Here is a 72,089-nt window from a genome sequence, read left to right on the forward strand (position 1 = left end):
TCATTGAAAAATTTAAGAGTTTTTAGAAGAGCGTGAACGAGGTGGTGAAAAATCCAAATTCTCTCCTACTCAATTCACCACCTCGTTCACGCTGGCGATGCTCTTATAAACTTCGCTTGCAAATTCATCTAAGACATCAATTTCAACAACTTAATCACACGTCAACTTCAGCACACAAAAACTCAACAATATTCACCATTGAAAAATCCAGCAACAACCTTTTCGAGAGAGAAACGGAACCAGTCGATTTTCAAGGTTCGGATCGGGAAACAAAGAATGGGAGCGAAGAAGATTGAAGAGAGCGAAGTAGTAACAAAGAGAAACAGTAACACATATCTGGTTTTTTTCCCTGGCAAATTCAGGGAGTGACCGGAAATATTTGTAGGGTGAAATATTTTATGGATCTGGAAGAATAAAAAAGAATGAAGGAGAGTGATAGGCTTTGACAAAAATTATGGGAAAATTTGTAACAATCCTTAAACTCTTAAATTTTTCAATGATTTTTTTTTTATACAAGTTTAGAACATTACAAACGGCTCGTTTAATAAATTTAGAATTTTTTAATATGAAATAAATTAAATATGGATTTTTTTAATAGACAAAAGTTCAAAATAAAAGTAACAAAATTCTGGACGTAGAAATAAAATTTTGAGATCATTTTTTGCATATGAACTTTTCGTAATGTTCTTAACACTTGTGCAAAAAATTGTTCAAAATCTTAAAAGTTTAAGCATAATTAAACAAATTTAGATTTAGTAGGGACTAAAACTGAGTGCATAATTTTTTTTATATGGACTAAAAACACAATTATAAAATTACCCTCAAAATCCAACATCAACAGCACCGCAAAATAGAAGCAACAGTGATATCTACAAACAAAAAAAAAAATCCAAAATAGACAAAAACAACACAAAATATATGATAATGGAAAGAGAAGAATAACAAATATGCTGCGAAAAAGGGAAGACTAGTCTTTGTGTATATATAGCAAAACAAGGATATGATTGGAATTTTAGTTTGTTTTAAACATTTTTTTTTTGTTAAAATCTCGTAACAAATTTCTCTCTCCTCTAAAAATAATCTATAGAAAAAAAGATGCTCAGAACAACTTCACATTTGAAGTTGTTTTTAGATTATTTTCATATTCTGATTTTTTTTTAAAAATCTGTAACAAACAGATGCAATATTAAAAAGAGTGATTATTTTGTTAAAAAAAAATGATTTTTTTATAAAAAAAAAACTGTAACAAACGGGCCCTATAATCTCTATTTTATGTGAAAATCACTTTTATTTTAATCCGTAACGAACGATCCTAAATCTGATTTGAGATTATTTGGAATTGTTTGCTTGGTTAATTTGAATGGAGATTGATAGGGTCTAGAATGATTGTTTATAGACTTAATTGAAATTTTGGTTCTTCTTATGTTCAATTTTTGGATTTTGGTCCTCCTATTTTAAATCCGCAATTTTCGTCCCTCAATTTTTCAAATTTAATCCAAAAATTTAATTGACGTTAGATGCGACACAATTTTAAATGACATGACACTGAAATTAGTATCCACATGAAAGCCATGGCAACAACTTGAAAAGAAAAGTTCATACCTCATAACAATTGTGTCATCATGTTTTTTGTCCATAACGATAAGAATGTATCTCTTTAGTTTTGCATTCCGCTTCCTTTGTCAACCATTTACCCTTTTGCAGATAAGCTCATTGCTAAACCGCATATGTTGATTGAGATTAAAAGTTAGGGTTCATAGTTTTTAGTTTTTCTGAAAATCACAGTGCAAACTTCGTGATTTATACTTACTTAATCAAATTTTAATTGGAATTTTCAATTAATTATTGAATATAAAATTTATCGCTACTTGATGCGTTACTTAACTTTATGCTCAAACAAGATTACAATATGTGAATGATTTGAAACCTATGATAGGTCAAATAGAAACTCCAGGATGTGTTTGATCCACTTTAAACAAGAAATGATCGGTTCAATTTGGTTTTCGGGTCAGAACTAAAAAACCGAGCCAAGACAAACCAAAACGTACATAAAATTAGTAGCTTAAGGTTGCGAGGCTTCATTTCTTATTCCCTTAAAACTACTACTTTATATTTTGTTTTTAAACGTGAAAGCTGATCTTTATTTTCCAAAATATGAAAATAAACAATTTCCACCAAGACCGGAAATATATGTAGAGAAGTCTTTGAAATGGTAGACATGAAAGGAGTAAAGAATATCAGGCTAATAGTCATTCAAATAACTTTGTATTTGGATTAAAATTCAATGTTGGGATTAATCAGTTACTTTGTATTTTTTTGACGGACTTACCTTGTGCTTGAATGCTATTGAATATGTCATAGTGTCATTTAAGTGTTCAAGATGAGTATAATTACAGGGTTACAATATTCTTGAATTGATGTATTTTAATTTTGCATAAAATATACAAGTATGTAGTTTTTATTATATAAGTATTAAAATAATTTAAAAATTTAAAATTTCAATTTGGATAACCAAATTCATCCAATTTAAACTGTGTTAAATTGGAGCTGATTAGTATTTTAAGAGAGAGATCTAAACCAAAATGAATTGCAAGTATTTTAATCTTCGGATAAAATAGTTTTTTGTCTCAAAACTGAGACGAACCACAACACATATACATCTAACTGAATTCACCAAATGTTGATTTATTTTGACCCGTTACTAAGGAAGGATAGCACCCTTAGCCTCCTTCCCAAAAATAAAAAACCATCAGCCTATCTTTAAAAAATGATTATAATATAATTTTGAACCGATCCAAAACTCTTTTAAATCTACTGAATTTTATTTTATATTCATATTTAAGCTTTACGGTGCCACATACATAATTATAGTTAAGGTTATAATTGTACCAGTAACTCATTTAAAAAAAAGAAAAGAAGATAAGGTTGTGGTTACATCTAAATTAGGTAAATAATAGGCTATCTTGCGCATGACCCCTACGCAAGAATGACACGCAAAAATCGAGAAAAATAGTTATTATACGATTATTTATTAATTTTTTCCTAACTAATCTCTTAAAAAAATAGAATACTTTTTTTCATTTGACCGGAAAAAACATAATACTTTTTATTTACATTTATTTTATACGTTTGAGTCAAACAAAAATTTATTGCATGCTTTCTCGAGAACATTATATATAGAACAATTGAGGTCATTTTTATCACAACCACAATATTCAGGTGATTAACATATTGTTCAAAAACGAAGCTCTCACCATGCAATAAAGTTTCAATCAACCCTATTCTTCACATAAAGTATATCCTTTACTAAGAAGATTACAAGCTATAAAGCGTTTTGATTATAGCTCAAAACTGAGTCACCCATGGGTTTATCGGTGAACCCATACCCGACCGTATCATTAGAATGAAGTGTATACTCTCTTGCTCCAAACATATAGTCCAGCCCAATAACTCTAACATCTTTTCTCTTAAAATCAGATCAAACCCTAAACAACTCAATTCACAGCTGCCACTCACCAACTTCACTTCACTGTCTCTCTAACTCTCTTCTCTGTTCCTGCCTCATCTCAATTTTTTGTCAATTCGTTCACCTGTTCTTCTCTGTTTCAGAATGTTCAACAAACAAAGAAAAAAACCCAGTTTCAAGAAGATCTAGATCTAGATTCGCACTGTCATGGAAGATAAGGAAAATACTAAAATTGTTATGGATTGATCAGTATTTTCCTCACCATATCTACTGCTTCTCTGCTTTCTTGTCAATTCATTCACTTCTTCTTCTCTGTTTAACTGTGTTTTTTTTGTTGCTAAAACCCATAGCCGATACAACCAAACCGTGAAAATCGACAATCGACAAAGCCAAAAACCGACCAAACCGATCCCTTAAATGGTCGAATTCGGTTCTTGATTTGGTGACCTCGGTTTCATCTAGTATGACATTTTCGGACCCTAACCCGCCCGGTCCGAACCCGTCCGATGGTCTACCCTAGATCTTGATTTGTCACCAACAGGTACGAGAATCTCAACGTTGTTCAATTCCACATCACATGTTAGGTATCATCAATTATCCTAATTATGAATTCATAGTGATTGATTTTTGCAAACACATGTTTGAAGCTTTATATTTCATAGTTGAAAATGGACACCTAATCATAGGAGGGTAAAATTCCAACATGAAAATATTAGTTGATGACCTAATCATTACATTTTATTCAAATTAATATTGTTGTTTCATTTGGATGTACATTTATTTGACGATTTTGTTACAATACTTATATAAATGAGTTGATGAAATGGGGTTGGCAGGGATTATGAGAAGAGAAATTTTTGCATTTGGAGCAAACTGCATAAGTGGGATCGAAAGGGCAATTGGCGTTCATGAGCTTGATTGTTATTTTGAAATAGAAAAGGAAAAAGATGTTGACAAGGTTCAAAAGGAAAATAGAGTAAATGAATGTATTCGAAAACTAAAGATAACACTTGCAAATTGGTTGAAAACCAACACTTGAAGATCCACATGATTGATAAGCTTGGATATAAGATGTACAAAATTAATACTACAAAAACCTTCGAGGCTATTTCAATGCATGGCTTAACCACAATCTCTTGATGCTAATGTTGATAATCTCTTCCACTTAAAATAGCCTCAAATACTTTTTGTAGAATTAATTTTGTTCATCTTCCATCCTAGCTTATCAATCATCTTATGGTTATTCAAGAGTTGATTTTCATCAAATTTGCAAGTTTTTTTTTATTTTTTTATTTTTTTATTTTTTTTTTCTAATGCATTCCTTAAGTGTATTTTCCTTTTGAACCTCGTCAACACCTTTTTTCTTTTCTATCTCAAAATGATTATCAAGCTCAGGAACCTCAATTGTCCTTATAATCCACGGGTGTAATTTGGTCCAGGCACAAAAATTTCTCTAATCTCATACTCGAGCTCTGCCTCAACCATTTCATCAACTCTTTTGTCTAATGATTGAAACAAAATAGGCAAATAAACGTCGAGCCAAATGAAACAACAATAATTTTTTGAATAAAATGATATTATTGGTTCATAAACTAATATTTGTTGGTGAAAATTTTATCCTCCTACAATATTGGGTAGATGCTCGTTTTCAATTATGAAATCTAGAGCTACAAGCACGTGTTTTCAAAAATCAATCACAATAAAATCATAATAAGGATTATTGGTGATGCTTAACAAGTGATGTAGAATTGAACAATGTTCATATTCTGATACTTGTTGGTGACAAGTCAAAACCCTTATAAACTTGAATTTTGTTAAAGTTGATGAATTCATAGAAGAATTGAGTATCTAGGTAGATGAAAAGTTTATCTTTTTAGTGCCATATGCACCTATTATGAAGATAACCTTATTGTTTTCGGTAGTGTTGAGGAGAGAAATGCATGAAGTTAATTTTGATGAAAAATCTAAAGATAAGAACTACACAAAAAGAATATTTAAAACTACAACAAATAATTTAGATTTTACAATCTAAAGATAAGAACAATCTAAAGATAAGAACAACACAAAAAGAATATTTAAAATTACAACAAATAATTTTGATCTAGAATCCAAATGCATTATTTCTAGATATCTTCTTAGTAAGGATATGAGTTATATCAAGAAGATTGTTGATCAAAACTCTTTTGTAAAGTGAGAACTTTGTTTTTTTAATAGTATATGAATTAACTTAATATTTTTTTTGAGATGACTGAACTCAATTGTGCTATATATAATGCTCTGAAGAAATCATGCAAAATATTATAATGAAGGGTTAATAGTAACTTTTTCATAATTAATTTTTTTATGTAGACCGACCTAGATAAAACGAAAATTCAGTTTGATTGAAAAACGGGGAACATTTTCATTTTCATCTTGGGAGAGAATGAATACAATCTCAAGATTACGTAACCTACGTGGAATAATTTGCAAGTGCAATGCAAGAAGTGAAATAAAATGCTCCAGAATCAATAGACTAACACGAGAATATGACTTATTCTCTTAAAGAGGTCTGTTAGGGTTATAAGTTAAAACATAAGGAACTCAAATAAATAAAAGAGAATAAGAGAATAAGAATGTACACACTTATTTTTATACTGGTTCATAACAACCATGTTGCTAATCTAGTCCTTCCCTTCCAAAGATATTTTACCTTGTTGAGGAAAATCAAAATATCCTTCTCAAGGTGATGTTTTAATGATAACAAACTTAATTCAACATGGTGATTGGTTTGATTCTGATATAGGTTGTTCTTCTAACAACTTCTTTGGGTGTTCTTTAGAACATAATATTACAAAGGAAAAAACTTGTGTATTTCTTTAGGTTATGGTTCTTAATTAAAAATACATTTTTTTTATATAACAAACTCAGAGGAAATTATAGATTTGAGGAAATCACATGGTGAATTTAGTTTTTTTTTGAAATATGGTGAATTTAGTTATGAACCATACAAAAAATACATAAGAAAATGCACCTAAATTTTGAACCAAATATTTTTTTCACTTTCTACTATATTTCTTTCGTATATGTGTGTTCCATATCGATTGTTATTTTTGTAGGAAAGTGCGATCGTTCTCTACGAACTATTTATTATTATGCGATATTTCATGCCACCCTAATTTATTATTGTTATATACTATGCTAAACCCCTTTCAGCCTCCTTACATTAATTCTTTCTTTGTTACTTTGGTGACTGAATCATGTCGCAAGATTTTGAACCTTATTATGCTATATTTGTTTATTTTTTTTTGGAGTTAGATATATTAATGAAATATTTGTCATGATTTGAAATTAAGTTTGGGCAGCCCCCATCCCTAGCATTTTTATAGGCCTTAGGCAAACTTTGAGAAAAGGGCCCCTTTATATATATATATATATATATATATATATATATATATATATATATATATATATATATATTTCACATCTTAGCTATGATGCTGCTCCAAGTCACCATAATACGATGTTTTGAAACCCCGCTATGCTGACACCCCAAAACACTGTGACAAATACATTTTGTCCTATAAATTAATAATAAAAAAGAATAACAAAACAAAAACAATTTGAGGGGTCGAACCAAACCAAGCAAAGTTAAGTAAAATGATAGGTAGACATACCAAACTTTATATAAGTTTTATTATTTAATTTGATAATTCAGCTGATTTACTACCTCTAAAATTTCTCAAAAAGCTTTATAATCATCATCATAAATCTATAATAGTATAAAATAAACTTCCCTCAAACCCAATAACATGAAAACCTTTTACGATTTGTCAATAGAATATTACTTTAAAAAAATCACACAAGACCAAATTTTGTGTCGCAAACATGAAACTTTTATGATGAATGTCATATTATACTATGAAATCTAAATACATATTCAGGTTAACTTCAATTTGAAACACCAAAAAGTATTCCCAAAATAAAAACAAATTTAGTCACCGGAAAGGAGTAGATATTTTGCCTTTTACGTGTTGTTCTGCGTTTTACGTTTGAATTCTAAGTTTAGCACTCTAGCCAATGTTGGGGGGCTTGAAAATGAATGCGCTAGGTTGTAAAAATGAAATGCTCCTGAGTTGTAAAATAAAAATGGTGAAGGGCTACTAGGCTAAAGTTTGATAAATAGTTGGGCACTCTTTGCAATTTATGCTATATATAACCCTTATAAAATAAGTATTTATATATACACCCATCAGTTAAAATTATTTTTTGGGGCCTCCTAGGGCATGGTTCTTAGGCCTTCGCACCCCGACATATGCCTTGGGCGGCCCTGAGTTTGGGGTGGGGGTATTAGTAGAGCTTGGTTATGAAAATAAAAAAATAAAAAATAAAAAATGTAGATAAAACATAAAAAAGATGGTCTAAAAAAAGGGGGGCTAGAAAAAAAAGTTTGGTCTCTTAAAGAAAAAAAAAAGTAATTCTACTAGTACCTATTTATTGTTTGGCACAAATGCTAGCACCTCATCAATTATGGCTGTGACACAAAACTAAGGTTGCAGGTAGTACGCAAGTATTTCAATTAGGGAATCCTTAGAACCGAAATCCCAATTGCTTGTTAGCCTAATTTCTCAAATATATCTCACCTTATCCTAAGCCACATTATAACTTGAAAAGACCTCTATATGTGTGTGTGTGTGTGTGTGTGATAATATGTATCTTAAATGTCTGTTTGAAATTGCTTCAATCTCATAACAAGGTACAATCACATGACGTCTGGAGTGTGGAAAATGCCTAGACCTTTCACATTGACTTTAGGAGGTACATATGTGCGTCTTGTAATTGGAAGTGATTGAAAGTAAGAGTATATTCTCTAAATTGGCGCCGCATGCATGAAAGTGGTAAACTAATCAAGTTTAGAAGTGGAAATAGTAACAATCTGAGCACAATCTCTGAAAATGTATGTTTGTCTTCTTAAATTCATTTAAATTCTACCTTCTTGCTATTTTGTTGTTTGGGGACAAGCAACGATTTAAGTTTAGGGTTGTGATGATGTAGCATATATGATATGTTTTTAATATTTATTTTTTTATTTTTATTTTTTTGTAATTTAGAGGAGTTGTCAATGGTTTGAGGAACCAATTGTATTATTTTCATTCGATTCATTGTAATTTGCTTTTATCCTAAATTATACAACTCCATAAGTGTTTTGTGTCTTTTTTAGTGAGAAATCATGTAAATTGGAAAAGCAAGACATCAAGTAAAGGATCAAGGATATGAAAATTGAAGACCAATGGTTCTTAAAAGGTTGTTGAAGACAATACAAGATGAAGAAAAGTAATTTCAAGTTCCAAGACATTTCAAGACGGAAGAACGATAGAAAAGTGGCCGAAAAACAGCAAAATTCGCTATGGAGGCACCGTCTCTTGCGCCCCACGCATGGAACCATGTGTCCTTGTGCATGAGACAACATTCCTTTATGTCCAATGCACCTCTGCACCTTACTTCATGCGCCTTGCGCTTGTGTGACGGCCATGAGGTGTCTTTTGCTTGTTTTCCAAGATGTTTTTCAGTGGAAAACCATGTTTCCTTTCTCTTAACCCCTAATTAATCACCTATTATAAATAGAGACCGTTTCACACACTTTTATTTAGAATGACAAATTTGAGAGCCAACTGTAGCATAGACATCGGAGATACCAAAAACGAGTTGAAAAGTCATACATTCGTTGGAAACTAGGGAACCATCATTAGACAACTGATCAAAAAGAGACTTAATGTGTTGGCAATATAACAAGGCATCTGATAATTGCTCCTTGCTGACACAAGAGCATTCTTGATATAGATAAAGTGCACGAGATTTTTTTGTTGTCAAAGAAGATATTGAAGAGACAATCTCAAGCTGTTTATGTGGTAGAGCCATGCTAAATGATGGTATGGAGAAGGTCAATGGATTACATAAATCCATTGCAGAACTATGACATCAAGACGTTTCCATATGACTGGGTCAGTTTCTTTGAGAGAGGGAGAGTAAGAGCTAGGTTCAGTGGTGGGTGTAGGGATGATGCGGTCAAGAACCTCTTGAGTGTGAATTTTAAATAACTCATATCATGTATTGTATTGGCTCTTTTCAATATCTAGAGTAATTTTGGTGAAGTTTGTGATATTGTTGGCAGTTAGGGAAGAATGATTGGGGCGATTGAAGGTGGTTTCAGATGGTGTCTTTGATTGTTTAGACGGTGATGTTTCAGAATCGGACATGATGATGTTTGGAGAGAGAAACTGAGAGAGGAAAATGGTAGAATGAGATGGTAGTGAGTGAAGCCGAGAGAGGGGAAGAAAGAAAGAATCGGCCATGAGAGGAAAACAAAAAAGGGCTGCTATGGGGGGGGGGGGGGGGGGGGGCAGTGGCGGATCTTGAGTTTTTTTTTCGGGGGTGCCAAATATTTAAAAAATATATATTAAACAGATTCAAAAGATGTGCAACATTGTTAACTGGTGTGGTGGTAATTTTGCATGATTAAATCATGGGGATGCTAGTTCGATACCCACTAGAACCTTGTTTTTTGAATAAAAAAAGAAAAATTCGCTAAAAATTATAAAAAAGGAGGATGCTAGGGATCAAACACACAACTTTTTACACATTGAAGGACCGCATAACCACTGGAACAACACGCACTTGTTGATAGATCAAACATAATATGAAATTTATATAAAAACTGGGGGGTGCAGTGGCATCTGGGGGTCTCCAAAGAGATCCGCCCCTGGGGGGGGGGGGGGGGGGTGGGACCACCTTTGGGAGGGGTTTAGGATATGATGCCATGAAAGAATTATTTCCCCACGTGTTTCATTAAGCTGCAATGTGTATTAATACAATGATGTTGTCTTAGGCCTCAAGTATCTCTAACTTCAGCATCAAATATCTATACTTGGATCTCAATTATCTATGACTAATATACAATATACTAATAATTTATACTATAAATATTTTATATTCTAATAATACTCTTTAAAACAAATCATCCAAATTCAAATCGCGTGTGATTTATTTTTGGATTGAATTGAATTGATATTTTTTTTTTAGCAATAGTGCGACTATGAGCTTTAGTTTGAATAGTTGTCTATTTAGGTAAGCAACTTTGATGGAAAGCTGATATTTTAGTGTATACTTTGCAATATATGTGGTAGTAGCCTCTTAAATTAAAGTAAGTTTGAATTGAAGGCAGATGTTTCTTTTACTTGTTTTAGTTTTATCATTTTTAAGATATTACGTCTTTGTAAGTGGTTCTTTTGGTGATATCGCTCTATCGTTTTTAAGATTAGTTGGCAACTTCAGCCGACCTGAGTTCCATCTTTTCCATGCATTGCAAAACTGATTATTGGAACAAGGTTAATCTCTCTACAATTGGATTTTGGACCTTGTAAGTTTGATCTCCTATGCCATCCAAATATATCTAAAGGATAATCTCTTTCATGTTTCAAAAGGGTGAAAAGTTTTACATTTCTATTAATTACCTTTGCAATCAGATTCCCTCGAGATTTTTTTATTGTTAAACTAGATGGAAACCCGTGCATTGCACCAGTTTGATATTATAATACATGCTTGTCCTCGTGAGCTTAGCTCAGTTGTTTTGGATAATGCATGATATATGCAAGGTTTGGGGTTCAAACCCTAACCACTACAAAAATAAAATAAAATAATACATGCTTAGAATATTTTAGTAATAAATGATAATTTATATAAGTATGCAATATAAAGCACACAAAGAATAGACATGATTTGCTCAAACTACTACCAAAATATGAGAGAAGGAGCGAGCTTGAGTATTGTAATTTATAAAGATCATCGTCTAACAAATGCGGTTTTTCTTTTCGTTATTGAATACCTTAACAAAAAGAATTCCAACAACACATACAATTTTATTCTTCATCATTGAATACCGTAACAAAAGGATTTTCAACAAGTGAGACTTAATTCAAAATAAGTAGTGAGTGAGATTTAATTAAAAGAGCTTGAAGCACCATTTATGTTGTAAAGTGTCAATTTTTGAACTTGTATTCCTCATCACGGAAGTCAAATGCAACTTCTCATGGTAGATATATTCATGAAGATGAATTCTAGAAGATATATATTTTATATTTTTATGGTAGATATATCCAAATTATCTTCATACTCCGGCAAAAGGAACATAGAAAAGGGAGTTATTAAAACAGATAAAAAGTATGAAAATCTAGCAAATAAAAAGAAGTAATATAAGATATTAATAGTGAATAGCAGCATGCTCAGTTGCTCACTAGTAAACTCTTGAGACACTCACTATAGATGCTCACATGCAAATGGTTTTCTCAGCTCATTATGTGTTATGCAAGATAAATCATGATTGTGAACAATATAAAATGTAGTGCATGATGCAGAGAACAAAAAATTCTAACAAAAGAATAACATATAGAAATTAAAATAATAGCAATTTGTCCAGCTGCAAAATCAAATGAGTAAAAAATAATAACATAAACAAAAACTATATTATAGGCTGTTACTGAATTTCATGCTCAAGTGATATAGCACTAGATCTACAACCTAACATTAAGAACATGGTGATATTAAACTCTCATTGCAGATTTCTGGGGTGTTATTAAATCCAGTAGATGTAAAAGTACCATTCCTTGAATCAATCAACTTCAAATTTAAATACCTTGGAAACTTCAGCAGCACTTGATTATCCTCAAAAATATATATTGGCTCACCAAATACACTATATTTAGGATCTCCCCTGTAAGAAACATTGAACAATTTAGTCCACGACTCTCTATTTCCATACTCCTTCATAACCCAAACATCCTTTACAGAGTAGGTATCATCACGAGAAGCCAGGCACAAGCAATCCCTCAACACACCCAAGGCTAAGAAGTGACACACATCTACCCCTCCATAATCAGGAGGCAAAACCTTTTGATAAGATTCTTTTCCCAAATCAAAAGAAACAATAAAGCGAGGACTTTCTCGTTGGAGATCAATAGAGGTCAACCAATTAATCGTGCCACTCAGAAATTTTCCAGATTGTCCAATTGGGACAACACCAAAAGGAAACTCTTGAATGCTTTTCCAAGAATTGGTACCCAATGTATGAATCTTCACTTCAGTTTTGTAAACATAATCACGGTAATGACTACCGACACGCATCTTGTACCGCATAACAACAACCACCTTGTAATTCTCGGTAAAAGAATCGTAGCCAAAGCCAAGCGTCGTCTCAAAGTTACCAAACATTGCACTTGGCGGTGTTTCAAGAAGGGGCAACTCCTTGAATTTTCTAATGGAAGGGTTCAACAATATAACTAAGCCTTTGTCATTGTCATCTGCAATACAAAGGATGCCATTGCAAGAGCCAACGAAGCCATATGAATGCATTATACGACGTTTTCCACGAAAATTGTTAGGAAAATACTCAAACTTATCTTGTGGAGTGGCTCTTTTTGTGAAAACGGAGTTGAGAGGGTAAGATCTGAAACTGTACTCGGTATCAGATCTCTTGTAGCTTATGAAGTAAATATGGCGAGCAGCTGACATGCAAAAGTGTTTCTTGGCAAACTTGGGATCAGATACGAGAGAGTTCCAGGATTTGCAAACGCATCGAGACCGGAGTAGGAACTTCACAGGTAGAAAGCAAAGGATTTCTGGAATGACGTCAAATGGAAGGGTGGGCAGAGGCGGCTCGTGTAGTGAATTGCCGAAAGAGAGTGAAGGTGGCGGTGATGTTAGGGTAGGCAAAGGATTCCTTGATGAAGCCATCTCTGAATGTGAGTGGCACTCACAAATACAATATGTACTGCCTCCCTTTCTGCTTGCTGTTTTAACCCTAATAATGTTTGTTTTTGAAGTTAGCCCTAACCCTAATATTTTTTTTTTAAGAAAAACCCTGATGAAATTATGTTTTTCTATTTTTTATTTTGATGCAATCTTTTATTTCTTTCGTTTTTCTTTTGAACGACCTTTATTTTTTTTCGTTTGACTTTACTATGGAGAAAATAGGCTTTTCTTTTGACTTTTTTTTTAGGGATGGCTTTTCTTTTGATTTAAAATAGGTTATTTTTTTATATGGGCTGACTTTTTCATTAGCTATTTTATCCTTTAATAATATTATTTTAAATTTTAATTAAAAAATTAAATCCGATTAAAATATGAAATATTCCACTATAATAGGAACAATATTATCAATATTACATACAAAGGGGGGGATTGAAATTTTGGACTGAATTTTTTATAATTCAAATTATACCCTTAAAGAAATTTTCCTTTTTATTTTTTTTGACAGTGGCCGAGATTTGAACCCCGGACCTTGCATATTTTATGCATTGTTCCAACTAACTGAGTTAAGCTCACGAGGACAAAGAAATTTTCCTTTATTAATGTTATATTGTTGGTGATATTAAAAAAAAAAGGATTTATATTATTATATTTGTTAAATTAGTGTTGTTATTGAAAAAGATAAACACAATTTTGTGAGTTTGTTACAATTTGAAAGTCACAAATATTTGTACTTATAAATTTAATCAAAATCAAAATTTAATATAAATACCGTTCATAATTTACACATGTTAACACAATAAAAAGAGCGGAAAGATGGGTGTGCACGTCTTTTCGCTACCAAAAAATAAAGGCCATTCATCCGTGACAGACAGATGGGGGGCCCTCCTCTTTGTGATATTTTACAAATTCCCCTATCTTTTCAAAGCTCATCAATCTTAGAAGTTACACTCGGCAAAGACTATCTGGTGTAGTGATATAGAGAGAGAAATTAAGAAAAGAAATACAATTGAAGACTGAAATTTGTAAAATAGAGCAAGCTGAAAAGAAAACAAATTTCAATTGTGTTTTACGATACGATGCTGATATGATAATGTCGTCTCCTACTCTCCGTGCCGATTCCTCTCATGGATTCCAATGAAGTTGCTGGTGAAATTCACTCATCTTCCATCCAACATTTGCAGAACTTCACCTTCAAAGATCACCTAAAAACACACATGTTCTACTTACCTTTCTCAATATCGTAGGCTACACACTTTCTTGAGTCGTAACTCCATACTTAGTGTGTTGTGTTCTCAAACACCTACCTACTGTCCATCATCTACGAAGATGAATGTTGTCGTCTTAACAACGAAGTTATGCAATAGGCTCACTCAACGGCTTGGTCTGTTTGATCTTGCTAAATAACAAGAAGACAAAGTTAAATAAGTTTGCATTCAGTTATGGAACCCTAGTTTAAGATTAAGATCCAAAAAGTCACCACGGTTGACTGTCATGCCTCCTCATGTCAAGTTCTAGGCCTCGGTGCACCTTGGGTTCAGATATGATGATTCTAGTGATACATACAAGGCGAGTAAAATTTTATTTTCAATTTATAGTTTGGGATTTAGAGTTGGCTGAACTTCAGTTTCAATATTTAGATATTGATGATTATTATATTCAATTTGTTTAACCCTTTTAATTCATTGTAATGTAAATCTGATTTGAGATTATTTGGAATTGCTTGCTTTTCCATTCTTAAAGCTACCTGATGCGTTACTTAATTTTATGCTCAAACAAGATTACAATATGTGAATGATTGAAACTTATGATAGGTCAAATAGAAATTTCAGGATGTGGTTGGTCCACTTTGAACATGAAACGACTGGTTCTATTTGGTTTTTGCACCACAACTAAAAAACAACATACATAAATATCATAGGATGTCTGGTTCCACTTCCAACTTTCTCAAACAACATACAATCTTTGCATTTTAAATTTCTAAGTGTTATATATAATCGAGTCAGGTCATGAACCAAATGAGTCAAACTATATATAGCTCAAGTTCAGGTCATTTAGTTTGTGAACTATGTTTAACGAATAAATTGTCGAATCGAGTTGCAAACTTTGTTCCAGTTGGCTCGGTTCATTGTAAGGCCTCGTTTAATAGTCTCACAATGGTGAAAGAAATTTTGTATATACAATCTGGTTGTTGTGTTGTATATGCCTTGAATTCTCATCATTTATAAGTCTAAAAAATTGATTCAATTGTGGCACATCTGTGAGGCGGGGAAGCCAGAGGTGAATGTTTAATCGAAAAGTCTATTGTCCACGAGGCAGGTAAGTGCATGTGCGAGGTGGGGGGCAAAAAATCTATAAATGTAGTGTTGTTTTTAATCTTGGTAGACCAAAAGAGGAAACATTAAGGGTAAAAAGTTGAGTGTTTTTGGATAGATTCTAGGGTTAGGAAATACTTTGTAAACACCTTGGAGTGTGAATATTATTGAGTGGCTTTTGGGATAAAAGGAGATAAATTTGGGATTGCTCTTAGAGAGCAATTTGAAACAATTTCATGGTCCCTTTTGCAACTCTTGTTCAACGAAAGTGAGTGGGAAAATGATAGAAATTATAGGAAATGTTCTTCAAGGCTAATTTCTTGTAACCAATGTTTAAACTTAGTTGATTTAATGAATTTTCGTATGTTGCATTTGTAGTTGATTTAATGTAACTTCATTTATACAAATTTTGTATGAATGGATTTCTTTTCCGATTTAATGTGTTTGATTTTATGAATGAATGATTGAATGGCTTCTGTAACAGCTGTCGTTGAAGCTAGCGATACTAAACTTCCGTTGATGGAATGATAGTTAACGGCTGACGGAGAGCGAGCGGCAGTTAACCGCCATTGGGGGAACTTTGGTCTTTTTGGGTGGCTAGCATAAAAAACGTAAGTCTAAAGAGAAATTTGCTTAGCACAATCCGTTCAAACCCACTCGTATATCCGCCCAATGAAAATCAGTTGGAACAAATAAATGATGTTCCAAAAAAGTTCTTGAAAATACAATATGTATAAACAAGAAATGATGTGGGATCTTTTTCTCCTTTAGATGGAATTCATATACAAAAAAGTAAAATTGAACGCTCTTAACGCCTTTGAAAATTAAACATCTTGATTGATATGGCAAAGACCAAAGCAAAAGCTATTGAAAATGCAACATTGACAAGAGCAACCACTCCTAGAAAATCATTGGCTTCCATCATTGCATTCAATGTTTTGTTTTAGATCTCCATATTGTGAAGCCATCAATCCATATAAACTCTAAGCCACTGGATTTGCCCAACTGTACCATCTCCACCACACAGGAATACTCTGTTAGCCAAAGCCACCAAGAAAATCAAGCATGAAATTTAATAAAAGAATGAAAAGAGAAGCAATTATTAATTAAAGTGACATTAACGACAATTTTACAATCTTTTTGACTGTCCTTGAAGGTTATAAGGTTACTTTTACCATTGTGCTGACATGACAAGAAGCGCGAAATTAAAATGCACTAAAATTTTGAGGAAGTCAAGAATTACCGGTCTTGGGACTATGAATCCTGAAAAGATATTCCATACCGAATAGAACGCAGAGGAAACAATAGTGGAAATGTGATTGTTTGGGGTCATGGCCACTAACATCATACCATGGAAGGTGAAGTAGAGGAATGTGAAATACATGAAGAATAGGCAGCACAAAACTTTAACCAAAGTCCACTCAAAACCAATCATAGCATAAACTATAAATCCATAGATCACAGATTGTACAAAAACATGTGGAAGCTCAATTACAACCTGAAATGCAAGAGATGATGTGGATAAGAAAAAAAGAACATAGGTGAATTGATAAAATTGAAAGTTTTAACTCTTCCCAATAACCCTCCAGATTACTAAACATATAAATTTTGAACTTCTCTTTTATGTTCTTTATGTTAGTAAGATGGTAAAAATGATCATTATTCTTATTTACCGAAGAAATGTTGTTTACATAAAAGTGGACAAAGTGTGATTTAGGAGGATCTTGCAGAAGTCGAACAAAATAAGAGATGCTTGCCTGACCAAAAGCATATGGAAAATCTGAATACATTCCGGCTGCTCTTTCTCTATAAAAGACGGTTCTTTCAACAGCAACCATCGGCTGCACTGCACTATTATTCTTGATGCCAATTATTAGAACAGCACAATACATGGATCCCATGGCATTAAAAAGATCTTGTTCCTTTTCACTGCAATAATTTGATATGAAATTTTATTGCTAGTTAAAAAGAGTTCTACAAACATAAGAGTAAATATTTCTAGTTTTACAATTTATCTTACATATTGGAGCCAACGTTCCAAAACATGGTCCCAAGCAAAATAGCTACCGCGATTGTGTACAGAAATCTTATGGCAGTGTATACAGGATTGCGCCAGTAAGACCAATGTTGTTTCCATAAACAAGCCATGCATTGTGTCCAAAAGGATCTCGAGTACTGTGAAGTAAAATAAAGATCTCTTGAACCAGAAGCTGGAGTACTCAATTCTTTGATAAGTGCTTTGTTTCTCCTGAAAAAAAATGTTTTAATTACAGTTTATATCGCCATTCACTCTCAATAAGCCATTTTCAGCTTATTTACGTAAGTTCTTCAGGGTAGCCTATGAAAACAACTTATAGTTTATATGAATATAACAAATGTTTATGCTATAAGCGCTTAATTAAGTTGTTTATTCAAATGGACCTATGCTATGAGTAGCAATTGACAACAAAAATTTCTCTGATTTTCTCCAGCCAGTGTTTTCTAGTTCTATAGTTTGATTAGATTGCATACAAGGGAAAATACCTGTATAACTGTGAGTTTTTGTACACCTCTGCAAAATCAATCCCTAATTCCACTTCCTTAGATGAAGCTGTGACTTCCAACATCCATGTTGCTGGATTATAACCGTCTTTAATCTTGGTAACACCTTGGATTCCCTTCGACACAAAAGAGTGTAGATATTGAAATATTAACATAAAGATAATGATTATATTTGAAGCATAACAACAAATTCTGTATTCGCTACCTCAAAGTAGGTGTTTAAATTGGAAGAATTATGCCCAAGTGGCCCCACATATATCTCTTGCCCTCCTTGCTTTAATAACAAAAGCTGCATTTCATTGTGACATAAATATTAGAAGCTTTGAGATGAAAGAAAACAAACAAGTAATTCTTAATTTCTTGAATTTTTCCTTTTTTATCACCTCATCAAAAGATTCAAATATATCAATACTTGGTTGATGGATGGTGCAAACAACAGTTCTTCCAGTGTCTACTGTGCTCCTAACTGTTCTCATAACAATCGCTGCTGCCATTGCATCTAGCCCAGAAGTTGGCTCATCCATAAATATTATAGAAGGATTAGAAACCAACTCAACTGCAATAGTCAGCCTTTTGTGCTACTCTGTTGAGAGACTGCTAACACCAGGTAGTCCTACTAATGCGTTTCGCACTGATTTCAGTTCCACAAGTTCCATGACTTCCTCAATGAACATCTATAAGCATAATTCATTTCAAACTTTAACATAGTAATTCCAATGAATGGTAAAATCTCAATTGATTAAAATGCTAACCTTCCTGGTTTCAGCATTAATGTCCGAGGTCAATCGGAGCCATGCTGAATAGAGCAAAGACTCGTAGACAGTAAAATGAGGAGAATGGATATCTATTTGCTCACAGTATCCAGAAATTCTTGTAAATGTTTCTTGCTTTTCTATGGATAGCCAGAAATTATGATGTTCCCACCAATATATCCATCAGTTTTTCTACCAGAAGCACATCCATCAAAGTTGTTTTGCCAGGCTCTGGCACACGCATATGCCGCCGCCACTGCTACTCATCATCATTATCACCAATGTATCCATCAGTTTTTCTACCAGAAGCACATCCATCAAAGTTGTTTTGCCAGCACAAGTTCTGTGTGCCCTAATGGATGGCCACGTGAATGGTACCTCGTCAGTACAGTAGCGTCATGTGGGCCACCAAGGTAGTCATGAAGTTGCTCTGGCTCTGGCACATGCATATGCCGCCGCCACTGCTGCTCATCATTATTATCATCATCATCACCCACAAGGAAGAGAAACACCACACTCTTACCCAAAACCTTAAGGCAATGAGTTTATGGGTTCTCTTACTTATGAGTTGTTCAACTTTTACTATTTTATCCGATATGGGACATAAAAACTCACACTTGCACACAACAACACTCCCCTTCAAGTGTGAGTGTCCATCTTTTCATCATGCTACCCCTTCAAGGGGAAGCTCTTACTTGCTTGTATCGCTGTTGCTGGTTTCTCCGCAAACGGACCGACACTACTTTCTGCGCAAATGGACCGGCTGCCTCGGTCATACCCTTCATCGAACCGGGGCTATGATACCACTGTTGGGTCATGAGGGGAGCCAGGGGGACCGTCCACATCGAGGCTAGAACAACCACACAAGTAAGAGAGACGCCACACTCTTACCCAAAACCTTAAGGCAATGGGTTTATGGGTCCTCTTACTTATAAAGTGTTCAACCTTTACTATTTTATCCGATGTGGGACATATAACTCACACTTGCACACAACAACACTGCCACCCTCACGCCTGCCACCCCCACGCCTGAGAACTCTACCGTCCACCTCCAACCTCTCCCGACGCTCTCTCATAACAAAAGCATGCATAGCTACTACGTCACCCCTTATGCAATCAACATGATCCATACCTGTAACATGCATAACAGGGTTACACACAATCAACATAAAATACATAAAACAGGGTCAAAAAATTGTTGCCGAAACAATTCGGATTTTAAAATCCAACATGCAACAATACAGTTCGGATTTTAAAATCCGAACGGGTACATTGTCTAGATAAAAAAAAATCGAACCCTTAAGCTTGCATGCAGGGGGAATCAGGACTAACCTTCACTTTGTTGCTTGATTAACCTTCAAATGCGATGATTTTGTGCGAAAAAAACGCCAAGTTTGGACAAATTTGTGTGGTTCGGATTTTGGGATAAGGGAGAGAGAGAAAGTGAAAAGTGAAAATGTAAAACTGTCAAATGGGCGGAGTGGTGATTTTTCTTATATATATCGAACCTGTTCGAATTATATAATCCGAACCAGTTTTTGTATTATTTCTGATTTTATAATCTGAAGGGCATTTTTGAAATTTTTTCATGGCGCATGAGTACCTCATAGGGTGGAAAAAGTAATAGTCTACATCTTTTTATGCCAAAGTGTATCAACTCAAAAATATATGCGAGCATGATATATGCTTCATTGGCCCACTAAATTTAACGATAATACACTATTTGACTCAATAAATTAAAAACAATAATTTATTTAAAATGACTTCAAATTAAATATAAAACAGATAGAAATAGAATTAAAATTTACTTAAAAAGACTCTGAAAATGTGATATGATAGAGTGTCATCACCAAGAGGACGGCAAAATCCTTATTCATTTAATTTCATGTTTAGAAAGGAAAAAAAACACTAAAGTTGACTCATTGACCACATCAAGAGGCGACTTGGGAGGAGATAAATGCATGCATATCTAGTCACTCATTTAGTTTCAAGTATATGGAGAAGAAGATGCTTCCTTCATTGGGCCCCTCACATGACCAAATATGTCTCCTTCAAAGACTTGTAGTTAAGTAGATGAAGTTGCATTCTTTATGGATGTTGCTTTCAAATGTTCATATCCACATATTAGACTTATCTTATGCAGTCGACATAAGATATCAAAATTGGCTTGTGATAATAAGAGTGACCAACCGAGCATGCTAGTCACACAACATTATAAAGGTTTTTTTTCTTCTTATGGTCATTCATTAGATCTAAAGCAAAAATTTATGAACTACACAAAATATTTAGTTTCAAATTTCTTTGATCCAAAAATGTGGATTGCCTTTCTTATTATTTGCAGTTTGATTGTGGGAACTCAATCTGCTGCCACTATGACATCTCAACTTCAAATGGAAGCAAATGCTATAATAAAGAGTGGATGGTGGAACACTTCTGATGCACGTTTCAATATATCTGATCGTTGTAATTGGCATGATATATTTTGCAACGGTGTTGGAAGCATAAATGCAATCAAAATAGACTCTTGGGGAAGTCAACTTGCAACACTTAACTTGTCTACTTTCAACTTGTCTACTTTCCAAAATTTAGAAAGCCTTGTTATAAGAGAAATTGGACCACTTGGGACTATCCCTAAAGAAATTGGTCATCTCTCTAAGCTCACTTATCTTGATTTGTCTAACAATTTTCTTGATGGCCAGGTACCTCCTTCAATACATAATCTTAGACAATTAAACTACCTAGACATCTCTTTAAACTTTATTAAGGGTTCCATCCCTCCTGAATTGTGGTTGCTGAAAAATCTCACTTTCTTAGATCTATCTAACAATAGATTCAAAGGTGAGATACCTTCTTTACTAGGAAATCTAAAACAATTAGAAGACCTTGACATCTCTAGCAATTACATTCAAGGTTCCATTCCTCTTGAGTTAGGGTTCTTGAAAAATCTCACTAGATTAGATCTATCTAATAATAGATTTAAAGGTGAGATACCTTCTTCACTAAGAAATCTCAAACAATTACAGAAGCTAGACATCTCTCACAATAACATTCAAGGTTCCGTTCCTCTTGAGTTGAAGTTCTTGAAAAATATCACTACATTAATTCTATCTCACAATAGACTTAACGGAAACTTGCCTATTTCTCTTACAAATCTCACAAAATTAGTATACATTGATATTTCATATAATTTTCTCACAGGTACTCTTCCTTCCAATTTTTTTTCATTAACAAATTTCGAAACTTCCATTGACCTAAGTTGCAACTTCATTAGTGGTGAAATCCCTTCCATGTTTGGAAATTTTCGACAACTTATTTTAAGCAATAATAATCTTACCGGAAAAATCCCCGAATCTATTTGTACTGTTACTTTTATGAACATTTCCTACAATTATTTAAGTGGGTCCATTCCAAATTGTGTTGATCCCTTTTCAATAATAGGGAACAAGGATTTATGTACCAATTATCCACACAAGAATACCCTCTTCCAATTTCAACCTTGCTCACCTCCCAAGAAAAGTTATAAAGTAAAGCACCATGGTTTCATTGTTCTTTCAATCCTTAGTATTATAATCTTAGCCTTATCATTTCTCATATGCTTCAAACTTCGTCATAGTTCTGTTAAGAACAAGCATGAAAACACAACGACAACAAAGAATGTAGATATGTTTTGTGTATGGAATTATGACGGAAAAATAGCATTCGATGACATTATTAAAGCAACAGAGGACTTTGACATGAGATATTGCATTGGAACAGGAGCATATAGAAGTGTTTACAAGGCACAATTACCAAGTGGCAAGGTTGTTGCCTTAAAGAAACTTCACGGCTATGAAGCCGAGGTTCCATCTTTTGATGAGAGTTTCAAAAATGAAGTGAGAATATTATCAGAAATAAAGCACAAACATATTGTGAAGCTTTATGGATTCTGCTTGCACAAAAGAATCATGTTTTTGATCTATCAATACATGGAGAAAGGAAGCTTGTTCTCTGTCTTGTATGATGATGTAGAAGCTGTGGAATTCAATTGGAGAAAAAGGGTTAACACTGTTAAAGGAGTTGCATTTGCTCTATCTTATCTTCATCCTGATTGCACCGCTCCAATAGTGCATCGAGATGTATCTACTAGCAATATCTTGCTAAACTCTGAGTGGCAGGCCAGTGTCGCGGACTTTGGCACAGCTCGACTCCTTCAATATGATTCATCCAATCGAACAATAGTTGCTGGAACTATTGGATATATAGCTCCTGGTAAATTAACCATTGCTTTTTTTCTTTTCTTTTCTTGTTCTGTTTTTCTTCTTCTTCATATTTATATGATGCACAACATGCATATTCATAATCCACATAAATAATAACATACATGTTCGTTAGTTTTTCATGCTAAATAGTAATTTTCAATTATTTTCTTTTGATTCTTTTTATTACTCATGTTTATTTGATCAATGCAGAGCTTGCTTATACTATGGCTGTGAGTGAAAAGTGTGATGTATATAGTTTTGGTGTAGTGGCACTTGAAACTTTAGTTGGAAGGCACCCTGAAGATATATTGTCATCCCTTCAATCAACATCGACACAAAGTATCAAATTATGTCAAGTATTAGACCAACGTCTTCCACTTCCAAGTAAAGAAATAGCTATCCATGACATAATTCATGTTGCCGTGGTAGCATTTGCATGCTTAAATCTCAATCCTCGTTCTCGACCAACAATGAAACGTGTGTCACAAAGTTTTGCCACTGAGCTGACACCATTAAGAACTCCTTTGAGTGAAATTTCAATGCAGCAACTCTTGAGTCAAGAACTCAAAGCATTATTTTATATTGAAGACCCTTGAAAGAAAAACTTCACATTGAATTAAGTTGAATGTGTTATTATTCAATAAAGACGCTGTCTATTTTTTATTTTTTTTGGCAGAAGTTGTTGACATGTGCTTTAAAATTTTGTTGAGATATCTCAAACATATATGTATATATGTATTCTTGTTTTTTGATTTTGAATAAAACTGAACTACATCTGGGTCCATTATTATGTTAATTGAATTAGAAAAAAAAGGTATTGCAATTACTTCAATCAAATTCTCTAGGTTTACAAATTCCACAAAATAACTTGATGTACTTGGGGGATTATTCCTTCAACAACTGAATGAATAATTTCTCTTTTATGGGCATAAAAGAGGAACTCATCTTCCTGACAGAGTTGCCCCATCAATCATACACTTTTATCGTTTGTTTAACATCCTCTACATCTCCCCATCTTCGTATAGTGGTGTACAAATTTCTCAACATCATATAGTCTCCGGCGGTTTCCTTCTCCAATTTCAGTACCTGTTTTAGCACTCTTTCAGCCCTCGAAACATCTTCGAAGTAACAACAAGAAAATAGAAATGAAGTCAATATTATCTATCTCATTGGCATAGCTTGAATAAAATTTTCAGCCTCATCCAAGCATTCGGACCTTCCTAGAAGATCAATCATACAACCATAATGCTCAATCTGATGTACAATTCCAAACCTCTCCATTGCTTTGAAGCATCTTCACTCTTCCTCTACCAAACAGCAATGGTTGCAAGCAGATAAAACATGACAGCAAATACCTCCAATGCTTCATTTTCATATCCATTGACTCCATAGCCATTTATCGAAGTATTCCACAAACCTGTATCTTTTTCCGGCACCTCCTCAAAAACCAATTCCGCGTTTCCAATTTCTCCACATTTTGCATACATATAAACCAATGCATTACGCACATGAACAGACCCATCAAGTTGGTTTCATTTTACAAACTCATGATGAATCCAACCACCCAAATCCAAAGCACTCAAATCAGCAACAGTAGGTGTATCAAGTGCAAGTAAAGGAGTCTCACATTATCACGTTAAATGGAAAAATGAATTTTGAGCATCATATAAATGAAAGAAACCACATACCAATCCGTTTGTATGGCTAAATGCTCAAAATCCAATGTCATGATCCCTAATTATTTTTCTTCCCCTCATAATTCAACATAAGTTACACTTATGTGTGCTAGATAGTATTTATTCATTAACATTTAATTCCTTTTCTTTGGTGAAATAGTTTCTTCTTTTCTATAAACATGACAGGAAAGATAAAATAGCATATATACGCAAACTGGTTCATGTATGTCTCTAACTGTTAATCATGGACTTTTTTACACAAGGCACAATAATTTCCTTTAGCTGTGAGTTGATGTGCATCTGATGCAGTTATTATCATCTCTTTTTGTGCATCTGAATCTGATGCAGTTTTTGGCGTGTCTCGTTGTGAATGATCTGATGTAGTTTCAAGTGCAGGTGGAGGAATCATGTTATCCACACTTGAGTGCTGCACTACATGATCAACAAGTGACCCTGTGTTTCCTACGAACATCAACCATAAAATTTTGACAGCAATGAGAAGATTATTAACCTTTACATCCTTATATGATGGGGCATCATGCTTCCATGGTACGGCCATGTTGATAGTGCTGCATACAATTTACTTGGAAATATAATTATTTTATTTTAAATGTTGAATAATTTTTCATTGGAAGCTCATGATTACTTGAAGGTATCAAGAATAGAAACATAGAATGCTTCAGAATCTCTGATATCTTTCTCAACAAATTGCTTGTACAGTTTATCCATTACCAAACTCAACACATGGGAAGTTGACAATCCTGTGATGCAAAATTAAAATGATAAATCATTAACTAGTAGACAAATAAGTGTATATTATGAAAGTTAAACAAATTCATTGTTGACCTTTTCCTCTCATTAAACCTGTGTTCATCCCCATAATCCTTTGTATGACTGTATTTTAACAGTACAGAAGCAATCAGTTATGATGAGTTCAACAAATAATGTGGAACAGAAGCATTTGTTGAGTTAACTAATAGTATCTCTTCTGTTTCCTTTAAAGGAAGGAATTACTTTATAGTTTAAAATTTATGTAATACATCAGCTTTTTTACTGTTTAGTGGTCTGATTCCTGGCATGGAATAACTTGTAATTTAAGTAATATAATTTCTTTAGAGTGTATTAATCCATTTGCATTCACTCACAGTTGCACTTTTTTATCCTTATTTTTTACTTAGGACACCAAAACATTCATGTTGTCTGTGTTTGACAAGCATTCATGTTGAACACTTCACAATTAGATATTGATAACATAGGTGAGAGTACTATTATAATTAGATATTAGTAACATTTTTTAATTTCTAAAGGAAAAATTCACAGACAGTATTGCAGTAATGATAGTTCTGTCATTTGAAATGTCCAAGTCATAATTGCAAACACCAAAACAGAAGGACACTATGAACATTTGGAGCTTTTGTAAGGCTGTAAAGAGGCTTTGGTTGTAACTCTTAATATTTGGGTTTGAGCGTTCCACTTACAAACATATTTTCAGGCCATATCTTATCTAATATAGAACTCTCAACGATAATATATACAATAATCTTATAAACTGTCGACATTTGTTTTTCCATTTAGCATCATAATCATTCCAGAAGAACACCAAATACTTGCAATCATCCTGATAAATTAGACATTTTCAGCAGACCTATGTAAAGTTCTAACTTACATCTAAGCTTTCAATTATTTCAAAGTGCATCTGTATATTTGTAGGCTTATCACCAAAATAATACCTTGCTAAAACATCTAACTTCGCTCCACTCTTGCCGGCTTCCGATTCAAGCAGAAGCAACATTTTATCCTTTTCCTTCTGTATCCAGACTCGCTGCTCGTCAGTCCATTGCCTCAGCGTTCCATGAAGCACAAAACGGAGTTGGCGTGCTCCTTGTATGAGCCTTTTGGAGATTCTCTCAAATACATCATGGTTTGTTAAGTATGCACCAGTTGAGTTCAAACCAACATCAACATAATGAATCTCACTGATGCTGTTCAGTAAGGTTTCTTTTGTTTTAAGTACTATATATGCAAATGTCATGAGCTGAACTCACATTAGGTCCGATATCTACGAAGCCAAGTTCAGTAACTATCTGATTAATTACAGTCCCGCCTTTGCTAAATCCAAGGATAATTGTTTTAGGGGTGAAGCAAGATGGAATGTCTACTTTCCCTCCTGAAATGATTTTTTTTACCTGTGTTACAAGTTGGAATCCTTTAGGCTCCTGACATAGTATAGCAACGTTATGAATCACAAATCGCAGAAAATAGCATAGAGCAGACAATAGCTTTTCATTCAAATTTCTCTGCACCGCTACATAACAACATTGGAAATAAAAACTTTATGACATGGATACTTAATAATGGTTTACATTTTAAACCATTAAGACAGATATTCTTCTACTTCAATTATGAACGAACCACACATTAAGATAGGACTTTGTAGAGCATATGAGAAAGAGAAGAACCATTTCTTACTTCTTGAAGAAAATTAGATAGAAGTGAGACGGTTGATGTAGATACCGGGAATCCAGTTGCATGGTATGACCTTGGTTCTCCATATTGATTCACAGATGGTATAAAGTCCTTATAGACAGCTAACGGTCCATTGAAAACAGAAGCTTCAATTGCCAGTGTATTTTGCTTTGATAGTAATCTTTTTTCTCTCTTCTGCTGTCCAGAGAATAAAAACCGAGCTCATGATGGTCCCGTAGAAGGTTTTCATGATGATGCCGTAGGTAAGTTATAGTGTGAATCAAACAAGGTTCAAGAGTTACGTGCACAACTATTCATCTTTACTTGCATGTGTTTATTGAGTATGTGATTATGACCATTTTACAAACTAACTTCAATCAATTGTTATATGTTTCTACATTCCATGAGATTCTTAATTTTTAATCCGACATTCGATTTAATTGAAATGAGAAGGTAATGCTGATAATGTTGGGGAGATCAAGTTAAACGATATGTGGACATCTGTAGATCATCATAAAGATAATGATAAATCCTTCATTGACCTCATTAATAATGTTGAAGCGTTGTTGTCGCAAGTTGAGAATTTGTAAACTCGGATTGATACCGTGAAAAATGAAAATCCTGGAAAGTTCTGTTCTGGAACTCAATCAAACATAATTGGGCCATCTAATGGATTGAATCGTTCCGTTCATAATTCTGCTTCTTTTCCCGGTAAAGAAATTCCGGTTCCAGGTAGTTTTGCTAATACTTCATCCCAGCATAACTCTGAGTTATATGCCGAAGATCAACTTTTGACCGACAATGCATTATCAACTTTTATAACCCAGTTTATCTATATTCTTTGTTCAAACATTTAAGTGTTGTCAACCGCAGATCACAGAAAATTGTAGTTTGCTCAAATTCTCATACACTACAATGTTATAGCCCCGCTATAGCCTTTATTTGACAACACTACTAAATAGCGTACCGTGGAAAAATAACAATTTGTTCAAACCCCGCAATGCTATAGCCGCTATTTGACAACACTGGTACTTTTACTTTTAATGTTTGGAGTTGATAACAATTCGTAGAATGGAAAACTTTCCCCAACACTGGGCATATCTAATATAAACAAATTATATTTGCCTATGTTTTCAATTTTTGCATGTTCAGTTTCTTTTGTGGTTGCCTGCGCATTTTAAAATTTACAGATGGGGTGCAGTTTACTTGTTCAGTTTCTTCTGACGTTCTTCTTTCTAGTGTTGATGGGGTGCAGGACCTGTCCATTAATGTGGATAAGCAAATGGTAACATATCAACTTCCAAGAATTGTATTCATCAACAGTCTTGACTACAAGGAAGCAGATCCGTGGGAAGTTGTAGATCAGGTAAACTTAATTAGATTAATGGATTTGAGGTCATTATAGATGATTCTTATGTTTTTTATCCAAGATAGTAAGCGGCATGTAGCGCCGAACCCCTTGTTTATTTTATAAAAGAACTTCAATAACTCAATGTGAACCATATTAATTAAGATGTTTGCGTATTGTTCCAGATTGGCACGCATATTTTTGGTTTGCATTCATTCATGTCATTGTAAGTGTCTTCTTAAATTTGTTTGGATCTTTTCTATTGACCTTTATGCATACTCATGTATATAAATTAATGTCCAATCAATTTGGTTTTCTTGTAACAGAGGATGTACAGACATGTATTTGTAACAGGGTATGCATAGTCAAAGAATGTTGAATAGATTCTGAATTTTGATGATGTTTTGGCGACTTGAGACTTTTCACGATTAGCGACCTTAGGACTAGTGAGAAGTGTAAATTGCAATGATTATAATCATTATTTTTTGTTTTCTTGTTGTAGCTGTATGTTTGAATACATTAGGACTAGTAAGAATTATTAGTTTTTCTTTCGTTACTCCCTACCAAAGATGCTGTAAGAACTTCCATATTAGCAAAGAACTGGAGGTACTTGTGGGCCTACTTATCTGGCTTTGATTTTTAAACTTTTCATCGTCTGAATGAGTCAAGCCTCCAAAATCAGAAAAACAGGGAAAATTGCCTCTTAGATCTAGTTGAAAGATTACTATTGATGCATTCAAAGTTAAATCCTTAATATCTTCTGCTTCAAATCACAATATCCAATACCTTGAACTTTCAAAGGTGCTCCAAATGTTAAGTTTATGTTACCACATAGTTTCTCAGCTTTCGAGTCATTGAACGAACTGCATTTAGGACTCAAGTTCACTCTAAATATTCCTAGTGGTATTCATTTTCCTGCCTGAAGGAAATAGTTTCAGATGTTACCTTTTCAAATGAGAACTCGGTTCAACAACTTTTTTCTGGGTGCCCTAATTTACAAGAGTTAGAATTGTGTTATTGTTATTATTGGGAGAATATAAAGCAGATCAGTGTTAAAATTTGCACATTAAGAAAGTTGACGATCAGTGTCGATTATGATCATGAGATGACATTCAAGATTGATGTTGTGAATCTTGAATTGTTTTCTTTTGATAAATTGTTTTCTTTTGATTTTACTTAGGTTGCAGGGACATATTGGAGTATTTGAAAGATGTGTATGTTATTATAAAAAGGGGTTGGGATTTTGACCTGAAATTATGCTGAGCTTCTCCTTCGTATATATTTGTTTTCATTGTTTCAGTTCCAGCTACTATGATGATGAATCTTCTGATGATGAATCTGATGAGGATGAAGTGAGTAAGAATACTTTTCATTATAGGGCAACACTAGTAACACCTCCTAGTTATTAGTGGTCGTTTCATTGTTAGGTGGAACACCTAGAATGCCTTTGTCAAATTTTCGTCATTGTATTCAGGCTGCAAATTCTGAGGTGCTCCCTGTTACAGGTAAGAATGGACATGCTCTGCTTGATAAATTGTTTTCTCAATGATTACATCCTCTCCTTATTGTTAGTTCTTTAAATTAAGGACTCAGGCTATAGTGAACCTATTATGCTATTTCCTTTTCTTAATCGATATGAGATGTTGTGGATTCTAAAACATGATAAATACAATCTTGTAATTTCAGAGGCACGTTGGAGGACAAGTTGTGAAAGGACAGAAGTTGTGCTATGGCACGTCTCCGTGGTTCCGAGTCTGTACTTTTGTCTTCGATTATTTTCTGCTAAATTGTTATGTATTATAGCGGATTGAAAAATGTATGTTAGTTCCAAGAACATGTGTCGTATCTTTATTTCTGTTGTTACATTGCTTGTAATAAACTCAATTGTTCAGAAGCACCAAATCAGTATATGGAGAAGAAGGGATATATCTCAGTAAGTGGTTTTAATTGAGTTTTTTTGGCTAGGATAGTGCAAGCGTGCACTGATAATCAGTGATTGTGAATCAATGACTATTTATCGACATTTTAAGTATATTTTTCACAATCTAGCTTAATCACTTTTTGATTAGATACTAAAAAAATAAAATTATAATAATATAAATAGCTAGGAAGAAACTACGAAATTGCTAGGAACTTGCGGTTAGACATTTACTTTAAAAATTTTGTGTCAATATCCTAGCCAAATAGTTAGGAAATTTAAATTTTGAATAGTATTATGCTAGGTATTAGTTTGAAAATAGCTAGGAATTTTTAAATATTAGTTGCAAATAAGCTAGGAAATATTTTGCTTGGTAATTTGCCGCCAAATCCATGCTACGGTCAATATGACAGCTAAATCACAACTAAATGGTAGGTAAATGAGTTTTGCTAGAATTAGCTACAGGTTAGCTATGACTTATTTCGTAGCAATTCCATGATTTTCTTGTAGTGGACATGGTCACTGATAATGCTGTTCCTAATGCTCATTCTATTAAACCATGTTCAACATCCAAGACACATTTCCCTAGGAACACAAGGAGGGTAAGGAGGAAGTTTGGTCCTTAGAGTTTGATTATTTCTTCAAGAGTTTGTGGATGCAAATGAGTTACGACATCATAATCATAATGTGTAATTCTGATTTAGTTGGTATATATTTTGATGCACGAAGAAACGAGTTCATTATTACATTATGTGAATATGTGGATCATGTTCTTTCTTAAAGGATGCTTTTATTTTTAGAGAGAGTAAACAGCATTGAATCTCCAACAATTGAGAAGAGAGGACTCAACATTAAGGTATGAGAATTGAGATGTTGAGTGGTGCAAAAGAGGTGCAATGTTTAAATTTCAGCGTGTATTTCAAGTAATGTTCTCAATGTTTTGATGATTGCCCCTCAATTTTGCATTTTTCCCTGTTTCTTTGCTTCACAAATTTACATCACCTTCACCTCATTTCTCTATTCTTAGGGAGTGCAACATTTGAGTTTGGTTCTATTTTTATTTAAAAAGATGTTAAGAGTCAATTAAATTTATATCAATTTGATTTGGTTTCAGATCTTCTATTTTTTATAAATAAACCGATACAAACTAAATCGATGATATTGTTTTTTTTCGGTTGTTCGGTTCAACGACTCAACAACAAGAAGAGAAATTAACAACATCGCACAAGACGGCGAACTACACGTCGTCACATTCAGACGATTGATATCACGAAGAAAAAAAACTAGATCTATGTAAAAAACACTTATTTAAATTGAAATAGATAAAAAAAGATGAAGATACCCAAAACCACCTCGTCAATGAAGAAAATGGATGGGAGGACCTAGAGAGTAGTGGCAGAGGGAGGGGGCTTTGGAGGCCATGGTCCCCCTTTGTTTTTAATTTTTTTTTTATATACTACAATTAAACTATATTATAATGTTTCATAAAATATATATTAGGCTATGGTCCTCCAATTAATCTAATTAAAATGTTCACTATGTCATTAGATTAACTGACAACTAATATCATTAGTTTTATATGTTATATTATTTTAAATTATCTCATATGGTCCTTTCCACGACATATTTTAAATGGAATGAAATACAATGGTATAGCTTTGCAAAATAAAAGACTATTTTAAAGCAAATAATGAGCAAATTAAAACCTAAAATAAGAATAGGGGATTAAAATATAATTTAGTCCTTAATGGATTTTATTTTCCTAGAACAAAAATCTAATGTCTTTTACACTGGTACAAAAGTTCTTATAATTAGTCAATCGTCGTTCTTTTTTTATTTTAACCCTTCGATTCTCAAGATAAAGCGGTCATGGTGATTGGGAGTTCGGTCGAGAGGTAACTAAAGTTTGGCAAAAATTTATCCTGAATAATTTTTCATTTACTAAAAACATATTTAACCCTAGAACATAAGCACTATTATTTTACTATTTTTATACAAGGGTGTTTTTGTTTTCTCGTCCTACTTAATGTTATTTTTTTTCCTACTATTAAGTCAATACTTGAATGATAATTATACTTGCCTATTAATGTCTCTCATACTGAATATTTATAAATTTCTTTGGAATTGCTAAAAAATCCTTAAGAAACAAGAAAATATTAGTTTAGTACTTTAGGGTTTCTTATATATCTTTTGCATTATTTTTTTTTAATCAAATTATGTTCCTTATTCGCTAAAAAAATATTCCTTGTATTCGACCCCCCTAATCTTAAATTCCTGACTTCGCCCCTGCTAGAGAGAGAAAACTAGGACCGACTTTACCTTCATTTTCTTTTATTTTTCTCTCATATTATCTACTTTATCTTCTTTTATTTTCCTTAAAGACTGAAAAGTAAATTTTTTTCTGCTCAAGCACTAATTTGGAACTTAGAGTTTTTCTTAAGAATAAATTAGTTTCACTCAAAAGTAAAAATATTACTTGCAAAGAAACAATGTTTTATCCGTTGGAGAAGGTTAACAAATCTCCTTTGAACATTGGTTAAAGTACTAAAATACTCCTAAGTTTGCATAAAAATAATGTAATTATTACTCTCTTCAACTCATAATATCAGAGTTTTTTTTTTCTTCATGGTATAAGTGAAAGAGAGAGAAAAATGATCGGTTTTGAATGTCTTGTCAAGTGTTGGTGCATTTTTCATCATTATAAATACAAAGTAGAATATATCGAATTGAGGATAATGAAAATAATATTAATTAAAGTTATAATTGAAAAAAATAATTAAGATTACATTGAAAAGTGAAATGTGTCTATTAACTTGAGAAAATATTTTTTTTGTGTGCAAATAAATCTGTTATTTTGGACGAAGAGATAAACCAAAAAACTTGTATTACCAATACTAGATTTGTTATTTGTAGTCAATATTGTAAGAGTATTCGTTAGCAAAAAAAAACACTAAAGTTGACTTATTGACAAAGAAAAACTCGCACACTAAAGAAAACTAATGCACAAAATCTAGACCACGTCAAGAGGAAGATGTTTCCTTCATTGGCCCCTCACATAACCAATAATACATAGTGCTTATGTGACCAGCCAAGAGACTCCACAAATCTAGGCTGGTCACGATCAAGGAAAAATCTAGATCAGCCTCTTCCTTCATTGACCAAGAGAGTCAATCCTAATAGTGTTTTGTTCAACGTGAATCAAAACAATTTCAACCCTAGTGTTGTTGCCAAGAGAAATTCTCTATAAACCCTAGTTTGTATGTTGGCTTATATTTTGGTCAGTTATGTTCAACGTGAATCAAAACAATCTCAACCCTAGTGTTGTTGCCACGAAGGTATTACCTGGGAACCTAAATCTTTGGCAAATTCCGCAGGAACAGATTTCCAACGGAATTTTCACTTAAACCCGCACGTAAATCCGCAAGCAAATTGAGAGTTTTTAGTAGTGGGAAAACGGTTCCTTCATTGGGGCCCTCACATAACGAATAATACCACATACAGGATGGAAAAACAAAATCATGTCTCCTTCAAGACTTGTTGCTAAGGAGATAAAGTTGCATTCTCTAGGGATATTACTTTCAATTTTTCATGTCCACGCATACTAGGCTTATCTTATGCAGTGATATATACGTAGCACAATTAATCAATCAAAATATCAAATTGTAATGAATGAATTGACCAGGTTACATAACATTATAAAGGTTTTTGATGGTCATTCATTAGATCTCAAGAAAAAAAATAAAAACGAACATGACAAATAGTTAGTTTCTAAATTTCTTTGGTCCAAAATGTAAGGATTGGTAATTATAGGACCAAAATGAAAGAAAAAAAAAATATTTAAGGAACTAAGCATTCAATTCAACATATTATATTCTAATCTTAAATATTATGTGCGCGTGTTAGATTGTGTCATTGCACTGCCCAACATTAAATTATGTGAGAGAAGACATAACATTGAATGTCTAACAACAATAGAGAAGAGAGGACACAACCTTAGGTTAAGAGAGTGTTGGGTGGTGCAAAAGAGTTCCAATGTTTCAATTTCAAGGTGTTCAAAAATTATATAAAATAAAATGTAGTTAATTGATTTTTTCATTCCTGTTTCTCTGCTTCACAAATTTACATCACCTTCACCTCTTTGCTCTATTCTTAGGGAATGCAACAGTTCAGTTTGGTTCTATTTTTATTTAAAATATTTTTTGAAGTCAATTAAATCTACATCGGTTTCATTTGGTTTTAATTTTATAAATGAACCAATACAAACTAAATCGACGATATTTGGTTTGTTTCAGTTGACCAGTTCATCTAAAATTCGATTGAATAACTCATCTTTTCAATATAAAACAAATGAACACAACAACAAAAAAAAGGGAAATCAAACAACACCGCACAAGACGATGAACAACATATCGCCGGATTCATACGATGAAATCACGAAGAAAAAACTAGATATATGCAAAAATCACTTGTTAAAATTGAAATAGAGAGAAAAAGATGAAGATGAGTGGTTTCGGGTCAAAATTTGACCCAAAGCCACCTCGACAATGAAGAAAATGAAAGTAAGTATCCAGAGAGAGAAAACTAGGGCCGACTTTTACCTTCATTTTCTTTCATATTATCTACTCTATCTTCTTTATTTTCTTTAAAGACTGGAAATAAGTTTTTTTCTTCTAAAGCACTAATTTGGAACTTAAGGCTTTTCTTAAGAACAAATTAGTTTCCCTCAAAAGTAAAAATACTACTTGCAAAGAAAACGATGTTTTATACATGGAAGTACAAAAATACTCGTAAGTAAGTTTTCATAAAAAGAACAATAATGATAACTGAACATAAAACAGATGACACAAATACGACAGCAATGGCAATTTTGTAATTATCATTAAAGTCCAAGGGCAAAACAAACTTTCACTCACTCTTCTCTCTTTCCACTTCTGCCATCGTTCTCTCTACTTCCTCCTTTCATGTCTTCTCTCCTCTCTCCCTTCATTCTCTCTCTCTCTCTCTCTCTCTCTCTCCCCTTGACTTTGGTGGTGAAGGCGGACGATGTGGGAAGGATTGAGGTGGAGGAGGGAAGTCGTGATGGTGGTGAATGGGGATGCAGGAGGCGGCAAGGAGAAGAGAGGCGTTTGCAAATCTGAGTCGGACGGCTACAAAGGCGGCAAGGAGGGAGGAGATGACTGGTTGTGGTTAGATCTGACGAGCTGCGGATGACGGTGGCTGGCCGGACGGTTTGAGAGATGTGGTGGTGAGAAAGAGAAAGCCGGACAGGAGGGAAGGAAAGGAGAAAAAAATAAATAATTGGTGTACAAATACTGTATAATATACGATGAACAGTGTATGATGTCTAATTTGTGTTTGTATTTTGGTGTCAAGTTATCATTCCTCTAAAAAGAATGGTATAATTATTACTCCCTTCGTCTCATAATATCCAAGTCTTTTTTTAATTTCACATATATTAAGGTTCATTTCACATATATTAAGAAAAAGGTGTATTAGTGAAAGAGAAAAAAAACCGATTTTGATTGTCTTGTCAAGTATTGGTGTATTTTCTATTATTTTAAATACAAAGTAGAATATATCGAATTGAGAGTAATGAAAATAATATTAATTAAAATTATAATTAGAAAAAATAATTAATATTACATTAAAAAGTGAAATGAGTCAATTTTTTTAGACAATTTTTTTTGTTTACAAATAACTCGGTTGTATTTGGACGATTGGACAAACCTTAAGACTTGCATTACCAAAACTATCTATTAGTAGATTTTTTAGTCGATATTTTAAGAGAACCGTTAGCAAGAAACACTAAAGTTGACTCATTGATGAAGAAAAACTTGCACACTAAAGGAAACTAATGCACAAAATCTAGACCACGTCAAGAGGCGACTTGAGAGGGAGAAAATGCATGCATATCAGACGTAACCAATGGGGAAATAATTTTTTACGCAAAACAAAATGGGTCAACATTTTAAATGGAGAGGAAGTTGCTTCCTTCATTGGGCCCCCTCACATAACCAACAATACCACAAACTGGATGGAAACAAAAAACATGTCTCCTTCCAGACTTGTTTTCCAAGGAGATAAAGTTGCATTCGCTATGGATGTTGCTTTCAGTTTTTCATGTCCATACACGTGGAACAAATCCATGAATTAAAATATGAAAATTGGCGTGTGAGAATGAGAATGACCAACCTGCATGCTAGTCACACTAACATTTTGATAAAATATAGCTCTTAATCTTCCTAAAAGAGCTGATTTTGGGGTACCTCCTACGAGGTATGACTACGAGGACATGGTTTCTTATGCTTTACAGGTTGCAGAGGAAGTGATTCCTCAAGAGCCGTCCACTTTTAAGGTAAACAAAATGGGTACAACAGACAATCCAGCTGATATGTTTACCAAGTCAGTTCCGTAGGGCAGGTTTCAATATTGTTTGAACTTGCTCAATGTTAGAAGTTGTTGATTGCCCTGGGAGGGGCAAGGCCTGAGGCAGAGCAGGCTCATCTGGACATTCTGTGTAATGCATCTGGCACATATATGGTACTTCAAGTATATCTGGTGCATCTGATTATGGCACATTTGGTACTTCAAGTACATCTTATGCATCTGGTTACCTGGAGAAGATTCAAGTCAAGGTGGAGATTTGTGAAATATGCCTTGAATTAGTGTTGGGAAAATGTCTCACATCTGATAATATTTGAATTAGTGTTGGAAAAACGTCCCACATCGGATAATATGAAGAAATATGTAAAGACTTGGCCATATAAATAAAAGCCTTGTGTGTTACCAATAGTTAGTGGGTTTTGCTATAGCTGGCACTACCTATCTGTAACTATTGATTATAGTGAATTCTTTTAAGTGGCTCTTCCCGTGGATTAGTCAGCACATTGTTGAATATCACTTTAAATCTTGTGTCATTTTTCCATTGTCTTTTATTATTATTGTCATTATTTTCGCGTCATGTTGTAACAAGCTTGAATGAAAATGTAAAATTTAAAGGTAAAAATACTCCATCCGTTTCATAATGAGTGTCACTTTAGCCAGAAAAAATTTGTTTCAAAATGAATGTCATTTTACATTTCCAATACAACTTTAATTGTTTTCTTCCAACTTTACCCTCAATAAATACTTCAACTTTTCTCTCACACAATTTTCAATGTAACTTTAAATTTGTTTTTTTTTTATAAAGTAAGGGTAGTTTAGTAAAAATGTTTTGTCTGGTGATTATTTCATTTTATTTCTTAATCTGTATGTCAAATAAACGACACTTATTGTGAAACGGAGGAAGTAATTAATTTTTGTGCATGTAAATGTGTTTTACGCTATTGACGAAGAAACTAATGCACAAAACTTTATACTAATTGAAATAGGCGACTTGGGAAACACATGCATTAATTATTGTACATATTCTTTTGTACTCTTTTCGTCTCTGAATATATCTAACAAATGGAGTACTATAACTAACTACAAATACTTTGATATAAATCAATTCATCCTCCTAATTGATACAATATACAAATTGTTAACAAATTCAATAATATAATTATTATTTTCATTTTTTGGGATTTAGATAAAGAGATTTTATATTTAGGATGCAAAATAATACGTAGATAAATAGATTTTATATTTAGGATCGAAAATAAGACTTGAGAAGAATTATTGAAGAGGTTAATTTGACATAAAGTTGTTGAACGTAAATGGAGGGGTAGATGCTTCCTTTATTTGGGCCCTCAAATATAACCAATAATCATATGTTCACACTTACTAGAATTATCTTATAAATGAATCAAATTAGCGTGTGACACATAAAGGTTTTTGATGGTCATTCATTAGATCCCAAAAAAAAATGAAAAATAAAATCAATTTCTTTGGTTCAAACATGTGGATGCTCTTTTTTCCTATTTGCGGTTTGATTGTTGGAATTGAATCTGCTGCTACTGTGACATCTCATCAACTTCAAATGGAAGCAAATGCTATATTGAATAGTGGATGGTGGAATGTGTCTGATGCACGCTTCATTATTCGTGATCGTTGTAATTGGCAAGCCATAACTTGCAACGTGGCTGGAAGCATAAAAGAAATTGTCATATACAATGATGATTATGAAAAAGTTGCGTGGGGGAATGAATTTCAAACACGCAATTTGTCTACTCTCAACTTGTCCTGTTTCAACAATCTAGAAACACTTGTTATAAGCTCAGTTGAACTACATGGGACTATCCCTAAAGAAATTGGTCATCTCTCTAAGCTCACTTATCTTGATTTGTCAGGCAATTATCTTAATGGTGAGCTACCTCCTGAATTGTGGTTGCTAAAAAATCTCACTTTCTTATATCTATCTTACAATAAATTCAAAGGTGAGATACCTTCTTCCCTAGAAAATCTAAAACAATTAGAAGACCTTGACATCTCTTACAACAACCTTAAAGGTCAGCTACCTCCGGAATTGTGGTTGCTAAAAAATCTCACTTTCTTAGATCTATCTTACAATATGTTCAAAGGTGAGATACCTTCTTCCCTAGGAAATCTAACACAATTAGAGGACCTATACATCTCTAACAACTATATTGAAGGTCATATTCCTTTTGAGTTGGTGTTCCTGAAAAATATGATTACATTTGATCTATCTAACAATAGACTCACTGACCTTGATTTCTCTAGCAATTATCTTAAAGGTCAAGTAGGAAATCCCAAACAGTTACAACTATTAAACATCTCTCACAACAACATTCAAGGTTCCATTCCTCTTGAGTTGGGGTTCTTGAAGAATCTCACTATATTAGATCTATCTCACAATAGACTCAATGGAAACTTTCCTATTTTTGTTTCAAATCTTACACAATTACAATACCTTGACATTTCCCATAATTTCCTTATAGGTACGCTTCCTTCCAATTGGTTTTCATCTAATAATTATCTACTTTCCATGGACCTCAGTCACAACCTCATTAGTGGTAAAATCCCTTCTAATATTGGAAATTATTACACACTTATTTTAAGCAATAATAATCTCACTGGAACAATTCCCCAATCTCTCTGTAATGTCGATTATGTGGACATTTCATACAATTGTTTGGAGGGTCCCATTCCAAATTGTCTTCAGGATTATACAAAGAATAAGGGAGATAATAATCTCAATGGAGCAATTCCCCAATCTCATTGTAATCACTCTATAATGTCTTTCCACCAACTCCATCCTTGGCCAACACACAAGAAAAATATTAAATTAAAGCATATTGTTGTCATTGTTCTTCCGATCCTTATTATTCTAGTCCTAGTCTTCTCACTTCTCATATGCTTGTATCGTCATCATAATTCAACTAAGAAGTTGCATGCAAACTTAACAAAAACAAAGAATGGAGATATGTTTTGTATATGGAATTATGATGGGAAGATAGCATATGATGACATAATCAAAGCAACGGAAGACTTTGACATGAGATATTGCATTGGAACTGGAGCATATGGAAGTGTTTACAAGGCACAATTACCAAGTGGCAAGGTTGTTGCCTTAAAGAAACTTCACGGCTATGAAGTCGAGGTTCCATCTTTTGATGAGAGTTTCAAAAATGAAGTGAGAATATTATCAGAAATAAAGCACCGACATATTGTGAAGCTTTATGGATTCTGCTTGCACAAAAGAATCATGTTTTTGATCTATCAGTACATGGAGAAAGGAAGCCTGTTCTCTATCTTGTATGATGATGTAGAAGCCGTGGAATTCAATTGGAGAACAAGGGTTAACACTATTAAAGGAGTTGCATTTGCTCTTTCATATCTTCATCATGATTGCACTGCTCCAATCGTGCATAGAGATGTATCTAGTAGCAATATCTTGCTAAACTCTGAGTGGCAGGCCAGTGTCGCTGACTTTGGCACAGCTCGACTCCTTCAATATGATTCATCCAATCGAACAATAGTTGCTGGAACTATTGGATATATAGCTCCTGGTAAATTTCAATATGATATTTTTTCTTTTCTTGTTCTGTTATTTTCTCTTCATTTTTATATGATGCACAACATGCATATTCATAATCCACATAAGTAACATACATGTTAATTAGTTTTTCATGCTAAATAGTAATTTTCAATTATTTTCTTTTGATTCTTTTAAATACTCATGTTTTTTTGATCAATGCAGAGCTTGCTTATACAATGGCTGTGAATGAAAAGTGTGATGTATATAGTTTTGGTGTAGTGGCACTTGAAGCTTTAGTTGGAAGGCACCCTGAGGATATATTGTCATCACTTCAATCAAATTCGCCACAAAGTGTCAAACTATGTCAAGTATTAGACCAGCGTCTTCCACTTCCAAATAACGACGTAGTTATACGTGACATAATTCATGTTGCCGTGGTTGCATTTGCATGCTTAAATATCAATCCTCGTTCTCGACCAACAATGAAACGTGTCTCACAAAGTTTTGTCACGGAGCTCACACCATTAAGCATTCCTTTGAGTGAAATTTCAGTGCAACAACTCACGGGTCAAGAACTGAAAGGATTATTTTATATTGGGAACCCCTGAAAGAAAAACTTCATAATGAATTAATTTGGGTGTGTTATTATTCAATGTTGACAAATGCTGTAAAATTTTGTTGTTCAGATATCTCAAATATATTTATAAATGTCTTCATGTTTTCTGATTTTGAATAAAATAGAACTACTTTTGGTTCCATTAATTATTATGTTAATGTAAATATGTAATTAAAAAATAAAGGTAATGCAATTACTTCAATCAAAATCTACAATTTCCACACAAAAATCTTGACGTACTAGGGGATTATTACTTTAATAACTGAATGAATGTTTTCATTTTTATACTCCATTTAGTCATTGTATGTTCTTTGATATTATTTTTTGAGTAAACCAAACTACTATTTTGGTCCCTGAAGTTGCTCATACACAAAGTACAGCAGTGAGTTATGGATAACTTACATGTAATTTCTAACAAACTATAGGCATTGATCAGTCACCAGTAACTTGCTTATAGGCAAAAGAGCCAAGGATTACGAGAGCGATAACCAAACAGAAATTAGTTCTGTTTGGCCAGAATCATGGACATACAAGAGGAACTCCTCTTCTGCAATCATACACTTTTATCATAATGATCCAAACAGTGAACTGAATTCCAATCAAGTTCTTTGCACCGTGATCTCCTGAATTGTAGCGGAGGTGGGTTGGCGTGTGGTTGAAGAAATGGAAAGCATGTTGGAAGAAGGAAGACCTTGAGAAGTGGAAGAAGAGATGAATTTGGTGAGAGGGTTGAGATTGTTTTGAAGAATGAAAACGTTGATTCCAAGTAATGTTTTCAATATTTTGTTATTTGACGATTGAAGTATGCTGAAACATTTTTGCTCTGTTTGAATCCATATTCTTCTTGAGTTGTTGTTGCGACTCATGAAGGTTAGTACATACTAACTGATTATCCACCAAAGAGCTTCTCATATAACAGGAGTTGAACTCACGCTCTTGCGAGGTATGAATCAACTCTTTGCAAACTGTATTAACATTTGTTCACAATTGAGAATCGTCTGTTAAACTAGTTTTGTAGAGAAAATAATTGTTCCAAAGATAATCATCCGAGCAGCACACGATATATTTACAATCATCCTGATTAGTAAAAATACACATATGCAGAAGCCATTTCACAGGGAAAAGATAAAGCTACTAAATAGTACACAATTGAATTAGATTCTGATTTACAGGACAGTGAAGAGCGATTAGGTACCTGGTCAATGGCAGAGGAACTTTTCGGCATAATGGAAAGTTAGTGTCCGCATAGATATGGCTTGAATATGGTTCATAATAAAATTAAACGGATCTTGTAGCATCATAGCTTTTTCATGACACATGCTAGTAAGAGTTTCTTTCCTCTTGTCAGTGACTTGTAAGCTCGTACAACAGAAGATCCACAAAGATACTATCGACCAAGCCAGCACCCATGTCATCAACAATTTCTCCACAAGGGTTCTCCTAACTTTCTTAGACCCAGTAAGTACACTGATAGTAATGTTGGTGGATTTTAAAAGTAGATGCCCCATATATTCAGCAAAACACCATATAAGTAAGACATTTCAGGAGACCTAGGTAGTGTACTAACTTACATCTAAGCTTTCAATTATTTCAAAGTGCATCTGCATATTTGGAAGCTTATCAGCAAAATAATACCTTGATAAAACTTCTAACTTCCCCTTGCTCTTGCTGGCTTCCAATTCAAGAAGAAGCAACATTTTATCCTTTTCCTTCCGTATCCAGTCTCGCTGCTCGTCAGTCCATTGTCTCGGCGTTCCATGAAGGACAAAGCGGAGTTTACGTGCTCCTTGTATGAGCCTTTTAGAGATTCTCTCAAATACATCATGGTTTGTTAAGTATGCACCAGTTGAGTTCAAACCAACATCAACATAATGAATCTCACTGATGCTGTTCAGTAAGGCTTCCTTTGTTTGAGGTACTATGGAAATCTCCTCATCAACTGAATTCACATTAGATCCAATATCTGCAAAGCCAAGTTCAGTAACTATCTGATTAAGTACTGTTCCACCTTTGCTAAATCCAAGGATGATTGTCTTTGGCTGATGAAAACAACAGGAAGGAGTGTCTACTTGCCTTTCTGAAATGATTTTTTTTACCTGCATCACAAGGATATTCAGAATATGGAAAGAGTTCAGGACAATGTAGTAATATTCTAATTGCAAGTTTATAACAGTGCAAACAAGGACTGTTTTTAGTATCGGAGAATCACAACAAGTGATACATCATGTCATCTAGCATATTGGTTCATGCCTTGGTTCATATGCGTCCATATCGTACAAAATAATCCTTAAGGCTCGTGACATACTATAGCAATGTTTTCAATCGCAGATCGTACAAAATAATGTTTGTTAAAATTCAACTTGACAGAAGTGCTATAGGGCACTACTTGACAACATTTTGTACTAAATAGTGTATCGCGGAACAATGGGGATTTGTTCAAATTTCTCTGCACCATAGCGCCGCTATGTAACAACACTTTCGTATAAAATATCAAAACCAAATAAAAAAAAGCTTTAGGACATGAAAATTAACAACGGTTTAGATTTTAAACTATCAAAAGTAGCATAATCATAGAAAATTTTAAGGCAGGAATTTGTAGCATATAAGAATGTGAAGAACAATTTCTTACTTCTTGAAGGCAATTAGATAGAAGTGAGACGGTTGATGTAGATGCCGGGAATCCAGTTGGATGGTACGACCTTGGCTCTCCATATTGATTCACAGATGGTATAAAGTCCTTATAGACAGCAAACGGTCCATTGAAAACAGAAGCTTCAATAACCCAAGCATTTATGAAAGGACCAAATTTGGACACGATAATTTCAGATAGTTTCTGTAAATCTGAAAGTTTCTCAATCACTGGGTTACTGGTCCTTTCAACTCGATCACCACAGAAAAAGATTGCATTTGCTATAGGCACCTGTAACAAATCAGAACAATATCAGGTAAGAAAACTGTTTCATTTTTTCATAAAGTGAAATGAAAATTCTATATAGACTATAAGCTTTTGGATTTTTTTTCATAAACTGGTACTAACTTACACTCAAAGTTCCTATTTCAGAAGAAAGGCAAAGAGATGCACCAACTCTAAGGAATGTCTCGCTGTTAGAAAGCAACGGGACTCTCAAAACTCTACTCCAGCGTTCCATTTAAAATTCTGCATAGAATGTTTGGCAGTAAACACATCAAATGTTGAAAGATGAGTGTATTGCTACTGCATAAAGGGGCATGAAACTAACAAGTCCAAATGTCCAATATAAACCACTCTTGTCAACAACAAATTCAAGAAAATATAGGTTTGTTCAAATTACACTACAGTGCTATAGGCCTATAGCCACAATTCGACAACAGTTAGTACAAAAAGTGTAATGCAGAATAATATCAATTCATTGAAACCTTTAAATTCCTCTATGCTATAGTGGCACGTCGCTGTTATAGTTGCTATTTGACAACACTTAGAACTAAATAGCATACCTTGAAACAATAGCAATTTGTTCAAATTTCGCAACGTTGCACTTGCTATTTGACAAGGCTGATATACGTACCAAGAAGTCCAATACATACATCATAAGAGCAGTGAATGCTATAAGTTGAATATATTACTATTGCATCAAACGAGCAAGTACAAATGTCCAATATAAACTACTGTTGTCAATCATGGATCACAATATAGTGTTTTTTTTTCTTCAATCAAATCAGTGCTGTCAATGGCAGAAGGCCAAAAACCCACCATATAAACACGGCAATGCATCATCATGGCAAACATCCCTTTTCAAATTGCCTATTGCGGTCGTCAAAAAACATACCACGCCATTCCAACATGGAGTCACCGTGGCCCCTAGTCAACGGTTCAAATTCTTCTACAGTATAGACACTATTTGACAACTCAAAGCATATGATTCTAGAGGTATCAAATTGATTTTAACATGTTTGATGACTCTCGAGCAAAGTTGATTTTGCATCCGGAATTGATTCTAACCTGAGGCTAGCAATTAGTAGCTTTTAAGTCTAAGCGCGATTTTTACACCTGATTTTTTTTTTTCCTAACTCTCTTTAATATGACAGCGCCATGGCTGCCATTTGATAACACAGGTTCAAATTCTTCTACAGTATAGCCTCCGTTTGGTTCCACGGTTGGAGGAGCCTTGTTTTGGTTGCTCAAGAATTGATTCTAACTTGAAGATAGAGTTAATAGCTTCTGCGTTTAAAAATCATTAGCCCGTTTGGATTAGCATTTTTTTTTTTGGTGGTGGCAGTTTCGAACCATGCATTATCCAAACCAAGTGACCCATGCTTATGATGACTGGATTATCATTTTAAAGCTTATACAAAAACAACTTACCTAAATAAATACATTTTTATGTATTATTTCACTGATAAAATCTTATAAATTAAAATAAAAACTTATTTATTTACATAACCTAACCTCTTACATTTAACAATTCATTCATTAATCATTATTAATCATTAGCATCAGACAAAAAAGAAAAACAGAAGTTACCGAAAACGATGAGAGACAAACCGTTTTGTTGGGTTTCGTAGTTTGGTCGGAGTTGCTGATGATTCTATGCTGCCGATGGAATTCTAAAGAGTCAAAATCACAAATACAATAATATTAATTTGTGATTTTGTTTGTTTGTTTAGGAATGTGTTTTTTTAGTGGTTTTTTTTGTAAGAATGTTTTTTTTAATGATTCTTGAGAAATATGTTTTTTTTTTTTTAAGGAAAATGTTAATAAGTGCCTTAAAAATATTGTTTAAGCAACATTGAAAATTGTATGGTTATGACTTTAACAAGTGTTTGACTTATATTTTCAAAACATAATTATTTTTTGTGGGTTCTTTAAGCAATGTTACTGGGACACTTGTTAACGAGGAATGTTAACATGTGATTTTGACTAAATGATACGAGTTTAATGGGAGTGAATTGATAGTTAAAACAATTCCGCACATGCAACTAATTAAAATATTTAAAATTGTCATCGATTAATGTATTTATTTTATATGTCAATTTTAAATGTTTTAATTAATTCTTTGTACAAAATTGATTTGAACCGTCAATACACCATCATTAAACTCGAATAATATATAATTAGAACATATGTTTAACATTCAATTTTTTATTTGAACATGACTCTTATATCATTTTTTAAAGAGTCTCGTTAACTAGTGTCTCAGAGCAATGATTGAGGAAACTATAAATAGAAAATTTGTTTTGAAATTATAAATTTTGACTTTTAATGAAGTAATAATTACACAACATTTTACTTTTTATAAAAAGTTACTTGTTTTGATTGTTAACCAATATTTAAAGGTACGGTTTAACATTCTCCTTTTTTAAAATGGGAGACTCGTGTAAGATTCATTCAATAAAATACGGGAGGGGGTTGGTGGGACAAGGATAGAGGATTGTGAAGCTAAGGATTTTCCCTCCTCAACTAAATTTCTCTATATGTAAATCAAACCCTTAACCGCTTAACGAAGAGAAGCAAATTTCTGTTCCCGTGAGCTTAACTCAGTTGATAGGGATAATATATAAACATATGTAAGGTTTGGGGTTCAAATCCCGACCAAGACAAAAAGAAAAGGAAGCAAATCTCTACCCGTTTGGATTGATGGTAATTATTGACAATAAAAATTATTGTTCCGTTGAACTTCGAAATCAAGTAAAAAAAAATAGATGGAATATCTTCTCCCGCTGAACCTGTAAGCATTTCTTTCTAGAAACACAACTTAATTGTTAGCTACAAAGCAGAAGTAAAAGAATAACAAAGCACCATCAGAAAGAATAAAATCATTAATTATATTGAGAATTAGGTATTGACATTCATTTTGCTACTGCTATTGTCTTTCTATCATTATATCATACATTGATTTTGACATTCATGATTATTGAAATGCTGGACATTTGGATGTTTGTTGTTGTTGTATATTTTTCAAGTGGGGACAACCTCATGTCATGTTTTTCTTTCAATGATTACCATGCATATTAGCTATAAATAATACCTCATGACATGTTTTTACTATATTGACGAGTACAATGAAATATTTATATATTTTTCTCTAATGAGCATGACTCAATTAAAAGGAAATTGAGTACCCTACTACCTACATTGATAAACAATGCTTAAGTTGTGGACTGAATCTGCAGGGGTCGTATTCGTGGTCGAGTTTATGGTCAAACAAAATTACAATATGTAAATGATTTGAAACCTATGATAGGTCAAATAGAAACTTTAGGATGTGTTTGGTCCACTTTGAACAAGAAACGATCGGTTTGATCTGGTTGTTGTAAAGTGCCTTCTATTTGTGATTGTGAGGAAAAACACAATCGTGACACGATTTAGCAAGCGTGTCACGATTTCGCAATGCCAATAGCATATTTTGCATGGTGTCCAATCGTGACACGATTTTCGGCCTGATGGGCAAATTTTCAGGATAAGGTTGGTCGTACCTTGGGTCGTACGCACCAAACGTGTCACGTATTGGCAAAACGTGACACGATTTTGACAGCTGAATACTGTTATATAAGTGTTTCTGTGCAGATTTTGAAGAAGAGGTTGAAGAGAGAGAAACTTGGGAAATCAAAGGAAGTAACTTTAGGGTTGAGGGTCTTTGATTAGAGTTCTCTTGGGTTGGGAAACATTGTAAACAACTTGGGTGAGTGAAAATCATTGAGTGTCTTGTTCATTTGTGAGATTGAGAAAATGGATAGAAATTAGGGTTGTTCTTTGTGAGCTTGTTGAAGCTAATTTCTTATAACCCATTTGTATCTCTTTGTAAGAACTCATTGATAGTGGATTGGAGAGATCAATCTCTCCCCCATATTAGGTCAAGTTTGACCGAATTGAGTCAACAATCTTTGGTGTGTTTGTTTCTCTTCTCCCTTTATCTTTTGCTTGTGGTTTTGTGTTTTTCATTTTGATTCCTAGATTAGATCTAGGTGTTATTATTGTTGTTATTGCTTGTGTTTACTTTGATATTAGTTACCACTTTCCTTTGCTCCACACATCATAGTTTGTATTGATGTGAGTTTTGATTCGGAATTCACAACATAGTTTTATTATATAAGTATTAAAATAATTTAGACTAAATTACCTTTTTGGTCCTCTAACTATTTAGTTGGTATCGGATTGGTCCTCTAACTAAAAATTGATTTATTTCGGTCCTCTAAGTTTCTCACGTTACTACATTTAGTCCTTTCTGTTAGTTTTATTCAAATAAACGTTAGAGTTTGTGTTATGTGGGTCCTCTAACTTTATTTATTAGCATCATTGTGGTCCTATTCCTATTATGATTAAATAGTGACGGGTATTATTGGTAACTGTTATGGTTCATATATATGTGTGAAATAGGAGGTCAGGTACCCATATAACACAAACCCTAACGTTTATTTGAATAAAACTAACAGAAAAGAGTAAATGTAGTAACGGTGAGAAACTTAGAGGACCAAAATAAATCAATTTTTAGTTAGAGGACCAATCCGATATCAACTAAATAGTTAGAGGACCAAAAATGTAATTAAGCCAATAATTTAAAAATTCAAAATTTCAATTTGGATAAGTGAACTCATGCAGTTTAATCTTTGTTAAATTTTAATCTTTCGATAGAATAGTTTTTGTCTCAAAACTGAGACAAACCACAGAGCATATACATCTAACTAAATTTTATTTTATATTTATATTTAAGCTTTAGGGTGCCACATACATAATTATAGATAAGGTTGTAATTGTATCAATAACTCGTTTAAAAAATAGGAAGAAGATAAGGTTGTAATTACATGTAAATTAGGTAAATAATAGGCTATCTTGCGCATGGTCCCTGCGCAAGAATGACACGCAAAAATTGAGAAAAAAATAGTTATTAAATGATTATTTATGTATTTTTTTTCCTAACGACTCTCTTAAAACAATAGAATACTTTTTTTCTTTTGACCGGAAAAAACATAATACTTTTTATTTACATTTATTTTATACGAATGAGTCAAACAAAAATTTATTGCATGCTTTCTCGAGAACATTATATATAGAACAATTGAGGTCATTTTATCTCAACCACAATATTTAGTTGATGAACATATTGTTCAAAAACGAAGCTCTCATTCTACAACAAAGTTTCAATCAACCATTTTCTTCGCATAAAGTATATCCTTTACTAAGAAGATTACAAGGTATAAAGCATTTGGATCATAACTCAAAATTAGTTATTTTAGTTTAATTAATTTTTATATGTTTTTTTTTTCTTTTCAAATTTTACATCAAAAATACTTCACGACGTTCGCTTCGTCAACATTAGCCAAAAAGAAGGCCCTCGTTCATAATGGATGCAACTCGCACTGGAAAAAAAAAATCCATATACTTCGATACTCAATTCCTTTATGAAATCATCAACTCCAACGAAATTCAAATTTATAAGGATCTTGAGTTATCACCAACAGGTACGAGAATCTTAACATTGTTCAAGTACACATCACAACGTTGAGATTCTCGTACCTGTTGGTGACAACTCAAAATCTTTATAAACTTGAATTTCGTTAAAGTTGATGATTTCATAAAGGATTTGAGTATCCACGTAGATGGAAAGTTTATTTTTCTAGTGCCAGTTGCATCCATTATGAACGTGAACCTTCTTTTTGGCTAATGTTGAGGAAGTGAAGTATTTTTTTATGTATGGTTTGAAAAGAAAAACAAAACATATAAAAAATTAATTAAACTAAAATAAATAATTTTGAGTTATAATCAAGACGCTTTATACGTTGTAATCTTCTTAGTAAGGGATGTACTTTATGCGAAGAAGAGGGTTGATTGAAACTCTTTTTGCAGAGTAAGAACTTCGTTTCTGAACAATAAGTTAATTAAATGAATATTGTGGTTGAGATAAAATGACATTAATTGTTCTATATATAATCTCGAGAAAGCATGTAATAAATTTTTGTTTGACTCAATCGTATAAAATAAATGTAAATAAAAAGTATTATGTTTTTTACACTCAAAAGAAAAAAGTATTCTATTTTTTTAAGAGAGTAGTTAGGAAAAAAATTCAGAAATAATCGTTTAGTAACTATTTTTTTCGATTTGTGTGTATCATCCTTACGCAGGGGCCATGCACAAGGATAGAATATTATTTACCTAAAAGAAATATTAACACAACTCCTTACCTAATTTACATGCAATTACAACCTTATCCTTTTTTGTTAATGAGTTGTTGGTGCAATTACAACCTTATATATAATTTTGGCACCCTAAAGTTTAAATATGAATATAAAATAAAATTCAGTAGGTTTAAAAGAGTTTTGGATCAATTCATAATTATATTGTAACCAAGTGTATGTGGCACCCTAAAGCTTTTCTATAAATATGATTCGATAGATTTATGTTCTAGAGGTAAGACAAGTTTCTTTAAGCATACAATAGTTACCTTGGCTGTGGTGATATTTTTCACCTCATCTAATGCATATCTTAATTTGTTTTTTTTTGCAGTTAGTTATAAAGTTTGTGAGCAATTAAATTAAGCCTAACGGGTATGAAGATTGAAGTTAACGAAGAACTAATTTAGTGATTATTGTGACTTTAGTATGGAGAATAAATTTTGGTGTATTTAACATATACATTGGATTTTGATACCTATCATTTTAATATTGTGGTGACTTTGAATTTTCTTACATTCATCAATTAGAATTACCATATCTATATGGACATCATGATTCATGATGTATGATTAATACTTTTATTTTCAGGTAGAGTAATAATATATGTAGAGGATTGATCTATGTAAAGGATAGCTTTTTCCCTTCAAAATAATCCTGACGTGGCTTTGTAATAATTAATTAATCAGTTTTATAGTTTAATTATTTATTTTATTCATAAAGTAATTATTATTTATAAAACCTCACTTTTGCATCTGTGAGCTTGCTTAGCTGTCACCCCTTTCCTGAGAAAATATACGATCTATGTATCATAAAGTAAGAACAAAATGAAAAGGCAAGAAAATGCATAGTAAAAAGTTAATAAATTTTGTTTCCGACATTTGCTTTGTTGCTTGATCTTGGATGTAGGTAGATCAATGATATCTAAGTTCTAATAGGTTACAATTCTAGCTATCCCATGATTTTTCGATTTTGCGAAAACTCACAGGTAATTTTTACCATCATAATTGGATTTATTCCTTAACATTACTCTACATATAACCGAAAAATTTAGTGCAAAATTTTTCACATTCACTCTCCCCCTTTATAACTATCACTTGAGTTAGTTTAGGATCCTCTCCATTTTTAAGAATAAATAGAGATTGCCATTTAGAAAGAGATACACACAAAATATACATTGTCCTATCAACAAGTGGGTTCCACTATCATTAATTATTTTTAAATTTATTGTGATTTTATCTTTGTAAATGGAAGAAATGGAGGAGATCCAAAATGGAGGCCTATGATTCTGTTGAATGGCCTTTTATCAAGTATCTAATGTTTGAGTTAGGTTTTCCATACAAGTTTGTGAATTGGGTGATGACTTATATTACCAGTACATGGTAAACCTTCAATGTTAATGGTGATCTGACTAGTTATTTAAACTCTTTTGTAAAGTGAGAACTTTGTTATTTAATAGTATATGAATTAACTTAATATTTTATGTAAGATGATTGAACTCAATTGTGCTATATATAATGCTCTCAAAAAAACATGCAAAAGATTATAACAAAGCATTAAGAGTATAACTTTTTCATAGTTAAGACAACTATTGCAACTGAGGATTTGATAAATAAAGTGTTGAGATGTCTTTTTAGGGATTAATGTCTGCTAAAATTCACAGTTTTTGGTGATTCAAAGAACATTGTAACCATGGCAACTGCAACACTATCGGGGAAGTTGTAGAACCGTTAGCAACAACTCATGAGGTTGGATCAACATGAAGAAATTTAAAAGAGAAACGAAAAAGAATAAAAATAAGGATAAGAAAAGCACAACACTAATGGCCTCATGGTCATAGGACAAAATGGAAGAGCAAGTAACAATGACAAAGAATGCTCAAGTAATGAAGGTATTGGAAACATATGAAAAGAAGGGTTTGAATTGTGTTGATTGTTTTAAAAAAATTCTTTTGAATAAAATGTATTCCTTATCAAAGAATTCAATTTCGATTTAAAGATCTTATCTGAGTTGATGATTTCAGCGAGGTTATGAGTACCCAAGTTGATAAAAAGTTTAATTTTCCCAGTTCCTATTGCATTCAATATGAACAAAACCTTGTTCTTCTTTTCAGCTAGGGTTGAGGTAGTGAAAGCCATGAGATTTTTTGGAGGAAAAATCTGAAGAGAAAAAAAAGCAACACATAAAAAATAATAAAAATTAGTAATAAGTAAATTTAAACTAATTTAAATCGAAAATACATTATCGCTAGCTATCTTATTAATAAGGGAGTATGCTATACCAAGAAGAGGGTTGATTGAAACTCTGTTATTAAAGTTAGATCTTGTTTGTGAATAATGTGTGACTACACTTACACTTTTTATTTTTGTGATGAGAAAAATGAACTCAACTATGCGCTATATACTGATATCAAGGAAACCATGCAATATCTTATAATATAGTGTTGGTAGCAACTGTTATTAGGTAAAATAATATTTAGTCTTTCTCAAGAGATAAGATAGGGAAAAAAATTTAAAAAAAATATATTCTTTTTATTTTTGGTCAAATTGTAAAATATATTGTTATGTGGGTAACTATTAAATATTAATTAATATTGCAGTCAAAAGTATTTAAAAAATAATATAGTTATCTATTATAAATATGAATATAACCTTATAACATTATTTAATAAACATAGTAAGAAATTTATGAGTAAGAATTGTATAATTGTCTTTAATTCGATCAATGGTCATACGAACTTTTTAAAATTTATTATTTTCTAGCTATATTTTTTTTTTGAACAATGTTTTTTTAGCTATCCTTTTAATAAGGGTGTGAATTATTTCAAGTAGAGGGGTCATCGAATCTCTATTGTCACATTAATAATTTTGTTCGTATATAAATAATATGTAAATTAATTTATTATTTTGTTTGAGATGAGTGAACTCAATTGTTGTATATCTTTTACGTTTTACTCTTGAATTTATTTTTGAGTAAAATGTTTGGTCATATTGTCTTATAGGGCTCTACAAAATATGACTATATCTTACAACTCATCCTAACAATAATGCATTGGGCCAGGTCTGACCCGATGAAAAGAAAAATATAATAAAGGAATGACAAGGACATAACGGAAATATGGACCGAGCTCAGGTTACCCCTCTAGTTACTCGTCTCGTTCCAAAAAAAGTTGAGGACGATCCTCCTGGACCTAGGAAAATGGGTCTATTGGGTTGAGATATGTTATGTTTTGGGATCAAATTTGTCGTCGTCTGTTGTGGTCCTTCATGAGTCCTTCTCTACTGAAGGAGGGTGGTGTACGTACAACCTATTCACAATCAAGTTCCTCTATTGTAACATTAAAGGGCTTGACAACCAATCATTTTCGTTGTCAAAATAACTTTCATTTTCATTGCTAAACCAATTATTGAATTAAATCAGATCATTTTCAATTTATGAAGTTCACTATGAATATTAAACCTAATATAACTCTTGATTAACTCTCACTATGAAGAAATAATTGGGGTGGAAATTCAAACTTTGGAGGCCAACTCTCGTGCAATGCATTTCAAAGGATTCTTAATACACTTCTTAAAGCTCCGCACATTGAGGTCTTTGGAATATTTCCGTGTTGCATAGATTCATCATGCAGGGAGAGTCTTAACATATTCCATTAGACTCAAAAACATACTAATTTTAGACACTTCCACAAAATTAACAAACTTTAATAGAAACCATGAACACAAAATGGTAACAACAATTAATATCAAGCTCTAACTCGATTACATATAGATGACTTACATCTATTAAAAAAAAAATCAATAAGTAAAACTCAATTTTATAACATTCACCTTCGATTTACCCTCAAAAATAGAAAAAAAAAAAAAAAAAAACATTCACCTTCGATTTGGATTGCATTTCTTTTTTTGATGGTGTCTGGGGTTCGAACACCAAACTTTACATATATTATGTATTGTCCTCACCAACTGAGCTAAGCTCACGAGGACATTTGGATTGCATTTCAATGTTTGAAAAAATTCCCTTAAATAAATTATATTAATGTTACTTATATATTTGTTTACGAAAAAAGTTTATATTTTGGGTTTACATGGTAATTTCTACTTTCTTTAATAAAAAAAAAAGTAATTTCTATAGTACATTTATGATGCGTTTGATATGCTAAAAAATATGTACATAACATAACAGCATAAAATATAACAGTACAACACAAGACAGAACAAACTATTTTCTGGACAAAAATAAAAAACTATTTTAGTATTTTAGACAACTTGTACTTGACAACTTGTACTTGAGACTGCTCATGCCCATGCCATGGGCAAAAGTTCAGGGATGGCCGTAGCTACATGTTACTTTTCTTTTTTTAAAGTTATGTTGTGATTTAGTGAGTGATAAATATTCCAGTTTTTGTCATGTCATTTGCCCTAAGTTGAGTTGTTTTGTTATGTCCTTTATCTTTTAACATATCAAACGCACCTTAAGATATTTAATATGTACCGGTACGTATCTAGTATTTAATTTAATAGTTAAATGAGTTTTTTTTAATATTATTTTATATCAATTACAATTATACAATAACTAAATATAATTTACTTCCCTAAAAAAAACTAAATATCATTTACCATAATATTTGTGAAATAAAATTTATTTTAATTTGAGAGGAATTTCATTGAATTTTTATTACTCATACTAGAGAATATTGATTATTGTTTAGATAAAATATAAAAAATTTAGTTTGATTCTATAAACAGTGAAATAATGTTTTTTCTTATGAAATGATATTTTTTAAAGTATAAAAATTTAAAAAGAACATTTTATTTTATGAAAATTGTCGTTATTTTGTTGATTTAAAAAACAAAAGTACGAGTGCATCTTAATTTGTGAGCGTACCATATATTAAAGCTCTTGTTAATCTTTTAAGTCTTGTTGTTTGAATTTATTGACGCAAAAGTTAATGTTATTCATTACAAGATGAAAAATAACAACCAAGACAGAAAATTACAAATCAAGTATATAGTTCATAAGAAAAAAGCATCTCTTATTTATTTGTAAAAATTCAACTAATTTTACATTTTATTTTATTTTTTGTATTATCAAATACAAAAAGACAACAACATCCTTAAAACCCAACCCACCTTAAAATTATTCTCACGGGAAAATAAGACAACAAATTTTTATTTTTATTTTGAGGGGAAGACAACCAAGTTCCTCTTAGCACGAAAACTAATTCGTATACCCAAATGAAAATAAACAAAATTCTTTTTATATAATTTTTTCCCCAAAGTTTCAAACACCATTGGGTGCATGTTTCCCATTTTCATTTGAATATTTTTCATATCTAAATCCATCAGTCGTCTCCTCTAGGAATCTCTTCACTATCTCCTTGCTTGGCTTAATCACAATCTCTTGATGCAAGTGTTTATAATCTTCTCCCCTTAAAAGGGTCTCAAAGACTTCCGTAGAATCAATTTTGTACACCATCGATCCAAGCATATGAGCCATGTTCTGGATCTTCGAGAGTTGATTTTTAGCTAGTATGCAAGTGTTCTGTTTGGTTTTTTCAATAGCTTCCTTCAGTATATTTTCCTTTATAGCATCATCAATGCCACTTTTCTTTTCAATCGCAAAAAAAGAATCAAGCTCAGGAACCCCAATAGCCCTTCTAATTCCCTTTGTGTTGTCTGCCCCAGGTACAAAATATTCTCGAATCTCATCAATCATCCCTGTCTGAACCATTTCATCAACTCTTTTTCCTACATATTGATATAGAGTAGGCAAAGACACGTCTACCCAAATGAAACAACATTCATATTTTGAAAGAAATGAAATGGCTGGGTCCTCAACTAATTTTTTTAGATAAGAATTGGACCCTCCTACAATAATAGGTAGGTGTCCATTGCCAATTATGAGATCTAGGGATTCAACCACGTGGTTGCAGAAATCATACATAGTAAAGTCATATTCAGGATCATTGATGATGCCTAATATGTGATGCGGAATCTGTAACGCCCTCTCTAATTATTTGATTATTTTAAATGAGTTTAGAATATACTTATATGATTTGTATGATTTATATGATTTATTTTGATGAGTGATATTTTGATATGTTATAGGTTGGTATTTATTAGTATAATATATGTCATTTGATTTAATGTATATATGTTATTTGATTTAAAAATATAAATGCTATTTGATTTAGAAATATATATGCTATTTGATTTAGAAATATATATGTTATTTGATTTAGAAATATATATGATTTGTTGCAGAAATAAATGTGATTTGTTATAGAAATAAATGTTATTTGTTATAGAAATAAATGTTATTTATTGTAGAAATATGTATGATTTGTTGTAGAAATATATATAATCTGTTATAGAAATATGTATGATTTGTTGTAGAAATATATGTCATTTGCTATGGAAATATATATATATTATAGAGATATATTTGTTATTTATTATTGTTATAGAAATATTTTATATATATGTATATGTTAGAATAGAATATTAATATTTGGATTTAAGAGAAAAATAAGTAGGTTAAAGATTTATATAAATAGGAGAGACCTAGTTTAGAAAAACATAACGTACGTACAACCAGTTTTGGAAAAAGGGAGAAAAAGCCAAGAGAAGAGGGAGAGACCTAGAGGGGCTGCGATTTCCTGATTATAAGGTAAGGGTGAGACTAACTTTGCAATTCTATTAAGTATGTGAATCAATGGTTAAGTTTAACATGAATTAGGATGAGTTTAAGAAGAATCGGAAATTAGGTCAAATTGATAGAATTGATGATTAAACGGTGGAAACTTGTTAAAAAGATGTAGAAACTGTCCTTAGACCTTAGATAATGATTTAGATGAATTCTGGAATTGAAATTAGGCTTTGAACCTTGTTAGATGATGATTTTCGTGTAGAAAGTGCATCATGTCCGAGCCTAGATTCATCGCTCGCCACGGCGAGCTATGATCCTCGCCTCGCGAGTGATGATCTTCATCGCTCGCCACGCGAGCCTTCCCCTTCGCCTCGCGAGTGTTTTGGTATTGCTCGCCATTGCGAGCAACCTTACTCGCCATAGCGAGCTAAGGCAGAGAGCATGTTAGATTTTGTGTTTCGACCTTTTGAGTTGAACCTTAGATGCCTTTGAGTACCTTTAGGTGCCTACTATTGATTAGAGAATGATTTAGAACGAGATTGAACCTAGAACAACCTTAGTTGGAAAGTTGGCTTGTACTCGCCACGGCGAGCAGATGCTCTCGCCTCGCGAGCACTTCCAGAATTAAGTGTTTTTAGTGCATTGTGAGACTTGAGTTGCTTGGATTGGTTAGAAATGAACTTTAGGTACATAGTGTGACTTATTAAAGATAATGATTGTGAATTGTGAAGCTATATTGAAATGTTAAGTGTTTATAATGTGATTTATTGATTGATTGCATTACTTGAATTATTATTGAATGATCAGGAAGTTGTTGAAAATGAATTGATATTAAGCTGTTGATATAATCTGATTATGCTGCTATTGTTATTTAACTAAGTTACATGAGTTGTTGTTGATTATCATTTGATATTGTTATATCCTGAGATGTTTATGTGTCGCCTATGTTGCTGTTGTTGGTTATGTGAAATATTTATATGCCTTATGTGGAAGATGTTTGATGTTTAAGTTGTTGATGCTTCACATTAATATTGTTATGTTGTGAATTGCAATTGATATATTGATATCTCTCTATTGTTGTGTGACTTGACTGTGCTACTGCTGTTATTTAACTAAGTGCATGATGTCTATATATATATTATGAAATGATGACGTTTAGCTCCAAATTATTGGATGCATGATGATATGTTGATTACGATGATTACGGTGTTTTGTTGTTAAGAGTCCATGCATAGCATTTCATTGAGCTTTGTCCTCACCACGATTAGGAGCTTTGTCCTCCGCACATTTTAGGAGCTTTGTCCTCCGCACGATAAAAGTATATTAATACTTATGATGACGATTGGTACCACATGCATATAAGTGTCTAAGTTGCATTGTCGCATTTGTCGAGTCAAGGTCGTTGTTGATGAATTATCATCCATGAGTTGTTAAGTTGTCGATGAATTATCATCTATGAGTTGTCGAGTCTTCTTCTACCTATGTGTTGTTAAAGAAGTACCTACGAAGATTACACGATGTTTATGATGTGAATTATATGATATTGTTATGTTGCTATGTTGTTTAACATATTGATTATGATATTATTATGTTGCTATGTTGTTTAACATGTTGATTATGATATTGTTATGTTGCTACGTTGTTTAAGATATTAATTATGATATTGTTACGTTGCTATGTTGTTTAAGATAATGATTATGATATTGTTAAGTTGTTATGATGTTGTGTATAATTGTTACTATTAAGTGATGAATATGTTGTTCTATATATGATTAATATTATTAAGTGAATATTATGTTATGTTATTGATGATGATCGAATGTTGTGATTACTTGGTAATTGTTTATCAAAGATGCTATGATGTTTAAGATGATATTGTTTAAGATGTTTATGTTGAAGATTTATGATGTTGATTTTGGTGTTAGTATGTGTTGATTATATTTTCATAAGATGATGAATACATTGTTGTTATATTAATATAAGAAGATGAATATGTTGTTGTTATATTATTATATTATGAAGAGATGATGTATATATAATTATTATTATTATTAAGTGAATATCATGTTACGTTGTTGTTATATTATTATAAGAAGATGTTTATGTTATGATGTAGATAATTATTACTATTAATAAGAGATGATTATATTGTGTTGTTTTAAAGTTATTAGTGATGATGATTACATGATGATATCTATGAGTTGTTAAGTGTACTTGATGATGTTTAGGTTAAATTGATAAGTTGTCTTTTATTAATGAATTGATAATGAGATGTTTGATGAATAATTATTATTATGAATTAATGATGTTGTTATGTTGTATATGAATTAGGATTAAGATGTTGTTATGCTATATATGAACTATGACTATGATGTGATGATCTATGTTTGTTACATTTGGTTAATATGTGTTAAATGATAATTAGAAGTTGGTTGAGTTATTAAGAATTATTACATGAAGAATTATTATTACTAATAGATGAAGTTATTTGTGTTGTTAAATATAATTATTGAATTATATGCTTGATATTATTGTTTTGTGAAATCTCACCCCTTCTGCTTGAAAATGTTGCTCTTCGTATGAGTAACTTGCAGGTATTAATGATTAGTAGGAGTGGTGGCTCAAGTGTCTTTAGGTGCTCTGATACGTAACGGGATGAGAATTTGTTATTGCTTTCTATTCCTTACGTATTGTTTCTGAAGAGTTATGACTATGTTTTTAGAATGGATTTTTATGACATAATTGTAAAGAGGCTTTAGTGCCAAAGACTGTTTTGATTATTGAATAATTTCCGCTGCGAAGTATTAAAGACTTTTTAGTTATTGAATTTTAAAGGATAAATAGTTATTTATACAGTTTATGATTTTATGAAAAGAATGTGACATTCCGTTTAGGTGAATTACTCTGATTAAATAAATGAAATTTTCACGTTGGGAAAACGGGGTGTTACAGAATCGAGCAGCGTTCAGATTCCGGTACCTTATTTGTGACGATATCAAGACCCTTATAGACTTGAATCTTGTCCGAGTTGATAATTTCAGCGGGGTAATGAGGGCCCAAGTTGATGGAAAGTTTAGTTTTCCCAGTTCCTGTTGCACCCAATATAAACAAAACCTTGTTCTTCTTTTCAGCTAGGGTTGACGTAGTGAAAGCCATGAGATTTTTTGGATGAAAAATCTGAAGAAGAAAAAACAAGCAACACATAAAAAATAAAAAATTAGTAATAAGTAAATTTGAACTAATTTAAATTAAAAATACATTATCCCTAGCTATCTTCTTAGTCAGGGAGTATGTTATACCAAGAAGAAGGTTGATTGAAACTCTGTTATTAGAGTTAGAACTTGTTTGTGAATAATGTGTGAGTACACTTACAATTTTTATTTTTGTGATGTGAAAAGTGAACTCAACTATGCGCTATATATTGATATGAAGGAAACCATGCAATATCTTAAAATATAGTGTTGGTAGTAAATATGAACAATATTGCAGTCAAAAAGTATTTAAATAATAATATTGTTTCCTACTATAAATATGAATATAACCTTATAACATAATAGTTTCCTACTATAAATATGAATATACCTTATAACATATTATTTAATAAACATAGTAAGAATTGTATAATTGTCTTTAATTCGGTCAATGGTTATACAAACTTTTTAAAATTTATTATTTTCTAGCTATATTTTTCTTTTTGAACAATTTTTTTTAGCTATCCTTTTAATAAAGGTGTGAATTATTTCAAGTACAGGGGTTATCGAATCTCTGTTGTCTCATTAATAATTTTGTTCGAAAATAAATAATATGTAAATTAAATTTTTTTTTTGAGGTGAGTGAACTCAATTGTTGTATATCGATTCTTTTACGTTTTACACTTGAATTTATTTTTGAGTAAAAAGTTTAAAAATGTTTGGTCATGATGTTGAAGGTGAAAAACACAAGAAGGGGGGGGGGGGGGGGGGGGGGGGGGGGTTGAATTGTGTTTTCTTTTTCTCTTAAAAAAATACTTCTTCTGATAAAACTTCAGAAGCAGTTTGATTGCTTCTGATGAAATGATCAGAGACAGATTGCAGCGGAAAAGAGCAGAGCAGAGAAAAGAAAGACAAAGACACAAGCAGTTATCCTGGTTCCTTCCACAACACGGAAGTAGTCCAGTCTGTAACGCCCTCTCTAATTATTTGATTATTTTAAATAAGTTTAGAATATACTTATATGATTTGTGTGATTTATATGATTTATTTTGATGAGTGATATTTTGTTATGTTATATGTTGATATTTATTAGTATAATATAAATGTTATTTGATTTAGGAATATAATACATGTCATTTGATTTAGAAATATATATGCTATTTGATTTAGAAATGTATATATGTTATTTGGTTCAGAAATATATGTCATTTGTTATAAAAATATATACATGATTTGTTGTAGAAATATATGTCATTTGCTATGGAAATATAAATGATTTGTTATGGAAATATATATATGTTATAGAGATATATTTGTTATTTATTATTGTTATAGAAATATTTTATATATATATATATATATATATATATATATATATATGTATATATTAGAATAGAATATTAATATTTGGATTTAAGAGAAAAATAAGTAGGTTAAAGATTTATATAAATAGGAGAGACCTAGTTTAGAAAAACAAAACGTACTACGACTGCTTTTGGAGAAAAGGGAGAAAAAGTCAAGAGAAGAGGGAGAGACCTAGAGGGGCTGCGATTTCTGCAAATTAAGGTAAGGGTGAGACTAACTTTGCAATTCTATTAAGTATGTGAATCAATGGTTAGGTTTAACATGATGTAGGATGAGTTTTTGAGGAATTGAAAAGTAGGTTAAAATTCTAGAATTAATGAATGAACGGTGGAAACTTGTTAAAAAGATGTAGGAACTGTCCTTAGACCCTAGATAATGATTAAGATGAATTAAGGAATCGAAATTAGGCCTAAAACCTTGAGAAAGGATTGAATTGGAGAAAACGAAAACTAGGTCAAAACCTTAGAATTGATGATTAAACGGTAGGAATTGATTAGATTGCTGTAAAAAGTGTTCCTAGACCTTAGATAATGTTTAGGACGAACTTTGGAATCAAGAACAAGCTTAGATCCATGTGAATCGTCGAGTTTTTGTGAAAATAGGAAGCCTGGCCGTAGCGACATTCATCGCTCGCCACGGCGAGCTATGAACCTCGCCTCGCGAGTGATGATCTTCATCGCTCGCCTCGCGAGCCCTTTCCTTTCGCCTCGCGAGCGTTTCTGGCATCGCTCGCCACGGCGAACAACCCTTCCTCGCCTCGCGAGCTCAGGCAGAGAGCATGTCATATTTTGTGTTTCGACCTTTTTAGTTGGACCTTGGATGCCTTAGAGTGCCTGAACATACCTAGTATTAATTAGGATTGAATGTAAGATCAGATTGAACCCAGAACAACACTAGTTTGGGAGATGAGTGGTACTCGCCATGGCGAGTAAGAACTCTCGCCTCGCGAGCACATCCAGAATTGAGTGCTTTTGAGGAATTTGAGACCTGAGTCGTTTGATTGGATTAGGAATGGAACTTTAGGTACTAATGAGACCTATCTAAGATGTTAACTGTTATTTGTGAAGCTATATTGAAATGCTAAGTGTTTATAATGTGATTTATTGATTGATTGCATTACTTGAATTATTATTGAATGATTAGGAAGTTGTTGAAAATGAATTGATATTAAGTTGTTGATATGATCTGATTATGCTGCTATTGTTATTTAATTAAGTTGCATGAGTTGTTGTTGATTATCATTTGATATTGTTATATCCTGAGATGTTTATGTGTCGCCTATGTTGCTGTTGTTGGTTATGTGAAATATTTATATGCCTTATGTGGAAGATGTTTGATGTTTAAGTTGTTGATGCTTCACATTAATATTGTTATGTTGTGAATTGCAATTGATATATTGATATCTCTCTATTGTTGTGTGATTTGACTGTGCTACTGCTGTTATTTAACTAAGTGCATGATGTCTATATATATATTATGAAATGATGACGTTTAGCTCCAAATTATTGGATGCATGATGATATGTTGATTACGATGATTACGGTGTCTTGTTGTTAAGAGTCCATGCATAGCATTTCATTGAGCTTTGTCCTCACCACGATTAGGAGCTTTGTCCTCCGCACGTTTTAGGAGCTTTGTCCTCCGCACGATAAAAGTATATTAATACTTATGATGACGATTGGTACCACATGCATATAAGTGTCTAAGTTGCATTGTCGCATATGTTGAGTCAAGGTCGTTGTTGATGAATTATCATCCATGAGTTGTTAAGTTGTCGATGAATTATCATCCATGAGTTTGTCGAGTTGTGTTCTACCCATGTGTTGTTAAAGAAGTACCTACGAAGATTATACGATGTGAATTATATGATGTTGACTAAAATATTGCTATGTTGTTTAACATGTTGATTATGATATTGTTATGTTGCTACGTTGTTTAAGATATTGATTATGATATTGTTATGTTGCTATGTTGTTTAACATGTTGATTATGATACTGTTATGTTGCTACGTTGTTTAAGATATTGATTATGATATTGTTAAGTTGTTATGCTATTGTTTAAGATGATTATGTTTAAGATGTTTATGTTGATGATTTATGATGTTGATTATAGTGTTAGTACATGTTGTTATATTAATATAAAATGATGAATATGTTGTTGTTATGTTTTCATAAGATGATGAATACGTTGTTACTTAATTATTATAAAGTGATGAACATGTTGTTACATATATGATTAATTATTATTAAGTGAATATTATGTTATGTTGTTGTATTATTATTATGAAATGATGACTATGTTGTTATTGTTATATTATTATAAGAAGATGTTTATGTTATGATGTATATAATTATTATTACTATTAAGTGATGATTATATTATGTAGTTTAAGTTATTAGTGATGATGATTACATGATGTTATCTATGAGTTGTTAAATGTACTTGATGATGTTTATGTTAAGTTGATAAGTTGTCTTTTATTCATGAAATGATAATGAGATGTTTGATGAATAATTATTATTATGAATTAATGATGTTGTTATGTTGTATACGAATTAATTAAGATGCTGTTATGTTATATATGAACTATGAGTATGATGTGATGATCTATGATGTTATGATTTGGTTAATACGTGTTATATGATTATGTTATAATGTGGTGAATATGAAGTAAATGATAATTAGAAGTTGGTTGGATTATTAAAGAAGTATTATTACTAATAGATGAAGTTACTTGTGTTGTTAAATATAATTATTGAATTATATGCTTGATATTATTGTTTTGTGAAATCTCACCCCTTCTGCTTGAAAATGTTGCTCTTCGTATGAGTAACTTGCAGGTATTAATGATTAGTAGGAGTGGTGGCTCAAGTGTCTTTAGGTGCTCTGATACGTAACGGGATGGGAATTTGTTATTGCTTTCTATTCCTTACGTATTGTTTCTGAAGAGTTATGACTATGTTTTTTAGAACGGATTTTTATGACATAATTGTAAAGAGGCTTTAGTGCCAAAGACTGTTTTGACTATTGAATAATTTCCGCTGCGAAGTATTAAAGACTTTTTAGTTATTGAATTTTAAAGGATAAATATTTATTTATACAATTTATGATTTTAAGAAAAGAATGTGACATTCCGTTTAGGTGAATTACTCTGATTAAATAAATGAAATTTTCACGTTGGGAAAACGGGGTGTTACAATTGGTATCAGAGCTGGTCGGTCTGTCCGGCCAATTAGAAGAGTCGTGTCGAGTTTTAGTAATAGTTATATTACTGTCTTTATGCTATTTGTTTAGTTGTTGTTGTGTTTCTGATTAATAGTTATGTTTATTATGTGATCATGTTTGATTGACTAACTTTGATGTGGTTTGCATGTTTTGTTGATGTTTCTATTTAACTATATATGGTTTAGTATGGTTATGCAATGATTGAATTTATTTCTTGCGTGCTTGAATTTCGAGGACGAAATTCTTTTAAGGGGGGGAGAGTTGTAACGCCCTCTCTAATTATTTGATTATTTTAAATAAGTTTAGAATATACTTATATGATTTGTGTGATTTATATGATTTATTTTGATGAGTGATATTTTGTTATGTTATATGTTGATATTTATTAGTATAATATAAATGTTATTTGATTTAGGAATATAATACATGTCATTTGATTTAGAAATATATATGCTATTTGATTTAGAAATGTATATATGTTATTTGGTTCAGAAATATATGTCATTTGTTATAAAAATATATACATGATTTGTTGTAGAAATATATGTCATTTGCTATGGAAATATAAATGATTTGTTATGGAAATATATATATGTTATAGAGATATATTTGTTATTTATTATTGTTATAGAAATATTTTATATATATATATATATATATATATATATATATATATGTATATATTAGAATAGAATATTAATATTTGGATTTAAGAGAAAAATAAGTAGGTTAAAGATTTATATAAATAGGAGAGACCTAGTTTAGAAAAACAAAACGTACTACGACTGCTTTTGGAGAAAAGGGAGAAAAAGTCAAGAGAAGAGGGAGAGACCTAGAGGGGCTGCGATTTCTGCAAATTAAGGTAAGGGTGAGACTAACTTTGCAATTCTATTAAGTATGTGAATCAATGGTTAGGTTTAACATGATGTAGGATGAGTTTTTGAGGAATTGAAAAGTAGGTTAAAATTCTAGAATTAATGAATGAACGGTGGAAACTTGTTAAAAAGATGTAGGAACTGTCCTTAGACCCTAGATAATGATTAAGATGAATTAAGGAATCGAAATTAGGCCTAAAACCTTGAGAAAGGATTGAATTGGAGAAAACGAAAACTAGGTCAAAACCTTAGAATTGATGATTAAACGGTAGGAATTGATTAGATTGCTGTAAAAAGTGTTCCTAGACCTTAGATAATGTTTAGGACGAACTTTGGAATCAAGAACAAGCTTAGATCCATGTGAATCGTCGAGTTTTTGTGAAAATAGGAAGCCTGGCCGTAGCGACATTCATCGCTCGCCACGGCGAGCTATGAACCTCGCCTCGCGAGTGATGATCTTCATCGCTCGCCTCGCGAGCCCTTTCCTTTCGCCTCGCGAGCGTTTCTGGCATCGCTCGCCACGGCGAACAACCCTTCCTCGCCTCGCGAGCTCAGGCAGAGAGCATGTCATATTTTGTGTTTCGACCTTTTTAGTTGGACCTTGGATGCCTTAGAGTGCCTGAACATACCTAGTATTAATTAGGATTGAATGTAAGATCAGATTGAACCCAGAACAACACTAGTTTGGGAGATGAGTGGTACTCGCCATGGCGAGTAAGAACTCTCGCCTCGCGAGCACATCCAGAATTGAGTGCTTTTGAGGAATTTGAGACCTGAGTCGTTTGATTGGATTAGGAATGGAACTTTAGGTACTAATGAGACCTATCTAAGATGTTAACTGTTATTTGTGAAGCTATATTGAAATGCTAAGTGTTTATAATGTGATTTATTGATTGATTGCATTACTTGAATTATTATTGAATGATTAGGAAGTTGTTGAAAATGAATTGATATTAAGTTGTTGATATGATCTGATTATGCTGCTATTGTTATTTAATTAAGTTGCATGAGTTGTTGTTGATTATCATTTGATATTGTTATATCCTGAGATGTTTATGTGTCGCCTATGTTGCTGTTGTTGGTTATGTGAAATATTTATATGCCTTATGTGGAAGATGTTTGATGTTTAAGTTGTTGATGCTTCACATTAATATTGTTATGTTGTGAATTGCAATTGATATATTGATATCTCTCTATTGTTGTGTGATTTGACTGTGCTACTGCTGTTATTTAACTAAGTGCATGATGTCTATATATATATTATGAAATGATGACGTTTAGCTCCAAATTATTGGATGCATGATGATATGTTGATTACGATGATTACGGTGTCTTGTTGTTAAGAGTCCATGCATAGCATTTCATTGAGCTTTGTCCTCACCACGATTAGGAGCTTTGTCCTCCGCACGTTTTAGGAGCTTTGTCCTCCGCACGATAAAAGTATATTAATACTTATGATGACGATTGGTACCACATGCATATAAGTGTCTAAGTTGCATTGTCGCATATGTTGAGTCAAGGTCGTTGTTGATGAATTATCATCCATGAGTTGTTAAGTTGTCGATGAATTATCATCCATGAGTTTGTCGAGTTGTGTTCTACCCATGTGTTGTTAAAGAAGTACCTACGAAGATTATACGATGTGAATTATATGATGTTGACTAAAATATTGCTATGTTGTTTAACATGTTGATTATGATATTGTTATGTTGCTACGTTGTTTAAGATATTGATTATGATATTGTTATGTTGCTATGTTGTTTAACATGTTGATTATGATACTGTTATGTTGCTACGTTGTTTAAGATATTGATTATGATATTGTTAAGTTGTTATGCTATTGTTTAAGATGATTATGTTTAAGATGTTTATGTTGATGATTTATGATGTTGATTATAGTGTTAGTACATGTTGTTATATTAATATAAAATGATGAATATGTTGTTGTTATGTTTTCATAAGATGATGAATACGTTGTTACTTAATTATTATAAAGTGATGAACATGTTGTTACATATATGATTAATTATTATTAAGTGAATATTATGTTATGTTGTTGTATTATTATTATGAAATGATGACTATGTTGTTATTGTTATATTATTATAAGAAGATGTTTATGTTATGATGTATATAATTATTATTACTATTAAGTGATGATTATATTATGTAGTTTAAGTTATTAGTGATGATGATTACATGATGTTATCTATGAGTTGTTAAATGTACTTGATGATGTTTATGTTAAGTTGATAAGTTGTCTTTTATTCATGAAATGATAATGAGATGTTTGATGAATAATTATTATTATGAATTAATGATGTTGTTATGTTGTATACGAATTAATTAAGATGCTGTTATGTTATATATGAACTATGAGTATGATGTGATGATCTATGATGTTATGATTTGGTTAATACGTGTTATATGATTATGTTATAATGTGGTGAATATGAAGTAAATGATAATTAGAAGTTGGTTGGATTATTAAAGAAGTATTATTACTAATAGATGAAGTTACTTGTGTTGTTAAATATAATTATTGAATTATATGCTTGATATTATTGTTTTGTGAAATCTCACCCCTTCTGCTTGAAAATGTTGCTCTTCGTATGAGTAACTTGCAGGTATTAATGATTAGTAGGAGTGGTGGCTCAAGTGTCTTTAGGTGCTCTGATACGTAACGGGATGGGAATTTGTTATTGCTTTCTATTCCTTACGTATTGTTTCTGAAGAGTTATGACTATGTTTTTTAGAACGGATTTTTATGACATAATTGTAAAGAGGCTTTAGTGCCAAAGACTGTTTTGACTATTGAATAATTTCCGCTGCGAAGTATTAAAGACTTTTTAGTTATTGAATTTTAAAGGATAAATATTTATTTATACAATTTATGATTTTAAGAAAAGAATGTGACATTCCGTTTAGGTGAATTACTCTGATTAAATAAATGAAATTTTCACGTTGGGAAAACGGGGTGTTACACAGTCCCCCTTGCACTTCCAAGGAGATTTCACTATAATCACAAAGATTACAACTGCTCAATACTTTCTAAGTATGAGACTTCACAAAAATGCTCAAACACACGCAAGAGTCTTCCAATGCTCAAGCACTAAGCAAGAGACTTCTAATGCTCAAGCACGCAGGCAAGAGACTTCTAATCAAACAAAAATACACAGAATTGAGTTTGAGTTGAACACTTGATATACAATCAGTGGTGTTCACAATACAATACAGTAAAGACTATAGACTTTGAATTTCTAAGATGTATCAAATCAGTGCAGAAATTCAGTGTGCTTTGTAGAATCAAATTGACAGAGTTTTGGCGCTTTTGAACTTATGTATCTCTTTTTAAAATCTTCAAGTCTTCACTCCTTTATATAGAGGCGTGAAAGAGACGTTGAGATAATCAGCACGTCTAAAGAGTCGTTTGAAATCCTTTGATTATCCACCAGTGATCCTTTGCCTGATTTGGGTGTAGTCCTTTGAAGAATAAGCTTCAAATTCATTCCCATCTTGAGTGTACAAATTCTGCAGGCATGGCTGTTGTTTTGTCTTGTAGCGTAGACAGAAAACAGAGTAGTGGAGGTAGTGGTTGTACACTTGTACTTTGTCAATTCTATTAACGAGAGACAAGTGCTCAGTGCTATCCATATATCCGTTGATACCTCCCTTTCAATTCTTCGTTCTTCTTGGATAAGACTGAATTGAGAATCAGCTACTTTGAATCTTCAGTTTGATTAAAGGATCAAACGTAGCTTCTGGTGAAGATATTGCTTCTGATGAAAACTTTTGCTTCTGATGACCTTCTGCTTCTGATGACGTCATCACTTCAGAAGCACTTCAGCTTCAGGAGCAGTTTTCTTCAGATGCTCAGAATTTCTTTTTCTTTCCATTGTTCTTCCAAGACCTAATGAAATAACTTGAGTAGCCTTTGGTCCTGTACACTTGAACAATTATTAGTAATAACCAATTGACAATTTTTAATACCTTGTTATCATCAAAACTTAATAAGGTTCATTGTGAAACACATTTTGTTCCAACAATCTCCCCCTTTTTGATGATGACAAACAATAGTATTTAAAATGTTCAATTGTTGTTGATCTAATTAATAAGTTGACCACTGGGATAGAGGTTTGTAAGCTTCCCCTGAGTCTAATAGATCTTTAAGGTGATGTTTGTAAGCTCCCCCTGAGTTCTATTCTTATTAATTAAATTTCAATAAAATACTCATAAAAATAAAATCAGAAGTATTAAAAAATTAGAAGTGGTTATAGTGGGGCTCAGTGCCTTAAAATACTATACATTTACTCCCCCTTTTGTCATCAACAAAAAGAATAAAAACAAAAGAAAGAGTATCAGAGCAAAACAAAACAAAAGAATAAACATATAACCTTTAAAAATAGTATTTCAGAGCAAGCAGCATTAAAAACAGTAAATATCATCAGAGTTAAAGCTTGTAAAACATATTGAAGGTGAAAAAGCATAAGATCCAGAAACAATGATAATATATATATATATATATATATATATAGAAAAGTTGAGATACAAATGCAGTGCAACTAAAGTATTTAGAACAAAGATTAAAACAAGCAAAAAAAATAGGTGTGCAACTAAGGTTGGGCTTGCTTGTACATCTGTTCCAATAGATACTTGATTTGCTCATCCTTCTTCTTGAGTAGCTCATCCTTTTCCCTCATTCTTCTTTTATACCCAGCATGAATTCTTGCAGCCCTTGTGATGTACTCTTCTTCTGGATAGAAAGGAGTGATGTCCAGCAGAGGCACGTAATTCAGCTCTTTCACTCTAGCTGCTTCATGCATATCATCCAACATCTTTTGCAGCATGGCAGAGTGACATGAGACACACTTAGAGCTTAGCTTATCCAGCAGGTCATCAAAACTCTTTTTCAGATCCATCCATTGATCAAGATAGTGAATAGGAGGTACAGGAACTGTTCTACGAAGAATCAGTGTCTGAATCTCATCACTAAGCCTGATTAACTGTTCATCTATATACTCAGATTCAAGGATAGAGTCAGGGATGGTTGAAGGTTCAGATTGAGTTGTATGATATGTGGAGGGTTGGTCAGAGGCTGTTTGTTGGTCAGAAGAAGTTAGGTCAATTATTGGTGGTTCTGGTTGTTGTTCTGGTTCTGTTGATTGATGGTCAGAAGCAACTTGTTCAGAAGCATCTTGTTCAGGAACAGTTTGCTCAGGGATGGTTTCTGTTTGTTGGTTTTCTAACACAGTCTTTCCAGGGACTGTCTTAGAGGCCTTTGTAGGTGTAGGTTGCATTTCACCACCTAAGTGTTTTTCTAAATTGTGAATGGTTGAGGATTCTTGTTGTTGGGGGATTTCTGAAGTAGTTGCTTCTGAAACTACTTCAGAGGCTCTTTGTGGAGTTTGGTTAGGTTCTTGGTTGGGTTCAGGTTGTTGTAGACTAACAGGTTCTGGAATATCTGGATATAGTGGATGAGTAGTAGGCAAATTGAATTTCTCACACAGTTTAATCCTATTTTTGGAAAATTCTATTTGAGTTCTCTCATAGTCAAGTGTTCCAAATTCTGTTAGTTTGGTAGGTTTGGTTTTTAGAAGCTTGTCTATGTGTTGGCTAAGGGGTTGGTCATCTGATTCTGTTGATGATGAAGAGGGTGAAGAGGGTAGAGAAGGAATCTGAGTATAGATGTCAGGTTTGGATGAATTACCTGAAGATTGAGCTTCTGGATGAACTGCTTCTGGAGCTTTTGAAGCTGGTTCTGATGAAGTAGCTCCTGAAGCTTGCTTATTCTTCAAGGCTTGAGAAAGCAGGGTTACTCCATACTGAACTGTTTCTTGCTCTAACTCAGAAGCTAAAGCAGCAATGACAGGAGTAGGCACATACCCTGCAGCCTTGAGACGCTCATCCCTTTCCTTCTCATACAATTCCTTCATCCTTTTCCTTTCTGCTATCTTGGATGCAGAATACTCCCTAGCATATTGCTTTAATTCTTCAGAAGCTTCAAAATTGGGCATGACTATAGTCTCAGAAGTTATAGTCCTTTTTGCCTTCTTGGGGCTTGAGTCTTCATCCTAGTTTTCTTCCAGTTCTTCCAACATTTCTGCCCTTCGTCCTTCAGCTGTCTTCAGATTCCTTGAAGATCTCTTCCTTTTGATGGTTTTAAGAGCAGCTTCTCTTTTCTTTTTAGGACTCTGAGGCTCTTCAGATGCAGCTTGTTCAGAAGCAGGTTGTTCAGAAGCAAGCTGTTCTGCAGTTTCTTGAGCATTCCTTGTCCTTTTTCTGATGATAGTGACTTCATCTAGGTTCTCCACTTCCTCTTGAATAGTGGATAGAGTTGATTTTTCCTTCTTGGCTTTCTGATGCTTCTGAGCACCCTTCTCAGTAGCATCTTCAGCAAGGTATTCTTCCTTGGTGATCTGCTTCTTCTTAGACTTTCTGCCTTTGGCCACAGGCAGATCACCACCATACATCTCTTCAGGGACATCTTTCAAGCTGATCTTCTTTTTGTAGGTTTTGTAGAAGTCCAAGATGTAGGCTCTCTGCACATCCAGGGGATCCTTCTTGCAGATAGGGATGTGATGAGTGACTAGATCAGATATTGCATC

General features: G+C 32.7%; 5 protein-coding genes and 1 pseudogene across 5 annotated transcripts; 2 read left to right on the plus strand and 4 right to left on the minus strand.

The window, feature by feature from the left end:
* Positions 1-12,022: 12,022 nt before the first annotated feature.
* Positions 12,023-13,228, minus strand: LOC25499823 (F-box/kelch-repeat protein At3g23880). The gene has a single exon (XM_013592370.1). The coding sequence runs from the start codon at positions 13,226-13,228 to the stop codon at positions 12,023-12,025; it is 1,206 nt and encodes a 401-aa protein (XP_013447824.1).
* Positions 13,229-16,366: 3,138 nt separating this feature from the next.
* Positions 16,367-19,636, minus strand: LOC25499824 (ABC transporter G family member 37-like; annotated as a pseudogene).
* A 1,443-nt stretch (positions 19,637-21,079) lies between these two features.
* On the plus strand, positions 21,080-23,873 carry LOC25499825 (probable leucine-rich repeat receptor-like protein kinase At1g35710). The gene is made up of 2 exons (XM_013592372.3): positions 21,080-23,099; positions 23,300-23,873. Exons 1-2 carry the CDS (start codon positions 21,119-21,121, stop codon positions 23,683-23,685), a joined length of 2,367 nt encoding a protein of 788 aa, XP_013447826.3. The 5' UTR covers positions 21,080-21,118; the 3' UTR covers positions 23,686-23,873.
* Positions 23,874-38,376: 14,503 nt separating this feature from the next.
* LOC25499829 (probable leucine-rich repeat receptor-like protein kinase At1g35710) lies at positions 38,377-41,154 on the plus strand. Its single transcript, XM_013592376.3, has 2 exons — positions 38,377-40,447; positions 40,639-41,154. The coding sequence occupies exons 1-2, from the start codon at positions 38,377-38,379 to the stop codon at positions 41,022-41,024; spliced, it is 2,457 nt and encodes an 818-aa protein (XP_013447830.3). The 3' UTR covers positions 41,025-41,154.
* Positions 41,155-41,847: 693 nt separating this feature from the next.
* On the minus strand, positions 41,848-45,709 carry LOC25499830 (uncharacterized). The gene is made up of 4 exons (XM_024770389.2): positions 45,555-45,709; positions 44,074-44,189; positions 43,662-43,952; positions 41,848-43,128 (listed from the first exon to the last, which is right to left on the minus strand). Exons 2-4 carry the CDS (start codon positions 44,179-44,181, stop codon positions 42,595-42,597), a joined length of 933 nt encoding a protein of 310 aa, XP_024626157.1. The 5' UTR covers positions 44,182-44,189; positions 45,555-45,709; the 3' UTR covers positions 41,848-42,594.
* Positions 45,710-55,459: 9,750 nt separating this feature from the next.
* On the minus strand, positions 55,460-59,983 carry LOC25499832 (adenylate isopentenyltransferase 5, chloroplastic). The gene is made up of 2 exons (XM_024770249.1): positions 59,778-59,983; positions 55,460-56,183 (listed from the first exon to the last, which is right to left on the minus strand). The coding sequence occupies exons 1-2, from the start codon at positions 59,981-59,983 to the stop codon at positions 55,460-55,462; spliced, it is 930 nt and encodes a 309-aa protein (XP_024626017.1).
* Between the last annotated feature and the right edge of the window lie 12,106 nt (positions 59,984-72,089).

This window comes from Medicago truncatula, chromosome 7 (genome assembly GCF_003473485.1).
Source record: "Medicago truncatula cultivar Jemalong A17 chromosome 7, MtrunA17r5.0-ANR, whole genome shotgun sequence".
Taxonomy (NCBI): Eukaryota; Viridiplantae; Streptophyta; class Magnoliopsida; order Fabales; family Fabaceae; genus Medicago; species Medicago truncatula.

Bases quoted from the DNA above. Each gene is read 5' to 3' on its own strand.
- LOC25499823 (XM_013592370.1), bottom strand. From the start codon at position 13,228: ATGGCTTCATCAAGGAATCCTTTGCCTACCCTAACATCACCGCCACCT.
- LOC25499825 (XM_013592372.3), top strand. From the start codon at position 21,119: ATGAACTACACAAAATATTTAGTTTCAAATTTCTTTGATCCAAAAATG. The intron at 23,100-23,299 runs GTAAATTAACCA...TGATCAATGCAG, and splicing joins TATTGGATATATAGCTCCTG to AGCTTGCTTATACTATGGCT.
- LOC25499829 (XM_013592376.3), top strand. From the start codon at position 38,377: ATGTGGATGCTCTTTTTTCCTATTTGCGGTTTGATTGTTGGAATTGAA. The intron at 40,448-40,638 runs GTAAATTTCAAT...TGATCAATGCAG, and splicing joins TATTGGATATATAGCTCCTG to AGCTTGCTTATACAATGGCT.
- LOC25499830 (XM_024770389.2), bottom strand. From the start codon at position 44,181: ATGGAACGCTGGAGTAGAGTTTTGAGAGTCCCGTTGCTTTCTAACAGC. The intron at 43,953-44,073 runs GTAAGTTAGTAC...GATTTGTTACAG, and splicing joins CTGAAATAGGAACTTTGAGT to GTGCCTATAGCAAATGCAAT. The intron at 43,129-43,661 runs GTAAGAAATTGT...CTTGTGATGCAG, and splicing joins TATCTAATTGCCTTCAAGAA to GTAAAAAAAATCATTTCAGA.
- LOC25499832 (XM_024770249.1), bottom strand. From the start codon at position 59,983: ATGGCTTTCACTACGTCAACCCTAGCTGAAAAGAAGAACAAGGTTTTG. The intron at 56,184-59,777 runs GTAACACCCCGT...ATAATTAGAGAG, and splicing joins TCTGAACGCTGCTCGATTCT to GGCGTTACAGATTCCGCATC.